At 39.0% G+C, this 53,879-nt stretch overlaps 1 protein-coding gene across 2 annotated transcripts; it reads left to right on the forward strand.

Moving 5' to 3' along the window:
• The first annotated feature begins 6,105 nt into the window (after positions 1 to 6,105).
• Positions 6,106 to 40,646, forward strand: UBXN8 (UBX domain protein 8). 2 transcript variants are annotated; one of them, XM_077773039.1, is made up of 9 exons: positions 6,109 to 6,177; positions 6,621 to 6,969; positions 15,959 to 16,081; positions 19,896 to 19,966; positions 25,324 to 25,446; positions 27,554 to 27,694; positions 29,460 to 29,501; positions 36,471 to 36,545; positions 39,106 to 40,646. In XM_077773039.1, the coding sequence occupies exons 2-9, from the start codon at positions 6,882 to 6,884 to the stop codon at positions 39,271 to 39,273; spliced, it is 831 nt and encodes a 276-aa protein (XP_077629165.1). In that variant the 5' UTR covers positions 6,109 to 6,177; positions 6,621 to 6,881; the 3' UTR covers positions 39,274 to 40,646. The 2 variants fall into 2 exon arrangements, with proteins under 2 accessions (XP_077629175.1, XP_077629165.1); XM_077773049.1 differs by lacking the exon at positions 25,324 to 25,446 and having other exon boundaries at positions 6,106 to 6,177.
• The last annotated feature ends 13,233 nt before the right edge of the window (positions 40,647 to 53,879 follow it).

The raw sequence follows: 53,879 nt of genomic DNA on the forward strand, positions 1-53,879 counted from the left end.
AAAAAAAAAAAAGAAGAAGAAAAGAATAGAAAAAAGTCACCAAAAGAATAATTGTATACATTACTCAGTGCTCATCATGGTAAGTACACTCTTTTTTTTTTTTTAGTTTATTTATTTATTTGGGGGGAGGGGCAGAGAGAGAGGGAGAGAGAGAATTCCAAGCAGGCTCCCCACTGTCAATGCTGAGCCCAGCAAGTGGCTTGATCCCACTACCCTGGGATCATGAACTGAGCCAAAATCAAGAGTTGGATGCTTAACCAACTGAACCACCCAGGCGCCACATGAGAAGTGTACTTTTAAAACTCATCACCTATTTCACTCATTCCTCTACCCACCTCCCCTCTGGTAACCATAAGTTTCTTCTCTATAGTTAAGAGTCTGGTTTTTTGATTTTCTCTTTTTTCCCTTGTTTTGTTTCTTAAATTCCACATATGACTGAAATTGTATGGTAATTGTCTTTCTCTGACTTATTTCACTTAGCATTATACTCTTTTTAAATGCAGACTCTTGGGCCACCTGGGTGGCTCAGCCAGTTGAGTGTCCAACTCTTGATTTTTGGCTCAGGTCATGATCCCAGGGTCTTGGGATCAAGCCCTGCATCAGGCTCTGTGCTGAGCATGGAGCCTGCATAGGATTTTTTTTTTCTATCCCCCTCTATCTGCCCTTCTCCCCACTTGCATTCTGTATAAAATAAAAAATAAAATAAATTAAAAAAATAAATGCAGCCTCTCTCCCTCTGCAGTCTTTCCACAGTGTAATTTGTGGGAAATGTACTCGTGACTCATCAGTGACTAATTTATATCACAACTTTTGTGTTGAGATTATAGATCAAGATACATTATATAGAAGTTGCTCAATGAAATGTATTTCTCATAATGCACGTATAAAGATAATTACAGTCATTTATAAGGAAATGAACATAACAAATATTACTCAGTTACACAATTTAAGTGTTTAATATTGAGGCAAAGGATAAACACTGAAGAGACAGAGAACAATAAGTGTAACTGAATGTGAGATTAACATACAGCAAGTGTGCTTGCTGTTGGGAAATTGGACACTAGCTGAGAAGACACATCTAGGGGAAAATCACACATGCACTCAATAGCTCTTTCACCTTTTCATCTCTATTTGTGTTACCAGTGTATTTGAAAGAAAATGGGGGAGATCATAAAAAGCTTTGGAAATAACACTAATATTCCTATTCTGAATCTCAATATGTTATTATTTCTGTAACTGTTTACTTTCAAAATGTATTTGTAATAGCTAAGACATACAAAATATAAAGAATAATGTAATGAATATCCACACCTCTCAGATAAGCAAATGAAGTACTACCATACTAATATCTCTATATAACTATTCCAGTCACATCATCCTCCCTCTCTCCCTTCTGTGACTCTTAAAAAAATTTTTTTTTTACATTTATTTATTTTTGAGAGACAGAGACAGAGCATAAGCAGGGGTGGGGCAGAGAGAGAGGAAGACACAGAATCCAAAGCAGGCTCCAGGCTCTGAGCTGTCAGCAAAGAGCCCAATGCGGGGCTCGAACCCATGAACCATGAGATCATGATCTGAGCTGAATCGGATGCTTAACCAACTGAGCCACCCAGGCACACCCCTTCTGTGACTCTTGATCATGACTTCAAGCCCCACGTTTGGCACAGTGTTTAATTAAAGAGAAAAATAAAAAAGGAATAGTATCCAGCAATAAAAAGAAACAAATATTGGGGCACCTGGATGGTTCAGTCGGTTAAGAATCCAACTCTTGATTTTGTCTCAAGTCATGAGATTGTGGTTCATGAGATTGAACCTCGAGTCATGTTCTGTGCAGCACAGAGCCTGCTTGGGATTCTCTCCCTTTCTCCCTTTCTCTCTGCCCCTCCCCTGCTCACATGTTCACTCGCTTGCTCTCTCAAAAAAATAAATAAATAAACACTTAATAATAATAAAGGAATGAGGGGCACCTGGGTTTCTCAGTTAGTTAAGCATCAGACTTTAGCTCAGATCATGATCTTACACTTTGTGAGTTCAAGCTCCATGTCGGGCTCTGTGCTGACAGCTCAGAGCCTGGAGCCTCCTTTGNGAGCACAAGTGGGGAAGGGGCAGAGAGAGAGAGCAGGGGACAGGCAGAGAGCGAGACAGAACCTGAAGCAAGCTCCAGGATCTGAGCTGCCAGAAAGAGCCCAATGTGGGACTCGAACCCACAAACTGGGAGAGCATGACCTGAGTCGAAGTTGGACACAGCCAACTGAGCCACCCAGGCATCCCAAAATAAACATTAAAAAAAAAAATTAAGGAGTATCTATACACAACAATTTATATGGATCTCAAGGAGATTATACTGAGTGAAAACAGCCAATCTCTAAATGTTACATACTGTAGGATTCCACTTACATAATGCTCTCTGTCTCTCTTTTTTTTTTTTTAAGAGAGGGAAAGTGCAAGCAGGAGAGGGGGCAGAGGAAGAGAGAGAATCTTAAGCAGGCTCCATGCTCAGTGCAGACCCTGGGATCATGACCTGAGCTGAAGTGAAGAGTCAGATGCTCAACCAACTGGACCACCCAGCACCTCCATAATACTCTTGAAATGACAAAATTAAAAAGGTAGAGATCCATTTAATGATTACCTAGGGTTTGGTGGTGGTAAGGGATAGAAAATGAGGTGATTATGACTATAAAAGGGGAGCACAAGAGATGCCTGTGATGGAACTGTTCTGTATCTTGACCGGTGGTGGTCACATGAATCAGTACAAGTGATAATATTGCATAGAACCAAATACACATGCATATACACACACAATTGTATGTAAAACTGGTAAAATCTGAATAAGATTGGTAGATTGTGCCAATATCGACTTCTTGTTTATGACACTGAACTATGGTTATGCATGGATTTATCATTGGGAGGAACTGGGTAAATACAGAGATGTTTATGATCTCTCTGTATTATTTCCTGTAACTCTATGTGATCCTATAATTATTTCAAAATAAAAAGTTAAAAACAATTATGCTGAATAAACAAGGCCTAATCCAAACACTACTTTTTATATAATTCCATTTATAGAAGTCCTAGAAGAGGCAAAACTAATCCATGATAGAAAAAATGACAGAATGATGGTTATTTTCCAGGCAAAGTTTTGTCTTGATAGGGATATGGGTTGCAGTGGTGTATGCTATTAAAGATAAGACTTACAGGCCCCATTTTTAACAAGATTTGTCAAATCATATGCTAAGCCCTGTGTCGCCAAACTGAGGCTTAAATATGGTTTTGGCTCTCCTAGAAATGGAATTGCCTGTTCAGCACTACTTAAGTAATCTGCCTGATACACTCCTGCCATCCCCTAAAGGAAAGTAAGCTTGCAATAACCAACTCTTTTTTTTTTTTTTGCCTAAAATAACTTCCTTGTTCACTCTCCCTCTGGCTATAAAAGCCTTTCATTTTGTATAGCAACTCAGAGCTCCTTTGTATCTATGGGATTGGATGCTTCCCAATTCAAATAGATTTTTGCTCAAATAAACACTTAAAATTTTTAATATGCCACAGTTTATCTTTTAACAATGTTTATATTGGAACACAAGGAATGGTACAGTTAAGATATTCACATCTCTTTGCAAGATATTTACATCTCTTTGTAGTTAGTGATATGCTGAAGTTGCATATCATGTGAAGTATATATATTCATATATTAATGATATGCAGGCCGAAGTATTTTGGGGGAAATGTACTAATGTCTGCATCATGCATGTCTTTGTAATGCATCAAAAGAGGCAGGTGCGGGGCGCCTGGTTGGCTTGGTCAGTTGAGCATCCAACTCTTGATTTTGGCACATATAATCCCAGGGTTATGGGATCAAGCCCCACATTGGGCTCTGTGTTGAGCATGGAGCCTGTTTGGGATTCTCTCTATCTCTCTCTTTCCCCTCTCCATAGCTTGTGCTCTCTCTCGCTAAAAAAAATAAAAAAATAAAAAATAAATAAATAAAAACAGGTTGATAGATATTTGATAAAATCAGTTTTATTATTTATTTTATTATGTGGTAGNNAGTGGGTTTGTGGATACTCACTGTAAATTCTTTTCAACTTTTTTGTCTGAAAAAATTTTGTTTTTTTTAAATTTCTGAGAGAGAGAGAGACAGCGTGAGAAGGGCAGGGTAAGAGAGAGAGGGAAACACAGAATCCGAAACAGGCTCCAGGCTCTGAGCTAGCTGTCAGCACAGAGCCCGATGCGGGGCTCGAACCCACAAACCGTAAGATCATGACCTGAGCCGAAGTCAGCCGCCCAACCAACTGAGCCACCCAGGCGCCCCTGAAAAAATATTTTTTACCTTTTATTTAAGTAATCTCTCCACCTCAGATGGGGCTTGAACTCATGAAGATCAAGAGTGTGTAACGTACTATTCCGTGGGGTGCCTGGGTGGCTCAGTCAGTTACGCATCCAGCTCCTAATTTCAGCTCAAGTCATCTCACAGGTCGTGAAGTTTGAGCCCTGTGCTGACAGGATAGAGCCTGCTTGGAATTCTCTCTCTCCTTTCTCTGCAACTCTCCTGCTTGCTCTCTCTTGCGTATTTTCTTTCAAACTAAATAAATTAAATATATATATTTATATATATATTAAAAGAAAAAAAAGTCACATGCTCTTCCAACTGAGCCAGCCAGGTGCCCCTTGTCTGAAAAATTTCTTAATAAAATATTGAAAAAAAGAACTAGTTGATTTTTTTTTTAAAGCGTATTCATTTATTTTGAGAGACATAGAGAGGAGAGACAGAATCCCAAGCAGACTCTGTAGAGCCCAATGCAGGGCTCAATTCCACGAACTGTGAGTTCATGCCCTGAGCCAAAATCAAGAGTCTGAAGCTTAACTGACCCACCCAGGTACCCCATTAGTTGATATTTTTTATGCAAAAGTTCTAATTTAGGTCACAAAAGCAGTTTGGATACACTTAATATATATAATTCAGGCTACGTTATAATAAACATTTGTCCCCCTAACCAAATATGATTATGTATCATTTTTAAAAATGTTTTATTTACTTTTGAGAGAGAGATAGAGACAGCATGAGCAGGGGAGGGTCAGAGAGAGAGGAAGATACAGAATCTGAAACAGGCTCCAAGCTCTGAGCTAGCTGTCAGCTCAAAGCCTGACATGGGGCTCAAACCCACGAACCGTGAGATCATGACCTGAGCTAAATTGGACGCTTAACTGACTAAGCCACCCAGGCGCCCCGATTATATATCATTTTTAAATGTGTTAAATAACAATCCTACTTTTTTATACATAAACGAGTTTTATCGCTTGTTATGAAAAATGTGAAATTTGTGTCTTAAGAATGTTAATAATCGTTTCATACAAACTATCTAGATTTTAAAATCCTTTCCTCTTATACTCAAGGATGTTATTAATATTTTATTGCCAGAAATGAGACATCTCTAGCCCACAGCTTAATTATAATCACTTAGAACTACATAAATCAACATAATGACTTTACTATTTGTTCCAGGAAATTCTTGCCCACAAGGAGGCTGTCAATCAGTACATAACTTAATTGTTAGCTTTAAATTTTCCTGAAAATCCATTTATCTGAATAGGTTGCTCATCTGGGTAAAAAGCTTCCTTTTAAAGTACTGACAAGTTGAACTGATCGCTCAACTGGCAAATCTCCTTCCTTACCATAAAAAGGGATCTAATCAAGTCCGTCATCTTGCTCAGTCCATCAGTCTTAAACTATTATCATATTCAATACCAGGGAGATACCCACAGACGAATTAAAAAAGCCACCGTAAGCCACTCCAACCAAAACTCCAAAACCTTATAAAAATCACTCTTGACCTCCTCTCTGAGACACTACTAAGATTTTGTCAAAATCGTGTTCTTCTTTAATGCAGGAAGAAATTTGGTTTTACTCTACCAGGTTGTTCTGGTGGTCTTTTGCGAGGAGGTAGCAGTAGACAATCACAGTGAAGCGACTTCACAATCAACAAAGCTGGGGAAATGTGTATGACCCACAGCAAATCTGGAGTGCTTGCAAGCCACCTCTTCATTGTATTGACAATTGAAGGGTGAGATGGGAGGGCTGATGGGTGGGTCATAAAACAAAATTCCAAAGCATAAAATTGTGCAATTTGTGAAGACCGCCGAAACTTAATTGAGTTGTCCTTTGGCAGAAGCGCCACAGAGGTGAGTCATGGGATGGCCATGAGGTCGAAAGAACTGTGAGGTCAAGTTTAGTCATTAACAATAACACCTGTTGGCAAAACTGAGGCGCAGAGCAAGGGGTAGCGGGGACTCTATGGTCTCCAGGATCTAGAATTAGGTGCCAGGCCCCACTTTACAAGCGTCTTCCTAGAGTAATAAGAGGCTGCAGAAGGGGCCAGGCACCGTTAGGGAGTGAAGGACGGTGCTTCAGAAGAGTAGCGCTTAGTAACTCCGACCCAAAAGCCCGCAGTCACCCCTAGGACACAAGGCCGAGGCACGGGGCTGCCCTCTCACAGCTGCCCTTACACTTTCCGTTCCAACACATTTTACACTTGAGAGTTCCAGAGAGTCCAAAGGGGCAAGCGCTGCGGGCCTTCCTCTGAGGAGCTGCGGTGCTAAAGCCCACGCTTTGCTTGCTTTCACAGGGTTGGGCTCGGCGGGCTGCCAGACCGGCTCTCTCTCCTGGACATCATGTGACATGGGGGAAGTGCCCTGCATTTCTAATCATTAAAGGCTACAGCCTATGAGTTCAAAAACGGGCTTATCTCAGTCGAACCAACCGCCGGGCTCCAAGCTCTAGCTGTCCCCGAAAATCCCTCCCTTAGGAAGGGCTCCACACCACGGTCCAAGGGAAGGCGCAACCGGAAGGGGCGGGCCTCCCGCCGGACGCCGGGCCTCCCGCCATCATGGTTTCTCCGGGAGTCGTTGGCATTTTCCTCCTCTCTGCTCTCCCTCTCTTGTGTCTAGAGCTCCGGCGTGGGATCCCCGATCTAGGTAACTGTTGACCCTTCCCTTCTGACGCTCGCATCCACGTAACTTTCCCATGAATGTTGCGTAGGGTTCCAGTCTCGCGACGACGTCCCCTCCGGGCAGCGTGGACTACGACTCCCAGGCTGCATAGCGCCTGCCTCTCTCTTCCGGCGCCGGGGGCCCCATTCCAGGGAGCGAGACTCTCCGGGCTTGGGGAAGTCGGCTTCTCTTCGCGGAGAAAGTGTGCCTCCAGTTTTGCGTGCAAGGGATCAGAAGCACAGGAACATATGTAGACACTACTTTCACAGTGTTTTGAACTCCCACAAGGAAATAGGGTGATGTGATATAGGCCTTCTGAGGAATTTAAGCAGAGATTTAAATAATACGAGCCTGGGTCAAAAACATCCTACATCAAAGGAATTGTCAAGTTGGAGAAAAAGAATGAAGAGCACTGTGGATGCATCAGGGAGACTAAGGGGGAGAGTGGTTGGAGTTAACAACATTCACTGACCACCTCTTATAAACCTAACTCTAAGTGTTGTATATTCATTATCTCTTCCAATCTGCAGCATAACCATGGTGGGGGTGGGGTATAATCCCCATTTTACACTTGAGGAAACCGAGATTTAAGGAGGGTTATTGAAGGGGCGCCTGGGTGGCCCAGTCAGTAAAGCATGCGACTCATGACCTTGGGATGGTGAGTTCAAGCCCCACTTTGGGTGTAGGAATTACTGGATGGATGATGAATGGATGGATGGATGCATAGATAGATAAATAAATAGTCACTGGATTCTGAGGAGAATGTTTTGGAGGGAAGCTGTAGTGGAAGCACTGAAACTCTAGCAGTAGGCAAGTAGTGATGATGGCCTGGACTAGAATGATAACAGAGAGGAAACATGCACAGATTTGGGATATTTACAAAGTAGAATCAACAGGATTTGTGGATGGATTAATGTTTGAGTGAGGGAAAGGAGGTATTCAAGGATAACTCCTACCTATGAAGTTCAACAACCCTAAGTACTTGATAGTGCCAGTGATAAAAGGAAAAGTGAAAGGAAAATGGTGGGCCTGGGGAGAATCAGTCCTTTTTTTGGATATATTAGTCATGGGTTTACATGCATGTCTCCCTGACTATACTCATTTCTAAAGTTTGAGACCCTGTTGAAACTTAGCTTTGTAGATTTCCTCTCTTCCTTCCCCCAAGAGGTCAGGTACTTGGAAATGTTTCTTGAAATAACTTAAAATGAAATGCTTTTTAAAAGAAATCTTCAAAGTCCTTTTAGAAGCCTCCTACTCACTCAGGCTATATTGGAATCTAACAAGACCTTTATCCGAATGATACACAGAAATGTTAAATTCACACTTATCTAGTCCAGAATTTACATGCTCCACCTCTTGTCTTTACAGCATCCACCTCTGTTCTGTTAATTTAGAATCTCTTCTACTTTGCATTAATGTTTAAGTTACTAGTCAATGAGAAGGTAGTTACGGAGGGTTGCAGAAGGAAATCTCATAATCATCTCTGATAACAGGAAAATACACTTCTTGAAGGCAGAGACCACATCTGATTTGATTTTGTGTTCCCATCAATTATCACAATGCCTAATTTATTTATTTTTAATTTTTTTTCTTTTTTAAAGTAGGGTCTATGCCCAATGGGGGGCTTAAGCTCATGATCCCAAGATCAAGAGTCACATGCTATACCAATTGTGCCAGCCAGGTACCCCCACAATGCCTAATTTAATAGAGCAAGCCAAAAATTCTAGAAAATGCAACTGGACTCCTAGTAGTATCTCCATCTAGTTCCTGAATTTTTTCACTTAATTAACTCCTTTCTCCTAGAAACCTCTTGGCTGTGAACTGATGGTTGTTTACTTTGGTTTCTTTCTTTTCTTTTTAAGATCTTATTATTTTTAAAAAATTTTTTTGATGTTTTCATTTATTTTTGAGAGAGAGGGAGACACAGAGCATGAGCAGGGGAGGGGCAGAGAGAGAGGGAGACACAGAATCTGAAACAGGCTCCAGGCTCTGAGCGAGCTGTCAGCACAGAGCCCAACACGGGGCTTGAACTCATGAATCGTGAGATCATGACCTGACCTGAGCCGAAGTTGGACACTCAACCAACTGAACCACGCAAGTGCCCCTATTATTATTATTTTTTAAGTTTATTTTGTTTATTTTGAGAGTGAGGGAGAGAGTGCAAGTGGAGAAGGGGAAGAGAGAAAGAGGGAGAGAGGGAATCCCAAATAGGCTCTGTGCTGTCAACACAGGGCCTGACAAGGGACTTAAACCCATGAACCAAGAGATCATGACCTAAGCCCTGATTGAGTTGGGCGCCACCCAGGTGCCCCATTACTATTATTTTTTTAAAGAAATCTCTACACCTAATGTAGGGCTCAAACTTAGAACCCTGAGATCAAGAGTCGCATGCTCTATAAATTGAGCCAGCCAGGAACTCCTGCTTTGCTTTCCTGATATTTGTTTTCCAAATATCCAGTAATAGTATTTAAGTCTATTTTACAAATCACACATCCCAGTGTAACAGCTGCAGGGCTAGTTATGTGTGGTACAGTCCTTAATAGATACTAATACTTTTAGCTGGGCTGCTAATTGAATTCCTAGCTGGAAAACTAGAATTCCCAGACTCATTCATTCAACTGGGCTGTATTTTTGGACAAACATTGAAAAATGATTCCTGTCTTTTTCTACTGTGTAAAAGCCTTTATTGTCAGTACATTTTTACTTGTACTTAAAGCTAAATATTTTATTTAAAAACTTTTTAAATATTTATTTATTTTTGAGAGACACAGAGAGAGAGACAGAGTGTGAATAGGGGAGGGGAAGAGAGAGAGGGAGACATAGAATCTAAATCAGACTCCAGGCTCTGAGCTGTCAGCACAGACCCTGTTGTGGGGCTTGAACTCACAGACCACGAGATCATGACCTCAGCCAAAGTTGGACGCTTAACCAACTGAGCCACCCAGGCACCACACGCCTAATTTTTTAATGCTGCTTCCTTACATTTGTTCATTTGTTGTTCCTTAAAGTGTCTTGCACATGGGCTCTTGAGAATATGGACCAAAAAAAAAAAAAAAAAAAAAAAAAAAAAAAAAACAAAACAAAACAAACTCAATTTAATAAAAAAATGTTTTACTTGAAAGTTGTAAACAAACACAAGTCTGGTTCTTTTATATTTCCATATGAAATTTGCAACTTCCTTGCTTGTTTGAACAAAAAGCAGTATCATAGAACATAAATCCCATAACTCAGTTTCTCTAAGTACCAATACTCTAGGTATTTAATTACTTTTGTAATAGCCAGAGATACCCTAGACTTAATTAGGTGTTGTCTTGAACAACTCTTGAATCAACAGCTAATGCTGGCAAAAAGTTAGAGGGCAAAACAAAACAAGTTCTTTAAACAGCTTTTAATTGGGGCAGTTGGGTGGCTCAGTAGTTTGGGCATCCAACTTCGGCTCAGGTCATGAGCAGGGTTCGAGCCCCGCATTGGGCTTTGTGCTGACAGCTAGCTCAGAGCTTAGAGCCTGTTTCAGATTCTGTACTTCCCTCTCTCTCTGACCCTCCCCTGCTCACGCTGTCTCTGTCTCTCTCAGAAATAAATAAAACATTAAAAAATTGGTTTTAATAAATAAATAAAAATAAACAGCTTTAAATTGCTTTTTTTTTCATGGATAGCATGTATATGAGGTTTCTTTTTTAAGTTTATTTATTTATTTTGAGAGACAGAGAGTGCACACCAGTGGGTAGGGCAGAGAGAGGGAGAGAGGATCCCAAGCAGGCTCCCCACTGTCAGCTCAGAGCCTGATACAGGCTCACAAACCGTGAGATTATGACCTGAGCTGAAACCAAAAGTTGGATGCTTAACTGACTGAGCAACCCAGTCACCTCTATATATCAGTTTTAAATGAAAAATAAAATATTTATCACAAGTGTAGTCAACTATACTTGAATAAAAATAAATATTTAAGTCTGTATATATAAATCCTTTTTTAATCATTAATTGACTACCTGCCCTGATCACATAGGTAAGATGGTTCCTCTGTACCTCTGCCTGGTGACTTTTGAGAACACTCCTGGAGGGTAGAAACCAATTTTAACCCATCTCTGTATCCGCTCCCTCCCTGTTTAGCAAATTGTGTTACACAAAGTAGGTACTTACTACATTTTTGCCCATTTAATTTCCATCTTTGTTTTATTTATTTATGTATTTATTTATTTATCAAATTTACATCCAAGTTAGTTAGCATAGAGTGCAACAATGATTTCAGGAGTAGATTCCTTAGTGCCCTTTACCCATTTAGCCCATCCCCCCTCCCACAACCCCTCCAGCAACCCTCTATTTGTTCTCCATATTTTTTTTTTAATTTTTAAAAAATGTTTTATTTCTAGGAGAGAGAGAGAGACAGCATGAGCAGGGGAGGTTCAGAGAGAGAGGGAGTCACAGACTGAAACAGGCTCCGGGCTCTGAGCTGGCAGTCAGCACAGAGCCCGATGCGGGGCTTGAACCCATGAACCGCGAGATCATGACCTAAGCGAAAGTCGGACGCTTAACCGACTAAGCCACCCAGGCGCCCCTTTTTCTCAATATTTAAAAGTCTCTTATGTTTTTTATCTTCCTTCCTGCTTTTATATTATTTTTGCTTCCCTTCCCTTATGTTTATCTGTTCTGTCTATTAAAGTCCATATGAGTAAAGTCATATGATATTTGTCTTTCTGTGACTAATTTTGCTTAGCATAATACACTCTAGTTCCATTCACACAGTTGCAAATGGCAAGATTTTGTTCATTTTGATTGCTGAGTAATACCCCATTGTATATATATATATATATACACCACATCTTCTTTATCCATTCATCCATCAATGGATATTTGAGCTCTTTCCATACTTTGGCTATTGTTGATAGTGCTGCTATAAATATTGGGGTGCATGTGTCCCTTTGAAACAGCACACCTCTATCCCTTGGATAAATACCTAGTAGTGCGATTGCTGGGTCGTTCATCTTTGTTCTTAAAGTAAGACTAAATGCTGAAATTTTACTTTTTTCTAGATAAACAGGTATGTATATAATGATTTTATTTTCAAGTGACTGAATAAACATTGAGAAATAGGGAAGTATACAGTTGCGTAATTGAACTGTGAGAAATAGGAAGTTGTTTCAGAATGACTGTGTTTAAGTAGAACTAGAATTTAGTAGAACTGGCTCAGTCGGTAGAGTGTGTGACTGTTGATCTCAGTGTTGTGAGTTCAAGTCTCATGTTGGGTATAGAGAGTACTTAAAAAAATAAAAATAAATCTTTAGGGGTGCCTGGGTGGCTCAGTCAGTTAAGCATCTGGCTCTTGATTTCAGCTCAGATCACCATCTCATAGTTTGTGAGTTCAAGCCCTGCATCAGGCTCTTTGCTGACAGTGCAAAGCCTGCTTGGGATTCTCTCCCTCTCTCTCTCTCTCTGCCCCTACCCTACTTGCTCTCTCTCTCAAAGTAAATTAATGAACTTAAAAACATTTTTTTAAAGAATCTTTAAATGAATGAATGAACAAACTAGAATTTGACTAGATGCTAATGTTACAATGGGATAATATTATCTACTTCTCTAGACAGAGGGAAACCAGAATTTATGCATTATTGCTAGTCATTATGTTTATAATGTAGCTAGTCACATGAATTATACCCATATTCATGAGACAGAAGATGTTCTAAAATTGTTTTCTGAAAACTTGTTCTGATAATAATCGACCATGATGAATATTAGTTCACAGAGGAGAATATGAAAAAATCATAAGATGGTTACTTAACTTTTACTATCCTTTACTACTACAAATACTCTTCTTAATGCCTTAGTATTTGTTATTAGTATCAAGGAAAGTACGGGGAATTATACCAAAGATTTAATGAAGAGTTAACACCTATTCTTTTGAAGCTGTTTCAAAAAACAGAAATGGAAGGAAGGCTCTTCCAAACTCATTCTATGAGGCCAACACTAGGTTGATTCCAAAATGAGACAAAGACTGTACTAAAAAGGACAACTACAGACCAATTTCCTTGATGAACATGGATGCAAAAATCCTCAACAAGATAGTAGCCAACCAGATCCAGCAATATATTATTCAAGTGGGATTTATACCTGGGAAACATGGCTGGTTCAGTATTCGCAAATCAATCAATGTGATAGAAAGAATAAGAACCACATGATCCTCTCAATAGATGCAGAGAAATCATTTGACAAATACAGCATCCTTTCATGATAAAAACCCTCAAAGAAGGTAGGGATAGAAGGATCATACCTCAAGATCAAAAGCCATATATGAAAGACCCACTCTAATATCCTCAATGAGGAAAAACTGAGAGCTTTCCCCTTAAAGTCAGGAACATGACAAGGATGTCTACTGTACCACTGTTATTTAAAATAGTGTTGGAAGTCTTAACCTCAGCAATCAGACAACACAAATAACTGAAAGGCATCCAAATAGGCAAGGAGGAAGTGAAACTTTCACTCTTCACAGACAACATGATACTCTATGTAGAAAACCCAAAAGATTCCACCAAAAAACCTGCTAGAATTGATGCATGAATTCAGCCAAGTCTCAGGATATAAAATCAATGCACAGAAATCAGTTGCATTTATATACACCAAAAATGAAGCAGTGGAAAGAGTATCAAGAAATTGATCCCATTTACAATTGCACCCAAAACCATAAAATACCTAGGAATAAACCTAACCAAAGAGGTGAAAAATCTATACACTGAAAACTATTAGAAAGCTTATGAAAGAAATTGAAGAATACACCCAAAAATGGAAAAACATTCCATGCTCATGGATTGGAAGAATATTGTTAAAATGTCGATACTACGGAACGCAATCTACATGTTCAATGCAATCTCTATGATAATAACACCAGCATTCTTCAGAGAGCTAGAACAAACAATCCTAAAATTTGTATGGAACTAGAGAAGACCTCAAATAGCCAAAGCAGTCCTGAAAAGGAAAAATAAGGTTGGAGGCATCACAATTCCAGACTGCAAGATGTATTACAAAGCTGTAATCATCAAGACAGTACGGTACTGGCACGAAAACAGACACTCAGATCAATGGAACAGAATTAAAAAACCCAGAAATGGACCCACAAACGTATGGCCAACTAATCTTTGACAAAGCAGGAAAGAATATCCAATGGAATAAAGATAATCTCTTCAGTAAATGGTGTTGGGAAAACTGGACAGGAACTTTTAAAAGAATGAAACTGGGCCACTTTTTTATACCATACAAAAATAAACTCAAAATGGATGAAGAACCTAAATGTAACACAGGAAGCCATCAAAATCCAGAGGAGAGAGCTAGCAAAAAACCTCTTGGACCTTGGCTGCAGCAATTTCTTACTCAACCCATCTCTGGAGGCAAGGGAAACAAAAGCAAAAAATGAACTAATGGGACCTCATCAAAATAAAAACTTCTGCACAGTGAAGGAAACAATCAGCAAAACTAAAAGGCAACTGATAGAATGGGAGAAGATATTTGCAAATGATGTATCAGATAAAGGGTTAGAGTCCAAAATCTATAAAGAACTTATCAGATTCAATACCCAAAAAACAAATGATCCAGTGAAGAAATGGGCAAAAGGCATGAATAGAGACACTTTTGCAAAGAAGATATCCAGATGGCTAACAGACACATGAAAAAATGCTCAATGTCACTCATCATCAGGGAAATAGAAACCGAAACCACGAGACACCTACCACCTCACACCTGTCATAATGGCTAACATTAACAACTCAGGCAACAGCAAATGTTGGCGAGGACGCAGAGAAAGAGGAAGCCTTTTGCACTGCTGGTGGAAATGCAAACTGTTGCAGCCACTGTGGAACACAGCTGGAGGTTTCTCAAAAAGTTAAAAATAGAACTACCCTACGGCCCAGCAATTGCACTACTAGGTATTTACCCAAAGGATACAGGTGTCCTGTTTCAAAGGGGCACATGCACCCCAATGTTTATAGCAGTGATGATGACAGTAGCCAACGCATGGAAAGAGCCCAAATGTCCATCAACTGATGAATGGAAAAAGAATATGTGGTGTATATATACACAATGGAATACTATTCGGCAGTCAAAAATAAGGAAATCTTGCCATTTGCAACAACGTGGATGGGAACTAGAGTGTATTATGCTAAGCAAAATTAGTCAGAGAAAGACCATTATCATATGACTTCACTCATATGTGGAATTTAAGATACAAAACAGATGAACATAAGGAAAGGAAAGCAAAAATAATATAAAAACAGAGGGGTTGGGGAGTATGCCTGGGTGGCTCAGTCGGTTAAGCATCCGACTTTGGCTCAGGTCATGATCTCACGGTTCGTGGGTTCGAGCCCCACGTCAGGCTTTGTGCTGATAGCTCGGAGCCTGGAGCCTGCTTCTGATTTTGTGTCTCCCTCTCTCTGCCCCTCCACTGCTTGCTCTCTGTCTCTGTCTCTCAAAATAAAGACATAAAAAAGTTTTTAAAAAGTACAGAGAGGGGGACAAAACATAAGAGACTTTTTTTAAAAAAGTTTATTTTGAGAGAGAGAGAGAGTGTGTGTGAGCAGGGAAGGCGCAGAGAGAGAGGGAGAGAATCTCAAGGCAACTCAGCACAAAGCCCAATGCAGGGCTCAAACTCACAAACTGTGAGATCATGACCTGAGCTGAAACCAAGAGTTGGATGCTTAACGGACTGAGCCACCCAGGCACCCCAAAACATAAGAGACTCTTAAATACAGAGAACAAACTGAGGGTTGGCGAGGGGTTTTGGGTGGGGGTATGGGCTAAATGGGCTAAATTGGTATGAGCACTGGGTGTTATATGGAGGGAATGAATCACTGGATTCTACTCCTGAAATCATGATTGCACTATGTGCTAACTAAGTTGTATGTAAATTTTTAAACATAATATAAATTTAATTTAATTATTTTAAAAAAGGAAAATATTTTGAATTTTAATAATTTTTTTTTTCCTTTTTAAGGAATTAAAGATCTAATTTTGCTGTGTGGCCGGATTTTCTTACTGCTTGCTCTTCTTACTTTAATTATTTCTGTGACTACCTCATGGCTTAATTCATTTAAATCTTCCCAAGTGTATCTTAAAGGTAAGTTTATTGTTTATGCTACCCTTTTATAATTTTCTACTCAAATTTCTTTCCTTTATGTATTCTAAGATATTGCATAATTAGAATCATTTACCGCTAATATGTGACATATAATTTCAGCTGATCATTACTTTAGTCTTGATTTTATTTATTTATTTAAAATTTTTAATGTTTATTTATTATTGAGACAGAGAGAACAGAGCATGAATAGGGGAGGGGCAGAGAGAGAAGGAGACACAGAATCTGAAGCAGGCTCCAGGCTCTGAGCTCTCAGAGCCTGACGCGTGGCTTGAACCCACAAACCATGAGATCATGACCGGAGCTGAAGTCAGACACTTAACTGACTGAGCCACCCAGGCGCCTCACATTAGTCTTGATTTTTAATGGACTATAAATCCCAACATTTTTATGGGAAATTGTACATTATCCTTGTATATACATTTGAAATGATAGCATTTCTATATTGATACACTACAGATTTTCTAATTTTAAATTGTGCAGTTTCATTGCTGTTTGATGTTTATATTTTCAGTTTATAAACTATTAAGATACAACAAATGGTAATTGTATCTACCACTAATCTGTAGAGGCTTTTCAACCTAGTTTATTTTTCCTTTTACTTTGGCAGTTTTTGTTTACACACTTATCTATCTGTATAATTAAGTGCTTACTCTTAATTTTAGGAAACCATGCTTGTTCATATTTTATGTTTGATAAGCAAAAAGTTTTACTTTAATTTTGGTAGGTAAATATTTGTCAAAGACTTTGACAGTGTTAAAAATGTTAGAAGCCTTTTAAAACAATATTGTAAGGGCACCTGGGTGGCTCAGGTCATGATCTCGCGGTTCTCAGGTTCGAGCCCTGCATCGGGTTCTGTGCTGGCAGCTCAGAGCCTGGAGCCTGATTTGGATTCTGTGTCTCCCTGTCTCTCTGCCTCTCCCCTGCTCATGCTCTGTCTCCCTCTGTCTCAAAAATAAAAATAAACTATAAAAAACAACAACAACTCAATATTGTAGTTCACTTCAGAATGGATGAATCCTAAAACTAAAGCCTGCATTCTTGTACCCTTCTACAAAGAAGCTTGCTAATAGTGATTTTGGTACATTCTGTTTCATCTTGCTACTTATTTAAATGTAAATAAATAACAGGAAAATGAGCAGTGTTTCATGTATAGCCCTTCCAAATTAACCATGAATATACCCATAATCCTAAAAGGTTATACTGTTCGACCCAAACATAAAAGACAATCTGGATGTTTTAGGATCTCTCAATCATAGATTTTGGAAATTGTTTTCTTCTTTTAGTAAATTATTTGGTAAATTATACTTCAAACTATCCATTGGAAAATTAAATAAGAGCATTGTAACTTTTCTTGGAAATTTTGTGTTAAGTGCATTGACATCAGAAGGATATTTACTGTATGCATTAAATGGTCAAGCAATCTATGTTTTATAAATAAGGGAAATGTGTATTTGACATAGTTTTCGTAGTTTAAATTGTACCTTTTTGTTGTTGGAGTGTACATCATTCTGGTACATTTATGGATTAATGATTTTGAGTCATAATCATCACTGAAGGCTAAAACTATTTAAGAAGTAATTAAGACCATATAAAATTGCTTAATTATTGTCAGATTTTCTTCAAATGAGTAAAAAATCCTCTCGTTTATACAGTTTCTGTCTTCCCTAGTGTTATCAGATATTAATATACAAGACTTCACATTCATCCCAAACTTTAATCCCCCATGTTTTATAAAGATTTGCATGATGAAGTGTATTAAAACTTCAGAAGCAGTCAGTGCTCAGTGGCTTTAAGGATTAAAGCCCTTTGGGGCATCTGTTTGGCTCAGTCAGTAGAGCATGTGACTCTTGATCTTGGGGTCATGAGTTCCAGTCTCATTTTAAGTGTGGAACCTACTTAAAAAGAAAAAAAGTATTAAAGCCCCTTAATCAACTGCTATTGATTTATTTAGAAGCTATATTCTTTGATTCAGAGTCAGAAGGGAGAGCCTTAAGATCACTAAGTCTGACTCATCACATAGCAAGTTAGTGGCCTTCTGATTTCCTATGTGGTTTGCTGCCCTGATCTTTCCTTAATAAACTTGAGGAAATATTTATTGCCAGGAGAGAAAGTTGTTGACAGAAAGGAACACTCCTATTTAAGGAGCCAGGTAGGTTAAAGGATATAGTTTCTAAGAAGATATATAATTCCTCAAGGGAATACAGTTAAATGAAATTAATTCAAATGATACTTAGTGTACCTGGAATAAAAAAGGTTATACAACAGCAAAAATCCTTTTTCTTACCATTCAGTGGATAATAACCTAATATTGGTTCAGTCATGGGAGTTTCCAAGCAAACTCCACTTTTGGAATCTATATATGTGTACGTATGGTTTGTTTGTTTGTTTGTTTTTAAGTTTTGTGTGTGTGTGTGTGTGTGTGAGAGAGAGAGAGAGAGAGAGAGTTGGGGAGGAGCAGAGAGAGAAAGAGACGGAGACAGAGACAGAAGGAATCCCAGGTAGGCTCTGCACCATCAATGCAAACTTGAGGCTCAAACCCATGAACTAAGAAATCACCTGAGCCGAAACCAAGAGTTGGACGCTCAGGGACACAGGGACACAGGCGTCCCTGTGTGTATTTTCTAAAGTAGGCTCCGTGCCCAAATTGGGGCTTGAACTCATGACCCTGGGATGAAGTGTCAGATGCTCTACCCACTGAGCCAGCCAGGTGCCCCTTTATTTATTTATTTTTAAAAGATTTTATTTTTGGGGGCGCCTGGGTGGCTTAGTCGGTTAAGCGTCTGACTTTTGCTTAGGTCATGATNAAAATATTTTAAAAAAAGATTTTATTTTTAAGTAATCTCTACATCTAACATGGGTTTTATTTATTTTTTAATGCTTTTTTATTTATTTCTGAGAGAGAGAGAGCATGAGCAGGGGAGGGCCAAAGAGAGAAGAAGACACAGAATTCGAAGCAGGCTCCAGGCTCTGAGCTGGCTGTCAGCCCAGAGTCTGACGCAGGGCTCGAACCCACGAACCGTGAGATCATCACCTGAGCCGAAGTCAGACGCTTAACCGACTGAGCCACCCAGGCGCACCTAACCTTGGGCTTTAAAGTCACAAGCCTGAGATCAAGAGTCGCACATGGGGTGCCTGGGTGGCTCAGTCGGTTAAGCGTCCAACTTCGGCTCAGGTCATAATCTCTCAGTTCGTGAGTTCGAGGTCCACGTTGGGCTCTGTGCTGACAGCTCAGAGCCTGGAGCGTGTTTCGGATTCTGTGTCTCCCTCTCTCTCTGCTCCTCCCCAGCTGATGCTCAGTCTCTCTCTCTCAAAAATAACTAAACATTAAAAAAAAAAAAAAAAAAAAAAGAGCTGCTGACTCCACTGACTGAGCTAACCAGGCGCCCAGGCATGTTGCTTTGCTGTCATGTCAAGGGTGACCAAATCGCACACATGCCTATAGGGCACCGCTCTGCACTTGATGTGCAGAAATGGGCTTTCATGCCATGTCTTGGAGCAGCTGAAGCCTTAACACAAAAAACCCAATATAATCATTCTTGAAGCCTCCTCACCAAAACTGTAATATTTATTAATGTGTATGAAAGAATTTTTGTTTCAGAACAGACCTTTTCTTACGGATTTTACTTGTGGATTTCTTTGAACTGTCTACATGTACCTCATTTTCATCATTTAAAAAATACAGTCTGTTTTTTGAAGGCTTGTCTCTTCCAAAATGTTATCTACAGACCACTTTCAGAGCATTCAACTTACAATATTTGAGAATTAAAAAGAATTTTTTGTTTTGATGTCTTAGAAGAAGAAGAGAAGAATGAAAAAAAGCAAAAACTTGTCAGGAAAAAACAACAGGAGGCACAGGGCGAAAAGGTAAAGCATAATTTTTAGACAGTATATATACAGAGAATACAGAATATCTGGGGTGTTTAAAATTGAGGTCTGTTGCTTTTCCTTGTTTGTGCTCAGACTTTTTTTTAAGTTTTTTTGAAGTTTATTTAAGTTTTTTTTTTTAAGTTTATTTACTTTGACAAAGAGAGAACACACTTGCGATCGTAGGGGGTTGGGGTGCAGAGAGAGAGGAGAGAGAGAATCCCAAGGAGGCTCTGTGTTTTCAGTGCAGAGTCTGACTTGGGGCTCAAACTCACGAACTTTTGAGACCATGATCTGAGCTGAAATCAAGAGTGAGATGCTTAACTGACTAAGCCACCTAGGTGCCCCACGTGCTCGAATTTTTTAATTATTGAGATCAAATTCACATGACTTAAAATTAACCAATTAAAAAAAGTAACCAATTTAAAATGTACAATTCAGGGGCGCCTGGGTGGCTCAGTCAGTTGAGCGGCCGACTTTGGCTCAGGTCATGATCTCACCGTTCATGGGTTCGAGCCCTGCATTGGGCTCTGTACTGACAGCTAGTTCAGAGCCTGGAGCCTGTTTCAGATTCTGTGTCTTCCTCTCTCTCTGACCCTCCCCTTCTCACACTCTCTCTCTCTCTCAGAAATAAATTTAAAAAATGTTTGGAAAATTTTAAAAAATAAGATTAAAAAAATAAATAAAATAAGATGTACAATTCAGTGGCATTAGAACATTCACAGTGTTATGCAATCACTACCTCTCTCTAATCCTGAAACATTTTCTTTACCCCAAAAGAAAACCTCGTCCCTATTAAATAGTCACTTTTCCATTCCCCACTCCTACCCTCTGGCAACCACGTCTCCTTCCAGTTTGTATGGATTTATGTATTCTGGATATTTCATATGCATGGAATCACGTAATATGTGACCTTTTGTGTTTGGCTTCTTTCACTTAGCATAATGTTTTCTGGGGTTCATCCATATACCTGTATCAGTACCTCATTCATTTTTGTGGGTGAATATTTCATTATATGGACATATCAAAATTTGTTTATCGATTCATTTGCTAATGCACACTTAGGTTGTTTCCACCTTTGGGCTATTGTGAATAGTGGTGCTATGAATATTTGGACACAGGTCTTTGAGGATCTGTTTTCAGTTCTTTTGGGTATATACATAGGAGTAGAATTGTTGGGTCATCTGGTAATTCTGTGTTCCACCAAACTGTTCTCTCCACCAGCTATTCCATTTTATATTCCCACCAATTTCCCAGGGTTCCCATTTCTCACGGACATATATTATTCCCACTCCTACCTCCTTTAAAATACTCATTGTAGTGGTGCCTGGGTGGCTCAGTTGGTTAAGCGTCTGACTCTTGATTTTGGCTCAGATCTTGAGGTTCATGAGTTCAAGCCCCATGTTCCTGCTTGAGATTTTCTCTCTCTCCCTCTCTCTCCGCCCCTCCTATGCACTTTCTTTCTCAAAATAAATAAACTTAAAAATAAATAATAAGTTCTCATTGTAATGAGTATGAAGTGGTATCATATTGTGGTTTTGATTTACGTTTCCTAACGACTAATAATGCTGAGAATCTTTTCATATGCTTGTTGGAGAAATGTCTTTTGTTTTCTTATATCTTCTCCCAGAAATGTCTGTTCAAGTTCTTTGCCCATTTTTGAATTGTGTTATTTGTCTTTTTGTTTTTTTTTAAAGAGTTCTTTATGTATTCTGGATCCTAGACTCTTATCAGATACATAATTTCCAAGTATGTTCTCCCTTTGTGTGGGTTGTCTTTTCATTCTTTTGATACTGTCCATTGATGCGCAAAAGTTTTGATGAAATCCAGTTATTTCTTTTGTTGTGCATGCTTTTGGTGTCCATTGCCAAATTCCATTGTCCATTGCCAGATTGAAAGCCATGAAGATTTACTTTCAAGAGTTGTATGGTTGTAGCTTTTATATTTAGGTTATTAACCCACTTTGAGTTAATTTTTGTATATGGTGTGAGATGGGGATTCAGTTTCTTTCTTCATATTGTTTTGGCTATTTGGGGCTCTTTGCAATTTCATGTGAATTTGAGTTGGCTTTTCCATTTCTGTAAAAAAGGCCTTTGTGATTTTGAGAAGGATTACATCAAAATCCATAGATTGCTTTGGGTAGTTTTGACATTTTATATTAAGTCTTCCTTGCTTTGTCTAGTATTGACATCTTAATGATATTAACTTTCAGCCATAAGCCTGTAATATCTTTCCACTTATTTATATCTTTAATTTCTTCCAGCAATATTTTATAGTTTTCAGTGTACATAGTTTTTACCCTTTTGACTAAATTTATTTCTATATATTTGATTTTGGATGCTGTTTTAAATGTAATTGTGGTTTTCTTTTTTGACTTTTCATTGCTAGTATATAGAAATACAAACGATTTTCGTGTGTTGATCTTGTACCCGGCACTTTGTTTATTAGCTCTAGTGATTGCTGTGCATGGATTCTTTGGGTTTTCTATTTAAGGCAAACCTTATTTTATTGTACTTCATTTTATTGTGATTTGCAGATACAGGGTTTTTTTGTTGTGTTTTTTTTTTTTTTTACAAATTGAACGTTATGGCGACTCTACATCAAGCAAGTCTATTAGTGCCATTTTTTCCAATAGCATTTGCTCACTTCATGTCTCTATGTTACATTTTGGTAATTCTTGCAATATTTCAAATGTTTTTATTATTATATTTTTATGGTAATCTGTGAATTTTTAGACAATAAAGTATTTTTAAATTAAGGTATGTGCTTTTTTGTAGACGTAATACTATTGCACACTTAGTAGACTACCGTATAGTATAACATAACTTTTTAAAAGTTTATTTATTTTGAGTGAGAAAGCACAAGTAGGGGAAGAGCAGAGACAAGGAGAGAGAGAAAGAACCAGCAGGGGAGGGGCAGAGAGAGACGGGAAGAGAGAGAATCCCAAGCAGGCTCTGCGCTGATAGCACAGAGCCCAATTTGGGGCTCGAGCCCATGAACCTGAGCCAAAACCAAGAGTCAGACACTTTACTGACTGACCCACCCAGGTGCCCCTACACATAACTTTTATATATACAGGGAAGCCAGAAAATTAATTCGACTTCCTCTATTGCTATATTTACTTTATTGCAAACTGAACCTGCAATATCTCCAATATATGCCTATATAAGATCATGTCATCTGTGAATAGGGATAGTTTTACTTCCTCCTTTCCAGAATTGGTGTTTATTTCTCTTTCTTGCCTATTGCTCTAGCTAAGACTTCTAGGTGGTGTTGAATAGTAGTGGTGAAGGAAGGCCTTCTTGTCTTGTTTCCTGGTCTCAGAAAGCTTTTAGTCTTACTGAATGTGATGTTAGCCATGGGATTTGTCTCATTATGTTGAGCAAGTTCCTTCCTATTCCTAGTTTCTGAGTATTTTTATCATAAAGAGTGTTGAATTTTGTCAAATGTTTTTTCTTTTTTTTTAATTTTTTTTAATGTTTTTATTTATTTCTAGGAGAGAGAGAGAGACAGCGTGAGCAGGGGAGGGTCAGAGAGAGAGGGAGTCACAGACTGAAACAGGCTCCAGGCTCCGAGCTGGCAGTCAGCACAGAGCCCGACGCGGGGCTCGAACCCACGAACTGCGAGATCATGACCTAAGTGAAAGTCGGACGCTTAACCGACTAAGCCACCCAGGCGCCCCAGTTTTTTCTGTATCAATTGAGATGACCATGTATTTTTTCCATTTGTTTTATTGATATGTATTACATTGATTGGTTTTCTTATGTTGAAACCTCTTGCATTCTTAGGATGAATCACACATGGCTGGTATATAATCCTTTCAGTCTGTTAATTGGATTCAGTTTGCTAGAATTTTGTTGAGGATTTTTGCATCTATATAAGGGATATTGGTTTGTACTACTCTAGCAGTGTCTTTGCCTGACTTTGGTATCAGGATAATGTTGACCTCATGTAATTAATCAGGAACTGTTCTTACTTATATTTTTTGGAGTTTCAGCAGGACAGTGTTAACTCTTCTTTAAAGGTTTGATAGAAGGCACCTGGGTGGCTCATTCGGTTGAGCATCCCACTTCCACTCAGGTCATGATCTCAAAGTTCGTGGGTTTGGGCCCTGCGTGCGGCTCATCACAGAGCCTGGCACCTGCTTCGGATTATGTGTCTCCCTCTCTCTGCCTTTCCTCCACTTGTGCACACATTCTCTCTCTCATAAATAAACAAACATTTTAAAATGTTTAAAGATTTGGGGCGCTTGGGTGGCTTAGTCGGTTGAGCGTCCGACTTTCGCTTAGGTCATGATCTCGCGGTTTGTAGCTTAGAGCCCCGCGTCGGGCTCTGTGCTGACTGCCAGCTCAGAGACTGGAGCCTGTTTCAGAGTCTGTGACTCCCTCTCTCTCTGACCCTCCCCTGCTCATGCTGTCTCTCTCTCTCTCTCCTAGAAATAAATAAAACATTAAAAAAAGCGACAGAAAAAAAATGTTTAAAGATTTGATAGAATTCACCTGTAAATCTACTTTTCTTTACTGGGAGGCTTTTAATCACTGATTCAATATCTTGTTAGATATGTTGAGATTTCCTGTTTCTTCCTGAGTCAGTTTAGGCAATTTATATGTTTCTAGAAGTTTATCCACTTCATCTTGGTTTTCTCATATGATGGTCTACAATTGTTTACAATATTTTTTTCTGGGGCACCTGGGTGGCTCAGTTGGTTGAGTGTCCAACTCTTGACTTTGGCTCAGGCCATGATCTTGAAGTTCTTAAGTTCAAGCCCCATGTTGGGCTCTGCACTGACAGTGCAAGCCTGCTTGGGATTCTGTCTCCCTCTCTCTCTGTGCCTCCCCACCCCAAAAATAAATAAATAAACTTATAAAAACAAAGGAAACCAAAAACCCCACCAGAATCTCCATTTCTTTTAAGCCCCAAAATATTTCTACTTTACTATGATTAAGCTATTCGTTAACACTTTTCCAAATGACTTCATGCCTTGGGCATCATGCCTTGAGCAAACAGCTTTGACTTAAAGCTCCTAGAAGCCAAGCCTCACATCCTATGCATCTTTGTATCCCTAGCTCCTAGTAAGTTTTCGTTGCACTGAAAACACATTAAAATATCTAGAGGCTGACTGCCAAATAAGCATAAGCATTGAACATTTGTTTTTATCTGCTTTCGGTGTATATGCAGATTTTTAGAGAGTAACATACAAATGGAGGATGCTGCTTTTTTGACAAAATTGAGTTAGCGTGAAAGAAAACACAATTTGTTAACGTGTTTCTTATTTACACCTTTATAGACAATGTAAGATCTTAGGAATGTTGTGGTAATAACACTTTATTTATTTGTTTGTTTGTTCATTTTAACAGGTCAGCAGATACATAGAGAATGTTCTAAAACCTCACCAGGAGATGAAATTGAGAAAACTGGAAGAGCGCTTTTATCAGATGACGGGTGAAACCTGGAAGTTAAGCAATGGTCATAAACTTGGGGTTAGAAAATGGTCTCACTTTATATTTTGAATTCTGCTACTACATACATGCAGTATATGTATATTACATATAATGTATAAGTACATGCAATGTATAAGCATATTACATATATGTACTTTTAAAATTTCAACTGATGTTAAACCAGTCTCGTTTTTAGGAATCTTTACTGCTAATGAGTGTACATAGAGCATATTTGTGTGTTGAAGGGTCAAGTGCTTAATCTCCAGTTCATGAGTTCATGCTGCCCCAGGTTGGACCTGGAGCCTACCTAAAAGAAATTAAGTTTCAGAGTAACTAGTCACAGATTTTATATGTAAGATCATTTCTATTCCAAAGACTTTTTGGTTTTATTGCTTTCTGTTTATATTGCATCTTTTACCATCGTATAAATAAAATGATCTGGTAAAGGTAAACAGGATTCTTATCATGAAGTAGAATCAGCTGTTACTCATTTCGTAATAGTAAATATGTCATAGAACCATCAAGGGTGGGTAACAAAATTAATGTGAAAGATGTGCAGCATGAAATGTGCCTGCTTTGTGGAGTGAGTTCACCTCTGAGATGAGTTTGTCTTCTGGTCAGTTTGTCTTCTGTTTGGAAGCCTGATTTTAGCTGGCCACACCTTTTTCTGAAATGGTCACAAAGTGAATTAGTCATTCTGCCCCTTGCTTTTAGGCTATGTCTTCATGACACGAGTAGTATATATTTTAACCTAATTAGTGGGGACAACAAGAGGTCAGGGACCAAGGAGACCATTAGTATCGTTATGACTTAAGGCTTTTAGGACTGTCAACAGTGTGCGAATCAAGGGGCACCTGGGTGGTTCGGTCGGTTCAGCATCCAACTTCGGTTCAGGTCATAATCTCATGGTTTGTGAATATGAGCCCTGCATCTGGCTCTCTAGGCCTTTTCTCCCCTCTTTCTGCCCCTTCCCCACTGGTTTTTTTTTCTCTCTCTCCCTCCCTCTATCCCTCTCTCTCTCTCTTTCTCTCTCTCAATATATACATACATACATACTTATATACATACATACGTACGTACACTTTTAAAAAAAAGACGAATTAAAAAAAAAGAATGTGAGAATCGGAATGTCAATTGCTGAGAAAAGGTGTAGGCGTCAGCTGATGGAGCCTGGTACTTTGCAGTCAGCCAGCCTGTTTGGCCAGTTAACTATTGAGCATCCAGATCTCTTGATTTCCATTGCTCTTGCCCCTTCCACAAGGTTTTCTTAGGATAAAGGAATGGGGAAAACACCCCCAAAATGGTGGCCATTTTAGTCTGATGAGAACTTTTACAAGTCAGTGGATGTAGAAAAGGGTATTATTTAACTAATAAGTATGTATCTGAGAATTTGACATTTAAGTTCATTATTTTGCTCAGGAAAAAGTTTTAATGGATAATACTAATAAAAAGTAATCTTTATGATTTCTGGGGTAAAATCCTTTGCCTTCTAAAGTGATTAATTCAAAAGGAAGATCAGAGTTTGAATTTGAGAACTGAAATATGTTTATATGTAACAGAATACTAGGACCATATTCAGCTATGGACGTATTTCATGGTTACATACACAGACATGTTTTTACATACATAGTCTCTTTTCATAGCTTTTTAAGGCACTGTCTTTTTTTAAAAAAATTTTTTTTTAAGGCACTGTCTTGCATCCTTTAATGAAAGGAGAAAAGAATATCATTCAGGTGTCCTTCTTTCTACCATCCTACTGAAAAATGTGGGGATTGACTAAAATGGAAAGACCTCTCTCAGTCTTGTGTCTATCATAGGGAGCCCCAGGGTAGATAAGGGTAGTCTCTACAGGATGTTTTCTTGTCCAAGGAGATAACGCTTTAAATTTCTGGACCTAATATTGTCCAAGTTTTTTTTTTTTTTTAAGTATGCGCCACACCCAATATGAGGGTTGAACTCACAACTCTGAGATTAAAAGTCACACACTCTGCCAACTGAGCCAGCCAGTATTTTTTACTGATTTTTTTTTCTTAACCAAAATGCCATTTTTTACTGAAATGCCATTAGGGTAAAAGAAATAACCACTGTGAATCGAATAAAGTTTATAATAGAGACTGTTTAGAAATTGTCTGTTGTTTTTGACCAGGGTGATGAAGAGTTGGTGCTTGAAAATGGGAGTCAGACATCTTTTGAAACCTCAGATAGCAGAGAAGCAGCAAAGAGACGGAACTTGCCTAAGCCTTTAACCAAAATTTCACCATCTGCTGAACAGCCCACGCAGAAGAAGGTTCATTACCAAATGCCTACTCATGTAATTGTATCAGTGTGCCTCTGGGCAAGGTGGTATACTGAGTGAAGATTAGGGCTGGCTTTTCATCCACATGGTGTCTTCCCACTGCCTTACAAAGGGATCAGCTTCATTAAGAGTCATTTTTCCTATTTGATACTAATATTAACGTTCTGAACCACAGCTGGAAGCTATGAAGATAAATGATAGGCTTACAAAATACTCAGTTCTTTTGAGGAAGTAATTTGGTTATGTAGAAATGAAAAATACAATGTTTACTATGGGAAATATTCCTACAGGTAACTAAGACATGATTAACCCATATTTACTGAGTGGCTAATATTATTTATTTTTTTAATTTAAAAAGATTTTTAAAGATTTTATTTTTAACCAATCTCTATACCCACCATGGGGCTTGAACCCATAACCCCTAGATCAAGAGTTGCATGCTCCACCAATCAAGCCAGCCAAGCACCTGAGTGGCTCATATTATTAACATGGGTAATATTTTTCTCAGTAGCCCTTCTCAAGAATGGCTTAGCAACCATTCACTTTGAAATAGTGTTGAGGTTCATTATTCCTTCTGTTCTTTCAAATCTTTAATCCTTAAGTTGATTCGCATTTGGATCTTGCAAAGGTTGGAAATAAATCTCTTTGCAGTGACTCTTAGGGAAAACAGGGAGGCCATATGTTCCCTGAAAATAGTTTCTAATGTGTTGCCTCTTGGTCTGAGGTTTCTTAGTTCCATAATGGAGCCTGAGGGTGGTAGCCAAGTCACTGACCTATTTCCAGCATTTCAAAAAGATCTTATGGACTAATTAAAATTCAGGATTCTTTGCTTTTTGTTACTAACATGAATCGTCTCATGTTGATGGTAATTTTGGTTGACAGGTTTTGATACCAAAGGAAAATAAACGGTTTATTTGATAAAATGCAATTAATGTTGGCTAGATATGATGCTAGAAAACGTGAGTCTATAGTATTAAAAAACAAAAAGTGTCCCTGAAGGTTACATTGTTGGTAACCCTGTTGAATGAGAGAAAGTGGTCTGAACACCTGGTTTTGTAACAGATAAACAGAAATAAGGAAACATGAGTAAATCATGAAGACAACAAAGTGAATGTTTGTTATCCAGTCCCCTAGAAGTACCAGTGAAGAAAAATAAACATTTAAAGTGTGTACATGTATGAACCTAAATAACTTTGGGGTCTGTTGAACTTAATATTTATCCTCTGTTTCTTTAAATAGTATATTTTTATATAGTATCTTGGACCATCATAAAAATAAGATTCTTAAATATGCATAGATTGGTAGCTGTCATACTATATCCTGTTATTATAATCTATTTAGCAAGAATTACCCAAAAATGTTTAGTTGAACCCTATCATATTGTACATTTTTCATACATGTATATTAAAAGATTTCATTAGGGGCGCGTGGGTGGCACAGTCGGTTAAACATCCGACTCTTGTCTCACTCAGGTCATGATCTCACAGTTTGAGTTCGAGCGCCACATCAGGCTCCATGCTGATGTCAGAGGCTGCTTGGGATTCTTTTTCTCTGCCCCTCCTCCACTTGTGTGTGCGCTCGCTCGCTCTCCCTCTCTCTCTCAAAATAAATAAATATTAAAGAAATTTTAAAAAATAAATAAAAGACTTCATTAAGCTTAGATGTGTCTAAACTCTAAACTAAAAGGAACTCTCACCGAGATTATTTTTTTTTTCTTCAAAATGTTTACATTCTTCTAATACTTAATTTTCTTTAGGTTCTTGATCTACCTGAAGAACCTCCTGAAACAGCTGAAGAAGTAAGCCCATTTTTTTAACTTTAGAAATTAAATGTATTTTGTTTTATTTAACATCAAGTGGGTATATTTTGTCCCGGTTTGGGTTTAGATAAAGAAGAGAGCAGGAGTGTTTATGTGATTGTCCCGTAATTAGGTCCGTTTTGAACGTGGTGTAATAGCAAATCTCTCAGCCTGTGTCCTGTTTTGGGGCCCGCCGTCTGAGCCAAGTGGGTCATAGAGCCCCCCACCTCATCAGGCAGAGGATAGGATACATGGGCTTTTCCAAAATTCCAAAACTTTAGGTCAGCAAAGGAGTTACTTACTTTTTCTAGATTTTGTTTGTTTGTTTATTTACTTTGAGAGAGACAGAGAGCAAGCAGGGAGGGGCAGAGAAAGATGGAGACAGAGGTTCTGAAGAGGGCTCTGTACTGACCGCACTGAGCCTGACGGGGCTCAAACCCATGAACCATAAGATCATGACCTGAGCCAAATGCAGATGCTTTACTGACTGAGCCACCCAGGAACCCCAGGAGTTACTTGTTATTAAAAGAGAATCGGGGACACCTGGATGGCCCAGTCATTTGAGGGACCAACTCTTGATTTCGACTCAGGTCACAATCCCAGGGTCGCATTTTGGGATTGAGCCCCTCGCAGGTTCCCTGCTGAGCCTGGAGCCCGCTTGAGAGTCTCTCCCTCTGCCCCTCCCCTACATGTGCGTGTGTACACTTTCTCTCTCAAAAATAAGCAGATGACTTCAAATTGTAGTTTTCCCCTTAACAAAGAGAAAATGAAGGATGCAGCTACCGTGCAGATATTCGAATTGAAGGACGGTTTGCTGTATTGGGGGGCGGGTTCAACAGAACCTCCACTCTGTACTGAGCCGCCTGCCCGGCTGCTGTGCCGCAGTCTGTGCCGCCTTCCTGTGGTCGCCCAGAGGTTCAGACAGGTCTCTAATGTACTGGGAGCGTGTGTCTTCTACACCGGCAAGTCCTCTAGGCAAAGGGAAGCCCTGATGGTTTTGTTTCTTAGAGCTCAGCAACTATTATACTCCTTGAAAGCCAGTGGCGAAATCTGCCACTGGGAGGGTCTTAATTTTGTCAACACACTGGCAGCGTTTCAGTGGAGTACTCTGGCTGTCTGAGGAAAATCCGAACGTCATACAAAAATAGAGACCATGAAGTGTGCAATCCAGATACTGAACCTCCAGGAAAAACACAATGGAAGGGAGGGAGGGAGGAAGGAAGGGAGGGAGGGAGGGAGGGAGGGAGGAAGGGAGGAAGGAACTTCTCATTTCTTTCTGTTATACCCAAAAAATTCATGTCTGTGATATGTCTGTTCTGACATACACCCTTATACATTCTCACAACCATTTATAATACAGATGTAATTAAACATAGCTCACATTTGATTGGAAGCATCTGCTTTACTCGGTCTTTAAAACGCATGACAGCGGCGCCCGGGTGGCTCAGTCGGTTAAGCATCCAACTTTGGCTCAGGTCATTATCTCACAGTTCGTGGGTTCGAGCCCCGCGACGGGCTCTGTGCTGACAGCCAGCTCAGAGCCTGGAGCCTGTTTCAGATTCTGTGTCTCCCTCTCTGTCTGACCCTCTCCTACTCACGCTGTCTCTCTCTCTCTCTCTCTCAGAAATAAATAAAACATTTTAAAAAATTAAAAAATAAATAAAACGCATGACATTATTCCTACAGAACAGAAACTTTGTCACCCAGGGTGCACGGATTATAGACATCAGGTTGTCAGTGAATGCTTGGAAGTTGTACCTTTTGTGATTGTAGGTAGATGGACACTGTTTTTCTTCAGGATCTCAGGTCTGCGACCCTAAAAAGTTAAGAAGCCTCTGTCACAGAGGCAAGCCAATACTGTTCTCGCCTTTATAAATTATTTAAAGCTATTCCATTTCATTTCCTCCCTACCCTTTTCTCATACTTGATAGATAATGTATTGTTTGCTCATTAAATCATATGTCAGAGTAACAAAACGTTAGAGCTGGACTCAACCTGAATAAACATCTTGCCCCATCTCCTCACCTGAGGCTGAAGGCACAGGTAGAAATTGTGTCTGAGGTGCTTCTGGAGAACCCCGGCCTCCCGGCGATAGCCTGTACTCCTCTCATTCACTCTGAGCAGCACTGTCCCTTTATTCTCTGCCCTTCTCTGGTCTTGCTCTGAATTTTTGGGCCTCTTTGCTCTGCTTTTGGTAAAGAAAGTCAACACAGTTTTGGCAAATAATCGTCACTGAAAATCACATGTCACACGTATGCACCTTATGTATATATCGTATTAATCAGGACAAGCAACTTTTAGATTACATAGTGAAGTTTTGTCAAGAATGCCACTAATGTCAGGGCGCCTGGGTGGCTCAGTCGGTTGGGCATCCGACTTCGTCTCAGGTTGATCTCACTGTTCGTGGGTTCGAGCCCCATGTTGGACTCTGTGCTGACGGCTAGCTCAGAGCCTGGAGCCTGCTTCGGATTCTGTGTCTCCCTTTCTCTTTGACCCTCCCCTGCTCTCTCGCTCTCTCAGAAATAAATAAAACACTAAAAAAGTTAAAAAAAAGAATGCCACTAATGTAGAATTGATTCTACTTGATACTTTACGGTATATTCTATTCTGTACCAATTGAGAAAAGCCGTCTACAACATGACCATAGCTAATGCTGCCGTGTAACACACAGGAAGGTTGTTAAAAGAGTAAATGCTAAGAGTTCTCATCATAAGGAAAACATTTTTTTCCTTTTTTCTTTTTTTTTCTTTTTCTTACTGTGTCTATATAAGAACCTGTTGGAACCGTCTCACTGTATATATAAACCAAGCCACCAAGCTTACACCTTAAACTCCTACAGTGATGTATGTCAGTTATTTCTCGATAAAACTGGAGGGGGAGGAGAAAAATCAATATGAAAATACCTTGATTCTATCAGAGTCCCCATTGGGTGAGGGACTTTCTGTCTGTGCAGTGGCTGTTACTCCTAGATTTCTAAGAATTCAATGCAGAAACCCTCAATTCCTCACCAGCCATTCACAGGCCATCAATTTTCCTTCCCTGGATGACTTTAAATGTCCTATTCCATCTTTCAGTGACCTGGACCTACCTTTCATCTCAAGCCCTGTTTCTGGACAGTCATGGTCCCTCCAGACGTCTCTTCCTGGCTTTTCCGCTCCGTTGTAACCCACTTATTCAGACTAATGAAAACAGACCTTAAGCGCGCTGTGTCATTGTCATCATAAAAGTTAAAAATAAGAAAAAGCATTTCAGTTTGGGAAGTGTGCCTCTCCAACCCATCCTCTCACCCTAATAAAGTGTTTTCAAAATAAAACTGGCATGCCTGGAGCAGGGAATGAGAGATCTACTATAATTACCCAAAGTTTTAGGATATTTGTCTTTGTAAGTTATATAGTCTTATTGTTCCTGGCTTTCTGCGAATGCTGTTTCCTATATTGTCAAGTTAACAGTTTTGCTCCGGTAGCAGTCGTTACATATCATACTGCATAGTCATCACCTATCATCATACGTAAAGCCTGCCCGTCATGACCAATATATTTGAATCCCCAAGCTACATAACTGATTTATGAGTACATATGCAAAAAAATTTCATCTTTAGGGATACTGGAAATGATGATTTTCAGGAAATTCTCTATTTCCTTATTGAAGCTAAGTCCATTAAATTCTGGTAGAACAGAGGGATATCTTTCTAATTCTGCATTGCTAGGGGAAAAAACTAACATTGATTTAAAAGGTTATTGGGGCACGTGGGTGGCTCAGTCGGTTGAACTACAACTTCAACTCAGGACATGATCTCATGGCTTTTGAATTCAAGCCCCGCGTTGGGCTCTGACAGCTCTTGGCCTGGAGCCTGCTTCAGACTCAGTGTCTCCCTCTTTCTCTGCCTCTCCCCTCCTCATGCTCAGTGTCTCTCTCTCAAAAAAATAAACATTAAAACATTTTTTTAATAAAAGGTTATCAGAATGAGGTGGAGCTTTCACTATAGATATAGATATTTCTGTATAGGTGGTAGCTATGGCTATAATAATGAACCATGAGAAAGTTGCTATTATAGCAGAAGTCTGCTTGGATTTAGGACTGGACTAATAGATGAGGAAACTAATGCCTCTATGGGATTTCTGATAGGGAAGAGAGGGATCTGAAACATAATTAATGCAATTGTTACTTAAGCAGTATACTCTGATTCTTTTAGTGCCTGTCTTTTTTTTTTTTTAATGTTTATTTATTTTTGAGAGAGAGAGCAAGTAGGGGAGGCATCAGAGAAAGAGGGAGACAGAGGATCTGAAGGAGGATCTGAAGCAGGCTCCTCACTGAGAGTGGAAAGCCCACTGTGGGGCTCAAACTCACAAACCGTGAAATCATGACCTGAGCCGAAGTCAGATGCTGAACCACCCAGACACCACCCAGATGCCCCTTAGTGCCTGTTATTTATTATTACAGCCATCGATAGAGTTCTAAATTAATATGGGAAAAATTTTTAAATGAGAGGAGGAAATAACTCATGGTAGTCTAGAACACAATAGAATATTTGCCATATGGGGCCCCTGGTGGCTCAGTTGGTTGAGCGTCCAACTCTTGATCTCAGCTCAGGTCACGATCCCAGGGTTGGGCTCCACACTGAATGTGGAGGCTGCTTGAGATTCTCTCTTTCTCCCTCTGCCCCTGCCCCCCATTCACGTTTTCTCTCTCTAAAATAAAATAAAACATGAGAATATTTACCATATATTACAGTTCTACTTTTAACTTGAAAAGACTGACCATAGAATTTAAAAGAACTTGAAAATAATTTTGTAATTCATTATATAATGTAGCCATACCACCATAGCAACTATTTTCTTTTTTTTTAAGTTTAGTATTTATTTTATTTGAGAGAGAAAGTACAGGTTGGGGAAGAGCAGAGAGAGCGTGAGAGAGAGAGAATCCCCAGCAGACTCCACAAATCAGTGTAGAGCCCGATGCAGGTCTGGAACCTACAAACCATGACCGATCATGACTCGAGATCATGACCCGAGCCGAAGTTGGACGCTCAACCGATTGAGCCACACAGGCTCCCTGCAACTATTTTCATTATTGTACACCATCTTTCATTGTAAGGAGTTCCTGGGAATTTAGTTATTGCTACTACCTTCTTTTTTTTTTAAGATTTTTTTTTTTTTAAGTAATCTCTCCACCCAACTTGGGGCTTGAACTCACCACCCCAAGATCAAGAGTCACACACTCCACTGACTGAGACAGCCAGGTGCCCCTGCTGCCGCTTTTAATTTAGCTTTCATTTAGCAATCTGTTTGGCACAGTGATTTACTTTCCAATTTGGATTGTGTCCTAGGTCTTTTACCCATTCATATGTCACTCCTCTACGCTATCAGTAATATGAGAAACGGCACAACCGATTTTCATAGTAATTGTAATAACAGAATAATTGCTAGATTTTCAAACAATGATAGTTGATTTCTCTTGAGTGTCTAGTCATAATGGAAAATGTTTATATATATTTTTTATATATTATATACTATATATAATAAGNTTTTTTGAGAGAAAGAGAGAAGGGCAGAGAGAGGAAAGAGAGAATCCCAAGCCGGCTCCGCACTGTCAAACTAGAGCCCGTTCGCAGGGCTCAAACTCAAGCAGTGAGATCATGACCTGAACTAAAAAGTTAGATGCTTGACCTACTGAGCCACCCAGGTGCCCCTTTAATTCAGTGTATTTGAAACTCTAGTTTCTCATAAACCATTTGGCTTAATTCTGCTTTCAGGTCGTTAACCTTTGAACGACCTGTAAAAGTTAAATTTTATCACATCTATAAACAAGCATACTTGGCTTTTAATCTGTGATTCACCTGTTTTGTGATTTTATTGTGTGTTATTATAAAACTTTTCATTAGTAGAAGTACTAACAGAGATCAGCATTGAACTGATTTGGATGTGAATCAAATACGTGACCTACTTGAATGGCAGTATTTTCTAACATGGCTTTCCTGAAGGGGTAGGTGCTGCTGTAAAACCACCATTTCTATATCCTCCGGTGCCTCCGTGACTCCCAGGACCGTTACGATAATGTTTAACCGTAAGACAGAATTTCCTGGGGGCTCTTGGGGTGGCTCAGTCAGTTAAGCGTCTGACTTTGGCTCAGGTTCATGATCTCTTGGTTCATGAGTTCGGGCCCCGCATCAGGTTCTCTGTTGTCAGCTCACAGCCAGATTCAGATACTCTGTCCCCCTCTCTCTGCAACTTCCCCTGACATCTCTCCCAAAATAAATAAACGTTAAAGAATAATAATAATAAATTAAAAAAAAGAAAGGGTTTCCTAACCAGTATATAATGGACATCAGAATAAATTATTAATTCCTTATCCTTTTTTAAAAAAATGCCTTATAGTATTAACTGGTAGTTTGTAAGCTCTTCTTAGCTATTTAACTGTTTTAACAAAGGAGAGATGGTGGGGAAACTGAATGTGTAAAGCAAATGGAGCAGCAGCTCCTCCAGGAGAGGAGTTCTTTGAGTTTCCAGCATCCAGGACCAACTCCATGCCGGTCTATCATTTGTTTGGGGGACGTGGGCATGGCGCACAGCTTACGATGATAGAGTAACTTGGGACATTTGTTTCCTTGCAACCCAGTGTTTTTCTTGTCTATAGACTCCAAGGTGGAAAGGATCTTCTTGGTTTGGTAGATAAATTTGGAAGCCCCTGTGCAGCGTTGATATTATCTGGACAGATAGAAGCATCTAGTGTCTGGTGTCCTCTCCAGGAGGCTTTGCCACTGATCTCAGTCAAGAGGAAGATGTCTCTTCCATTTCAGAAGACACTTCTTTATTTCGAGTGAATTTTATCTGGACCTCCTACTCTCAGATCTAAATGCCTACAAAACCCCACACAAGCTTTTTAGAATTACAGATGTTTCACAGGAGTAGTATTCTGGAATTGCAGAGCACAGTGACTTGGAATTCTTATTCGAACATTTTTATTCCTCAGGTAGTTGCTATTGCTCTCCGATGTCCAAGTGGGAAGGTCCTGAGAAGAAGGTTTTTTAAGTCTTGCAGTTCACAGGTGAGAAATTCATATTTTCAGAAATGTTTTTGTTGAATTAGACAATAGTTTACTCCCATGCAGTGGGGGAGATATTACCTCTCCCTTGTCTGGCGCTCCCTTCGGGTAAGGGTAAAGGCCATTGATACATACTCTGTGTTGCAGAAACTTGGATAATTAAGCATGCTGGATCTTTTTTCAATCCTCCCCTCCGCCACCCCCCAGTTCTTTTCCTATTTTTTATTTGTTGTTTTTTAATTAATTACATTTTCACAGCTTGGTAGATAACATGCTTTCAAATCCTTATGAAGCAGACAGTATTAACTTGGTTCCCAATATCCCTGATAGATTATTAACCTAAGCCCTATGGCTTATACGTAATTTTCAGATCATTCTTTAGGGCTTATTTTCCTTTATTCCAGTAGATTTTTTTCTCTTAAAAACAATGCTCTGTTCATTAGTAATAATTTGGAAAATGTGGAAAAGTGGAGAGAAAAAAGGCTTGATCTGCAGTCTTGATGCCAAGGTCAGTTGCTAATATTTTGGTGTATTTCTACTTTTAAGTGCATTTAAACATATAATTGTGCATTGTATTGAACTATAGCTAAATACTTTTCTATCCTGATTGCATTTAACCTTCTGGGATGAACATGTTATGAACTGTAATGGAAAATACTGACAGGTTCAACTGCATAAAAAATGTAACATTCTATAAAGAAAAAGTTCATAAAGTTAAATACTTGGAAAAAATATTTTACATCTGTGTATGATAGAGTCATTTCTTTAAAAAAAAATTCTTTACATTTATTTATTTTTGTTAGAGTGAGACAGAGCTTGAGCAGAGGAGGGGCAGAGAGAGAAGGAGACACAATTCTAAGCAGTCTCCAGGCTCTGAGCAAATGTTCAGCACAGAGCCCTATGCAGGGCTCGAACCCCCGAACCGTGACACCGTGACCTGAGCAGAAGTCGGACACTTAACCAACTGAGCCACCCAGGCGCCCTAAAAAATTTTTATTAACGTTTATTCATTTTTGAGAGAGAGAGAGAGAGCGTGAGCAAAGGCAGGGGCAGAGAGAGAGAGGGAGACATAGAATCAGAATCTGAAACAGGCTCCAGGCTCCAAGCTGTCAGCACAGAGCCCAAAGTGGGACTTAAATCCACGAACCGTGAGATCATGACCTGAGACAAAGTTGGACACTCTGCCGACTAAGCCACCCAGGTGCCCCTAGAGTCATTTCTTTATAAGGAGCTAATATACAAATCAAGGAAAAGATAAATACCTCAGTAGATTAAATAAATATTTAGGATTCCTAGAGAAAAAAAAAAGTGACAGATAAAAATAGGAAAAAAATGTTTGACTTTACCTAGAATCAAAGCAGTATAAATTAAAATGGGACATAATTTTCTACCTATCAGATTGTCAAAGATTAAAAAGAAGAGTAACCTGGGCATCTGGGTGTCTCAGTCAGTTAATGCGTCAACTCCTGACCTCACGCCACTTGAGTTTGAGCCCCGGCATCAGGCTCTACGCTAACAGCATGGAGCCTGCTTCAGATCCTCTGTCTCTCTCTCTCTCTGTCTCTCCTCCGCTTGCACTCTCACAAAAAGTAAATAAATATTAAAAAAAGAAATGAAAAAAAAAAGAGTAACCCAGTTTTGACCAGTGTGTGGAGAAAACGGTGATTCTCATTAACTGTTCCTATGAATATAAATTTATAAATTGGGACACTTTTCCTATGGGATAATTTACCAGTGTAATCTTTAAAATAGATCTTTTGTTTCATTAATTTCATTTATGAGAATTCTATAGAAATAAGGTAAATGATCAAAAGAATAATGCAGGGATTGGTTGAATTAAGGTATATCCAAATACTGGAAGATTAGGAAGCTTTATGACCTAGATGTACATTTATTATGTGGAATATCAGTAGGTTCTTGGATGATGGTTAGCAAGAGAAGTCAGAGATGATCTGTAATTGATACTCCAACTTCCTTCGAGAACATTGTAGTATCCAGCTTCTTCCTAAAGCATCAAACTGTCCTTTGGCAGGCATTTTTAGGCAATAGTTAAGTGGAAGTTTTGATGGTTACTATGGTAATCCTCATAACAGGAAATGTTTTCAGCTTATAGGGATGGCCCATTGCAAATTGGGCTATCCTAAGGCAGAGTCCCTGGGGCTTCGTTATGTCTTTGGTGACAAAGTTCCTGTATGATTTTGATGTGGACTCTTGGCTTAGATTTTTGATCTAAATAATTTCTTTCCCAAGCTAAACTTTTGTTCTCAACTTTTCTATACTGAATAAATGTCCCATTCCTTGTGGTTGGGACTTTCCTAGTTGTTAAATGCCTCTGCTGTCTATAGGTGCTTGTAGTCCCTAGGCCTTCTCTGAAACTTCCAAAAGGTACTAAGGGTTATTTGCATCTGACAATTCATGGTATGCTATTTTCCTTTAAATTCTAGAAGGTTCTGTTTTATTACTCAGTGCATGATTTAACAATGAAAGAATTGTAAAATATCATGGTGATCTAGAGGGGTACAACTATGCACAGTATTTGATAACTAAACTTTTTATCTTTTAGGTCTTATTTCACTGGATGATGAAAATCGGGTACCACACATCCACATACAGCCTTTCTACTTCCTTTCCCAGAAGGCCTCTGGAAGTGCAGGAAGGCTGGTCCCTGCAGGACATAGGAATAACTGTGGATACTGTACTCAACGTGGAAGAGAAAGACCATAGCAACTAATTAGGAAATGAGAATGACCTGCTCTACCTAAAATCAGTTATGCCATGATCTTACAGGACAATAAAGGATTCACGTTAAAATCATGCCATACCTTGATTGAGTTCAAGGCAGTAAACACTTTAATGTTGATATCCTTGGGAACGTATGGACACAAAGGATTAAAAAAGGATTGCTCTCTGTAGATAATAGTTTTTGGAATGTGCCGTCATAATGTACCACCTAAACACTAGATAAAAATGTATACAGTAAGGCACTCCATGATTTGTATTTTTCCTAGCTGACATCATTTATCACTATGTTGAAAAACAAAATCATATGACTTTGTTTTCTGCCTCTTCAGTCCACCTTGCCATACTGAAGTTTTCACAATTCAGTCAAAACTCTTTAAAATCCATTAAGTAGAAATGTTTGTTTTGCTGTATTTCCAGAAATGAAACTAAACATTTCAAAGGTCTTTAATGCTTTACAGTTCTTTTTGATATCCAGTAAAGGGTTAGTACCCAAAATATATAAAGAACTTATAAACTCAAATCCCAAAAAACAGATTATCCAATTAAAAATGGGCAGAAGATATGAACTGATGTTTCTCCAAAGAAGACACACAGAGGACCAACAGACACATGGAAAGATGCTTAAAATTATTCATCATCAGGGACTTGCAAATTGAAACTATAATGAGGTATCACCTCACTCCTGTCAGAATGGCTAAAATCAACAATACAGGAAACAGCAGGTGTTAGTGAGGATGTGGAGAAACGGGAACCCTCTTATGCTGTTGGTGGGAATGCAAACTGGTACAGCCACTGTGGAAAATAGTGTGGAGTTTCTTCATAACATTAAAAATCGGACTCTTATGATCCAGTAATTGCACTACTAAGTATTTAGGCAAAGAATACAAGAGTACTAATTCAAAGGGATTCATGTGCCCATATGTTTATGGCAGCATTATTTACAATAGTGAAGATACAGAAGCAGCCCAAGTGTCCATCAGTTGAAGAATGGATAAAGAAGATGTGGTATATATACACAACGGAATATCATTCAGCTATAAAAAAGATTGAAATTTTGCCCTTTGCAACAACATGGATGGAGCTAGAGAGTATAATCCTAAACAAAATAAAAGACAGATACCATATTATTTCACTCATGTAGAATTTAAGAAACAAATGACAAAAGGAAAAAGACAAACCAAGAAACAGACTCTTTAACTATAGAGAACAAACTGACGGTTGCCAGAGGGGAGGTAAGTGGGAAGATGGGTGAAATACGTGACAGGGATTAAGGAGTACACTTGTGATGAACACTGGGTGATTAAAATAAAAACTAAAAAAAAGGGGGGTATTAAGGTTTTTTAAAAAAATAAAGTTCTTTTTAATAGGTATGTTTTGTTTACTTAATCAGTGTCAAAGTTTATTTCATTTCACCTTGCTTTAAATTGAAACATTGGAAGTTTGTTCAGGTGGTTCAATATTTTTAAAACTAAAACAATGAAAGCCTGCCCAAGTGACTCAGTTGAGTGTCCAACTCTTGATTTCAGCTCAGGTCACGATCCCAGAGCCATGGGATCGAGCCCCATGTCAGCCTCCATGGTAGCTTACGATTCTTTCTCTCCCTCTGTCCCTCTCCCCCACTCGTGTTCTCTCTTTAAAAATAATAAAACAATTTAAAAAAATAATAAAACAATGAAAATATTAAAATACGGGTGAGTTTTTTACACTTTTTAAAGTTTATTTGATTTGAAAAAGACAGAGCGAGCAGGGGAGGGGCAGTGAGAGAGGAAGAGAGATCCCAAGCAGGCTCCGCACTGCCAGCATGGAGCCTAATGTGGGGCTCAAACCCATGAATTGCAAGATCACGACCTGAGGCAAAACCAAGAGTCAGACACTTAACCAACTGAGCCACCCAGGCACCGTTGGGTGAGTTTTTGTTTGTTTTTTTAAATGTATCTGGTCATTTCATTTTCCTGCAATGGGATATTCATTTACGGTAATACCAAGTTACACTCTCAGGTGTGGTGTAAAAAGCTCCTTGTTCCAGGGACGCCTGGATGGCTCAGTTGGTCCGTCTCTTTATTTCAGCTCAGGTCATGATCTCACAGTTTGTGAGGTGGAGCCCCACGGTGGGCTCTGCCCTAGTGGTGCAGAGGCTGCTTGGGATTCTCTCCCTCTCTCTCTGCCCCAACCCCACTCTCTGTCTCAAAATAAAAAGTGAACATTTAAAAAAAAAACTTGACTCCTCTTCAGTGCTCCTTTTACCTCTTCTGTAGAATTTATTACACTGTACTATAGGTATGTTTTTGTTTTCCCAAACATTTAGTTCATTAAAAGCAAGAATTGTATCTTTTTCTCCCTCCAGAAATACTTAGTATACCGTATATACTTAATATATGTTTGAAAAAAATAAGTTGTCTCAACCTTTAACTTTTTTTTTTTTTGGTCTCNCTTTAATAAAGGGAGGGGGCACCTGGGTGGCTCAGCCAGTTGAGCGTCTGATTTCAGCTCAGGTCACGATCTCACAGTTTGTTAGGTTGAGCCCCGAGTCGGGCTCTGTGCTGACAGCTCAGAACCTGGAGCCTGGTTCAGATTCTGTGTCTCCCTCTCTCTGCCCCTCCCTTACTTGTGCTCTCTCTCAAAAATAATAAATGCTAAAAAAGTGAATAAAAGACTCATAAATTAATTGTGAAAGGGTTTCAATTTTTTTTAATTTTTAAAAAATATTTAGTTTTGAGAGACAGCACGAACAGGGGAGGTGCGGCAGAGAGAGAGGGAGACACAGAATCCAAAGCAGGCTCCAGCCTCCGAGCTGCCAGCACAGAGCCCGACACGGGGCTCCAACCAACCCAGGAACCGTGAAATCATGACCTGAGCTGAAGTCGGATGCTCAACTGACTGAGCCACTCAGGACCTATAAAGTTTCCAAACTTTACAAAGTTATAAAAACAAAATAACCCATAATCTCAATACCCAGAAATAAGTGACTAAAATTATGGTTTTCTGTCTGTCCTGCTGGACTTTCTATGCTTATGTACAATTGATTAAAAAAGCAAAAGGACCCCACATTTTTGGACTCCTGGAAAAATTGATTATTGTAAAACCTAACAAGAAATTTTGCTACTTAGGAACTGTGGTAGCCGACTCCACAATTTGTTATGTGGAAAGGGAGAACTCACACAAGAAACATTCAGGATATTTTCCCCCAACAGGTTAAAATGTCCTTAGGGTGACTGACTTGTGCTGTTCTGGTAGATGCTTTGGTCTCTGTGGCTGGTAATATGTCTTAATTAGGGTTCCTTTCAAAGAGTCAATAAGCTTCCACTATTCTTTGAAATAGACTCAAGTGCAGATGGAAATAAATAGAAAATGAACAAATATTTCCTTATTTACCTGTTCTGATCACAGACTTTCATAGACTCTATTTTCAGTTGTCCTTCCTCATCCATTTCCAAGGATACGGACTATAGAAAATATTATCTTTTAAAAAATCTTTGCTCTCTTTTAAAAAGCCAAAATTTTAGCAATTAGCAAATGGTCTTTAAAAGCTGTGGCATAAAGTTTCCTCCTGTCTCCCCAATTTCGAATACAAACATCATTAGGGACATTTCTTTGCATAGCAATATATTTTTCTTTAAGCAAAGAGAAAACACTATTAGTTGATGGACAGCTGTAACGCTAATGATAGATGGTTATTTGTTTCCTTGGTTACAAAGCTAATTTCTTCCCCTGGAAGGACACATGCCTTGAATCCTTAGATTCTTGGTTAATAATACTGTTCTTTTATACTATAGTCCTTTTGCAAGGAAAAATTAGAAACATAATTAAGGAATTATTTTTAGGTATGATGGCGATGTGGTTAGGTGAGAAAGAAAAGAATCTTTATCTCTAAAGATCTATGCTGCAATATAATAGGAATTATATTAGGTAATTCTAATTTATTATATTAGGTAACCTCTAATAAATAGGTAAAAATCTGCTTCAAAATATGGGGAGAGAACAGTAGGTGGGAATATAGCTGAATAAATATTTAAGCTAAATAAAAGATATATTGGAGTAGCTTAAACTCATTTCTAATTCTGTATAATTTCCACAATAAACTATTTAATGAAATCAACAGGCTTAAGATTTTAAAAAAGGGACAGACTTATAAGTTTGCCATGTGATTTATGAGAAAGCTGTGACTTAAAATAGCTTTAGATTAAAAAAAAAGCTTCAGAGAAAACTAACTTGAATCCTGTTTCAATTTAGTTTGTTTATTATTGTTTTTAATATACTTCAGTGAAGGAATGAAATTGAAAAACTTTAAAAAGACCTACAAGTTAAGTATACTAAAGAATATTCTGAGTGTTTTTTATTAAAAATGTTTTGAATGTTTATTTTTGAGAGAGAGAGAGAGACAAATGTGAGCAGGGGAGGGGCAGAGAGGGAGGAAGACAGAGAGTCCAGAGAGGCTTCAGACTCTGAGCTGTCAGCATAGAGCCTGACGTGGGACTCAAACTCACAAATCATGAGATCATGACCTGAGCCCAAGTCGAACACGTAACCGACGGAGCCACCCAGGTGCCCCTATTTCAAGTATTTAAGCGCAGCATGCAGTCAAAACGAGCAGGAGTACACGATANCGATATGACCCGTTTCTCTCTAGCCCACGAGCCACAATCCTTATTGAGAGAATTTCCTCTAATTGTATAACTTTTCATCCCTGTTCATGCTTCACTTTGTAAACCTCACTGTTCTGGACTGATGTGGGAGGTTACTCATTTGAGTTTAATAATGCAATAGCTGCCTGCTGTCGAAACAACATAAATGTACCTTTGGTTACCTTACTATTATGATTGTGACACTAAGGTGTATTTTGTCATGAGAAAATTTTTTTAAAAACATAAAGCCATCTCTTTTCTAAAGGGAAAATTTCTTTTCTAAAGGAAAAAAAGTTTAAATTGTGACATTGCCCTGTTAAATTTTTTCTTTATTTATTTTTGAGAAAGAGACAGAGTGTGTGTGTGAGCAGGGGAGGAACAGAGAGGGAGGGACACACAATCCGAAGCAGGCTCCAGGCTCTGAGCTGTCAGTACAGAGCCTGATGCAGGGCTCGAACCCACGAATGGTGAGATCATGACCTGAGCTGAAGTCCGACGCTTAACCAATTGAACCTCCCAGGCACCCCTGTGACATTCCCCTTTAATTAGTGGCAGGAGGGGCACCTGGGTGGCTCAGTCAGTTGAGCATATGCGGGTTTGTGAGTTTGAGCTCCATGTTGGGCTCTGTGCTAATAGTTCAGAGCCTGGAGCCTGCTTCAGATTCTCTCTCTCTCTCTCTCTCTCTCTCCCTCTCTCTTTCTCTCTCTCCTTCCCCTTTCCCCCTCCCCTACTCATGCTCTGTCTCTCAAAAATAAACATTAAAATTTTTTTAAAAAATAAAGGCAGTGGGAGATGGGCAGGAAGACTAGTCCTTAATCAGTTAATTGTTCTGCTAGCTGAAACTGAGATCCTAAAAATAACAAGTTCTAAGCCCTGCATATCCTTCTACTTAGGATAAAGAAAGCTGCAAAGAATGTTTCTAACAAGAAACAGCTGGATGATATACAAAATCATAACATCTTTGAGCCTCAGATTGAGGCTGCAAAGGATTCACGCAACCAGAATTCTGAAGGTGGATAACCTCTAACTGGGAGAGACAGAACACACAGTTTTCCCTCGGGCAGAACCTGGCAGAACTTTGGGTGCTACACAAACAGATAAGAAAAACCCAGCTAAGACTTGAACATTTTTAAAGGCCAAGTGTGGGCTGCTGTATCACTTCGGAATGGGGCTGGCTATTTTCTTTGTGGGTCCCAGTACAAAATGAAAATGTGGGAAATCTTGCTGAAAAATGAAGAATTCAAGATGGTGGCAGTGAGCATTCAGTCAAGCACTAGGACCTTCTAGGTGTGACCACAGAGGGCACACACCTCCAAGCCGGTCCTGGCTGGCGGTCTGAGACACGAAGGGAGTTTCCACTCACCTGAAAGCACTTCTCCAGCAGCCTTCATTCACCAGGTGTTCGTGAGGGGGAGCACGAGCGATGCAGGTGACCAGGGAAGGCCAACCTGGTTGCAAATGAGAAGGTGATGGGTGGCTGTGGCGGAACAAGCTTAAAGCTCCTCTAGCTGGCTGGAATCCTTCTCCTCTACAAAGCCAATGTCTTAACCCTCCTAACCCCCCATAGGCGAGTCACCAAGTACCAAGACCCACAGGACGCCGGCAAAGATCTACTGTCGCCAGAGAAGCAATAAAATTAAGATCCATCTGCCTCTCCCAAGACATAGGTAAAGATTTATTGCTCCTGGGGGAAAAGTAGAAGCTGACAGCATTGAGCCCAAAGAAGTCGGGCTTGAACTCACAGAACCCCAAGATCATGACCTGAGCTGACGTCAGATGCTTAACTGACTGAGCCACCCAGGTGCCCCTGAACAAATGCTTTTTAAGATCCACAAAAGCTCAAGGAATTCATTACCAGCAGATTTACCTTAAAAAAATATTCAAGTAAGCCTTTAAGGCAGAAGAAAAAAAATTATACCAGATAGAAATATGAATTTACACAAAGGAATGAAGGAGTAAGTCCAGAAAAGGGTTTCCTTATTATATAAATCCCTTTAAATAGTAGTCTACTGTTTAAACAAGAGTGATAATGTCCTATGGGATTTTTAATACTTGTAAAAGAGAGATGTATGACAACAATAGCAGAAAATGTGAGGAGATGGATGGAAATACACTAGAGAAAGGCCTACTGTACGTGAAGTGGTGGAATATCACTTGAAGGTAGACTATAAATTTATTTTTTTTAATTACTTATTTTGAGAGTGAGGTGGGAGAGGGGCAGGGAGAGAAAGGGGGAGGGAGAGAGAAAGAGGGGCAGAGAGGGAGAGAATCCCAAACAAGTTCCATCATGCTCTCAGCACAGAGCCAGACATAACCCAGGGTTCAAACACAGGAACTGCAAGATCATGAGATGATCTGAGCTGAAATGAGCTGAAATCAAGAGTCGGACCATTAACCAACTGAGCCACCCAAGCCGCCCTTCCCCCCCTCCCCCGATTTTATTTTTAAGTCTTCTCTACACCCAACATGGGGCTCAAACTCAAAACCCCAAGATCAAGAGTTGCATGTGCTATACTGATTCAGCCAGCCAGGTACCCCTGGTAAGATGAGTATTGAGATTCCATTTATTTTTAAGTCAGTTTTGATAAGGTCAGGATACTCTAGTAATTTGCTCATTGCTTCTGTTTTCAATATATTGGCAAATAGTATTCATAGTACACTTTTAATTTTTTGTTCCCTTTTGTATCTTCTATTTTGCAAATTCATGTTTTTGTGTCTTCCTTTCCTTCATATTTTATTAGTCTTCAAGCACCAGCTTTGGTTTTGTTGATCTCTTCTTTGGAATATTTTATTTCTTTTAATATTTGTTGTAATCACTTAACTTTTATGGAGTAGTAAACACTTAGCTCATTAATATTTAGCTTTTCCTTTATTACAATACAAGCATTTAGTTATAAATTTCCCTATAAATACTGATTACATTGTTCGAATTTTGTGGCTTCTTTATGTCTATTTTTGAGAGAGAGAGAGAATGAGTTGGGAAGGGAAGGGACAGAGAGAGAGGAAGGGAGAGAATCCCAAGCAGGCTCCCATTTGTCAGCACAGAGTCCAACATGGGACTCCATCCCATGAATCATGAAATCATACCTGAAATCAAGAGTCCAACGCTCAACTGACAGAGCCACTCATGTGCCCCTACATTGCACAAGTTTTATTTTGTTCTTTAAACAGCTTCACTATAGTTGATATATAACATTTTCCCATTTCAAGGGTACAAATAAAAGACTTTTGGAGTGCGTGGCTGGCTCAGTCAGTACACATGAAACTCTGGATTTGGGAGTTGTGGGTTTGAGCTACACGTTGGGTATATAAATTACCTAATATCTTAAAAAAAAAAAGTTTTGGTAAATTGACCAAATGAAACCGCTATGATGATAAATCAGTCTTAGAACATTTTCATTGTTCCAGTAAGATCCTTCATGCCTATTTACAGTTAGTTGCCATTTCTACTGGCCAGCCCACGGCAAACTCTAATCTACTTCTGTTCGTATAAATTTACCTTTTTCTGCACTTTTCATATAAATGGAATAAGTAGTTTTTCTTGTTTCATTCTTTCACTAGCACATTGTGAAGTTCATCTGTGTTGTAATACATTTCAATTCATTCCTTTTTATGTATTTATATATTTTTATGTTTACTTATTTTTGAGGGAGACAAAGACAATGCGAGTGGGGGAGGGGCCGAGAGAGTGAGACACAGAATCCCAGGCTCCAAGCGGGTCAGCACAGAACTTGACGTGGGGCTCACGTCTCAGCCAAAGTCAGAGGCTTAACTGATTCACCCAGGCGCCCCCCCTTTTTCTTTTTTCTTAATAGTATTTCACCATTGTATGAATATAACATCTATCTATCCATTCAGGAGTTGGTGGACATTAAGATTGTTTGCAGTTTTGGGCTATTACAATTAACGTTGCTATAAATACTTGCATACTTGTCTTTTTGTGAGCATGTATTGTAGTTTCTCTTGGGTAGATATGTAGGAGTGAAATTGCTAGGTCACAAGGTAATTTTACAGTTAAGCTGCCAAGTTTCCCAAAGGGACTGAATCATCTAACATTCTTTGACGGTAATGTAAGAGGGATCCAATTTCTCTATGTTCTCACCAACATTAGTTACTTTTTTATTCAAGTATAATTAACCTGTAGTGTTATATTAGTTTCAGATGTCCAATATAGTGATTCCCAGTTCCATATATTACTCGGTGCTCATCAAATTAAGTGCCCTTTTAATCTCCTTCACCTGTTTCATCCATCCCCCCACCTGCCTCCCCTCTAGCAACCACTAGTTTGTTCTCTGTATTTAAGAGTCTGCTCTTTTGTTTCCTTTCTTCTTTATTCATTTATTTCTTAAATTTCACATATAAGTGAAATCATAAGATATTTCCTTTTCTCTGACCCACTTAATTCACTTAACATTATACCCTCTGATCCATCCATATTGTTGCAAATGGCAAGACTTCATTCTTTTTATGGCCGAGTAATAGTCCATTATGTATATACACCACATCTTCTCCATCCATTCATCTATCAGTGGGTACTTGGGTTGCTTCCATATCTTGGCTATTGTAAATAATGCTGCAATAAACATATGGGTGCACGTATCTTTTTAAATGAGTATTTCCATTTTCTTTGGGTAAATACCTACTAGTGGAATTCTTGGATCATGTGGCAATTCTGTTTTTAAATTTTGAGGAACTGCCACACCATTTTCTATAATGGCTGTACCAGCTTACATTCCCATCAGTTCCTTTTCTTCACATCCTTGCCAACACTTGTTATTTGTGTTTTTTATTGGTCGTTCGGACAGGACTGAGGTGATATTTCATTGTGGTTTTGATTTGCAGTTCCCTGATGGTAAGTGATGATGAACACCTTTTAATGTGACTGTTAACCATCTGTATATCTTCCTTGGAAAAATATCTCTTCATATCCTCTGCTCATTTTTAATTTGATTATTTGTGAGGTTTTTTGGTATTGCGTTGTATAAGGTTTTTAAAAATATAATTTGGACATTAACCCCTTTTCAGATATATCATTTGCAAATACCTTCTCGCATGCAGTAGGTTATCTTTTTGCCTTGCTGATGGTTTCCTTCACTGCACAAAATATTTTTATTTTGGTGTAGTCCCCGTAGTTTATTTTTGGTTTTGTGTCCAAAGGGGACCTTTTGCCAAAGGGGACCTATCTAGAAAAGTGTTTCTATGGCTAATATCAAAGTGATAGCTGCCTGTTTTCTTCTAGGAATTTTATGGTTTCAGGTATCACATTCAGGTCTTTAATCCATTTTGAGTTTTCTTTGTGTGTATGGTGTAAGAAAGGGGTCCAATTTCTTTTGCATGTACTGTTTAGTTTTCTCAGGACAGTTTGTTGAAGAGACTGCCTTTTTTGTACTGTATATTCTTGCCTCTCCTGTCGTAAGTTAACTGGCCATAAAAACGTGGATTTATTTTTTTATTTAAGAAGAAAATGAAAAAAAAATTTAACGTTTTTATTTCTGAGAGAGAGAGAGTGAAAGCACACGAGGGCGTGAGCAGGGGAGGGTCAGAGAGAGAGGGAGATATAGAATCTGAAACAGGCTCCAGGCTCTGAGCTAGCTGTCAGCACAGAGCCCATGCGGGGCTTGAACCCACCAACTCCAAGATCATGACCTGAGCTGAAGTCCGGTGCTTAACCGACTGAGCCACCCAGGTGTCCCTCTGGGCTCTATACCCTATTCTGTAGATCCATGTGTGTATTTTTGTGCCAGTACCATACTGTTTTGATTAGTATAGCTTTTAAATCTGGGATTATGATACTTCCAGTCTTGTGCTGCTTTTTCAAGACTGATCTGTCTATGTGGGGTCTTTTGTGGTTCCATACAAATTGTAGGGTTATTTGTTCAAGTTCTATGAAAAATGCCATTGGTAGTGTGATAGGGATTGCATTATATTTGTAGATTGCTCTGAGCAGTGTGGATATTTTTACAATATTAGTTCTCCCAATCCACAAGCATAGATATTTTTCCATTTGTTTGTGTCATCTTCAATTTTTTTCATCAGTGTCTAACACTGATGAAATTTTTGGAATACCTCCTTGGTGAAGTTTATTCTTAAATATTTTACTCTTTTTGGTGTAATTTTAAATGGGAGTGTTTCCTTAATTTCACTTTCTGCTACGTCATTATTAGTGTATAGAAATGCAGTGGATTTCTGTATTTAATGATGTATTCTGTGACCTTACTGAATTCATTTATCAGTACTAGTAGTTTTTTTTGATGGAGTCTCTATATAATACCCTATCATCTGCATATAGTGAAAGTTTTACTGTTTCCTTACCAGTTTCGGTATCTTTTGTTTTTTTATCTGATTGGTATGGCTAGGACTTCCAGTACAATGTTGAATAAAAGTGGTGAGTGGGCTTTCTGGTCTTTTTCTTGATCTTAGAGGAAAATCTCTTTTCCAACATTGAGTATGATGTTAGTGGTGAGATTTTCACATATGGCCTTTATTATTTTGAGGCATATTTCCTTTAAACCTATTTTGTTGAGAGTTTTTATCATAAATGGATGTGGATGCTGTACTCTGAGTGGTTTTTCTGTGCCTATTGAAATGATCATATGGTTTTTACTCTTTCTCTTGTTGATAGAATATATCACATTGATTAATTTGTAAACACTGAACCACCCTTGCGTTCCTGGAATAAATCCCACTTGATTGTGGTAAATGATTTTTTAATGTATTGTTGGATTTAGTTTGCTAACATTCTGCTGAGGATTTTTACATCTGTGTTCATCAGAGATGATGGCCTCTAGTTTTCTTTTTTTGTTAGGTCTTTATCTGGTTTTAGTATCTGGGTAATACTAAAACCAGAATTTGGAAGCTTTCTTTCCACTTTTTTTTTTTGAATAGTTTGAGAGATAGGTACTGACTTTTTTATTTTTATTTGTTTATTATTTTTAAATGTCTGTTTATTTTGAGAGAGAGAGAGAGAGGGAGAGAGTGCGAGGAGAGGAGGGCTCTGAGCTGTCCATACAGAGCCCAACATGGGGCTGGAAGCTGAGCTGAAGTCAGACGCCCAATGGTTTGAGCCACCCAGGTGCCTTGGTATTAACTCTTTTTTAAATGTTTGGTAGAATTCACCTGCGAAGCCATCTGGTCCTGGACTTTTGTTGGGAGATTTTTGGTTACGGAGTCGATTTCTTTGCTAGTAATCAGTCTGTTCAAATTTTCCATTACTTCCTGATTCAGTTTTGGAAGGTTTTATGTTGCTAGGAATTTATCCATTTCCTCTAGATTGTCTAATTTGCTGGCATATTATTTTTAGTGGCATATTATTTTTAACAACATTTCTCTTAGAATCCTTTGTATTTCTGTGGTATTGATAATTTCTCCTCTTTCAATTCTGATTTTATTTGAGTTCTATTTTTTTTAAATGAGTCTTACTAAAGGTTCATCAGTTTTGTTCATCTTCTCAAAGAACTAGCTCCCCGTTTCATTGTGTTTTTTAGTCTCTATTTCACTTATTTCTGTTCTAATCTTTATTTTTTCTTTCCTTCTACTGACTTTGGGCTTTGTTCTTTTTCTAGCTACTTTAGGTGTAAGGTTAGCTTGTTTCTGGCTTTATTTTTAATGTTTATTTATTTTAGAGAGAGACAGAGACCGAGATGAATGGAGGAGGGGCAGAGAGAGAGGGAGACATAGATTCCGAAGCAGGCTCCAGGATCTGAGCTGTCAGCACAGAGCCTGATGCAGGGCTCAAACCAACAAACTGCAAGATCATGACCTGAGCCAAAGTCAGATGCTTAACCAACTGAGCCACCCAGGTGCCCCGGATGTTTCTTGCTTTTTGAGGACATAGGCCCATACTGCTATCAGCTTCCGTCTTAGAATTGCTTTTGCTTGGGGCACCTAGGTGGCTCAGTTGGTTCAATGTCTGACTCTTGATTTTGGCTCAAGTCCTGCTCTCATGGTTTCTGAGATCAAGCCCCATGTCAGGCTCTGTGCTGATAGAGTGGAGCCTGCTTGGGATTCTCTCTCTCCCTCTCTTTCTGATCTTCCTCAAGCTAGTGCTTTCTCTCTGCCTCAAAAAATAAAAACATTTAAAGAATTGTTTTTGCTGCATCATAAAGATTTGGACCACTGTGTTTTCATTTTCATTTGTTTCCAAGTATTTTTAAATTTCTTCTTTGTTTTCTTGCTTGACCCATTTAGTAGCACACTATTTAACCTTCATGCGTTTGTGTTCTTCCAGATTTCTTTTTAATGTTTATTTATTTATTTTGAGAGAAAAAGAACGCACATGTGTGTGAGCAGGTAAGGGGCAAAAAGAGAGAAGTGAGAGTATTCCAAGCAGGTTCCACACTGTTAGCACAGAGCCCAAAGTGGGGCTTGATGCCAGGAACCATAAGATCGTGACCTGAGCAGAAAGCGAGAATCAAACACCTACCTGCTTACTTGACTGAGCCACCCAGGTGCCCCTCCAAGACTTTTTCTTGTGATTGATTTCCAGTTCCATACCATTGTGGTTAGAAAAGATACATGATAGGAGTTCAATCTTTTTTAATTTGTTGAATTTTGAATTTGTTATGTGGCCTAATGTGATCTATTCTGGAGAATGTTCCAAGTGCATTTGAAAAGAATGTATATTCTGTTTTGGACGGAATGTCCTGAATATGTCTTCTGGATCGATCTGGTCCAATGGGTCTGTTTTTGTGCCAATACCATACTGTTGTCATGATTACAGCTTTGTAGTAGAGGCTGAAGTCTGGGATGGTGATGCCTCCCATTTTGGTCTTCAATATTACTTTGGCTATTCAGGGTCTTCTGTGGTTCCATACAAATTTTAGGATAGTTCTAGTTTTGAAAAGAATGCTGGTGCAATTTTGATTGGGATTCCATTGAATGTGTAGATTGCTTTGGGTAGTCATGACATTTTAACTATATTTATTCGTCCATTCCAAGCATGGAATGTTTTTCCATTTCTTTGTATTTTCTTCAATTTCCTTCATAAGTTTTCCATAGTTTTCATCATACAGATCTCTTGTATCCTTGGTTAGGTTTATTCCGAGGTATTTTATGGTTTTTTGTGCAATTGTGAATGGGAGCAGTTTCTTGATTTCTCTTTCTGTTGTTTCATTATTGGTGTATAAAAATGCAACCGATTTCTGTACGTTGATTTGTACCCTGCAACTTGCTGAATTCATGGATCAGTTCTATTAGGCTTCTGGTGGAGTCTGTCGGGTTTTCTATGTAGAGTATCATGTCATCTGCGAAGAGGGAAAGTTTGACTTCCTCTTTGCCAAGTCTGATGCCTTTGATTTCCTTTTGTTGTCTGATGGCTGACGCTAGGACTTCCAGCACTATGTGAAACAACAGTGGTGAGAGTGGACATCCCTGTCTTGTTCCTGATCTCAGGGAGAAAGCTCTCAGTTTTTCCCCGTTGAGGATGATGTTGGTTGAGGGTTTTTCATAGATGGCTTTTATGATATTTAGGTAAGTTCCTTCTATCCCGACATTCCCGAGGGTCTTTATTAAGAAGGGATGCTGTATTTTGTCAAATGCTTTTTCTGAATCTATCAACAGGATCATATGGTTTTAATCATTTCTTTTGTTAATGCGATGTATCAAATTGATTGATTTTGCGAATATTGAATCAGCCCTGTAGCCCAGGAATGAATCCCACTCGATCATGGTGGATAGTTCNCCAACTGTTTCTTTGGTTTCCACATTGTTTATTTCTGACCTGATTTTTTTTTCTTTGCATGACTTTACCTTTTTTTTTCTAATAGTTTATTGTCAAATTAGTTTCAACGTAACACTCAGTGCTCATCCCCACAAGTGTCCTCCTCCATGCCCATCCCTCCTCCCCCCAACATCCATCAGTCCTCAGTTTTTGTCAGCATTCAAGAGACTCTCATGGTTTGCTTCTCTCCCTTTCCCCCATCATTTCCCCTCTTCTCCCCCATGGTCCTCCGTCAAGTTCCTCCTAATCCTCCTA

Source organism: Crocuta crocuta, unplaced genomic scaffold, assembly GCF_008692635.1.
Source record: "Crocuta crocuta isolate KB4526 unplaced genomic scaffold, BGI_CrCroc_1.0 scaffold140, whole genome shotgun sequence".
NCBI classification, from domain to species: Eukaryota; Metazoa; Chordata; class Mammalia; order Carnivora; family Hyaenidae; genus Crocuta; species Crocuta crocuta.

Excerpts from the sequence above, each read along its gene's own strand:
- UBXN8 (XM_077773039.1), top strand. The coding sequence starts at position 6,882 with ATGGTTTCTCCGGGAGTCGTTGGCATTTTCCTCCTCTCTGCTCTCCCT. Across the intron at positions 16,082-19,895 it reads TTCCCAAGTGTATCTTAAAG|AAGAAGAAGAGAAGAATGAA; the intron begins GTAAGTTTATTG and ends TTGATGTCTTAG. Across the intron at positions 19,967-25,323 it reads AGGAGGCACAGGGCGAAAAG|GTCAGCAGATACATAGAGAA; the intron begins GTAAAGCATAAT and ends TCATTTTAACAG.